The sequence below is a fragment of the Diadema antillarum genome, unplaced genomic scaffold, assembly GCF_040938485.1.
Source record: "Diadema antillarum isolate AM-2024a unplaced genomic scaffold, OU_Dant_1.0 seq00001060_RagTag, whole genome shotgun sequence".
Classification (NCBI taxonomy): Eukaryota; Metazoa; Echinodermata; class Echinoidea; order Diadematoida; family Diadematidae; genus Diadema; species Diadema antillarum.
In genome coordinates, this window is record NW_027271887.1 from 84,819 (window position 1) to 156,907 (window position 72,089).

At 39.2% G+C, this 72,089-nt stretch overlaps 3 protein-coding genes across 3 annotated transcripts; 1 reads left to right on the forward strand and 2 right to left on the reverse strand.

Moving 5' to 3' along the window:
- Window positions 1-24,839: 24,839 nt before the first annotated feature.
- LOC139743226 (piggyBac transposable element-derived protein 4-like) lies at window positions 24,840-26,502 on the forward strand. Its single transcript, XM_071653720.1, has 4 exons — window positions 24,840-25,690; window positions 25,823-25,920; window positions 26,001-26,171; window positions 26,213-26,502. Exons 1-4 carry the CDS (start codon window positions 24,840-24,842, stop codon window positions 26,500-26,502), a joined length of 1,410 nt encoding a protein of 469 aa, XP_071509821.1.
- A 21,125-nt stretch (window positions 26,503-47,627) lies between these two features.
- LOC139743227 (uncharacterized) lies at window positions 47,628-48,812 on the reverse strand. Its single transcript, XM_071653721.1, has one exon. It carries the CDS (start codon window positions 48,687-48,689, stop codon window positions 47,628-47,630), a length of 1,062 nt encoding a protein of 353 aa, XP_071509822.1. The 5' UTR covers window positions 48,690-48,812.
- Window positions 48,813-64,497: 15,685 nt separating this feature from the next.
- On the reverse strand, window positions 64,498-67,878 carry LOC139743235 (uncharacterized). The gene is made up of 2 exons (XM_071653728.1): window positions 67,495-67,878; window positions 64,498-65,737 (listed from the first exon to the last, which is right to left on the reverse strand). The coding sequence occupies exons 1-2, from the start codon at window positions 67,841-67,843 to the stop codon at window positions 64,656-64,658; spliced, it is 1,431 nt and encodes a 476-aa protein (XP_071509829.1). The 5' UTR covers window positions 67,844-67,878; the 3' UTR covers window positions 64,498-64,655.
- Between the last annotated feature and the right edge of the window lie 4,211 nt (window positions 67,879-72,089).

The following is a 72,089-nucleotide window of genomic DNA, read 5'->3' on the forward strand; positions in this document are numbered from 1 at the left end:
ATAAGTTGAACAATTATTTATTCATTTTCATTAAAAGGGATGAGCCAGATACGTTACCATAGGTCAAACAACTGTTTTAGCATATCGAGTTCATAAAGACTGTACCTACTTCCTTCTAAGTGCCTGCAAAAATATATTTTTTAAACCTTGTTTGCGTTATCCATCAAAACTTAATGAATATTTATAGTCAGATGGATAAATACATTCAGGCGTAAGATGAGAATATTCTGTGAGTGAAGAACTCAGCTTTCACATTTGGGGCTCTTTTCCACTACATTTCATAGTTTAAATATTACGTACAATGTTTAAAATGGTTAATTTGGGCTTACATCATTCATTTTTACATCAATTCATGAGGTAGATAATTAAACAGGTGATATTTATCAATTCATGCACAGCTAAAATTATTACTTATATTTTACCAGATACGTTACCAAAGGTGATTCGATGTTTTTCAATAGGTATTTCCCCAGGAAAGCAATTCAGATATGTTTCCTGTGGAAATTCCAGATCGGATCGTTCCCTTTGCATGATTTGTGGGATTTGAAACTTTATTTGTAAGCGAAATTTGCTAAAAACACAAAGTGAATCTTAAGGTTATATTTCATTTCAGCAAAAAACGTATTTTAACCTACCACGCAGAAATAATTTCTACCAATTAGCAAGGGATGACAACATCTTTACCTCTTGAAAACTCCCAATATCTTTAGGGGGGACAGATGTCTTTTCCTGAACAGAAATTGGATCAAAACAATAAATTTAATTCAAAGTTAGGAGTCCATTGCAACATGTAAATTTGCGGTAACGTATCTGATTGGTGATCAAAAATCATATATGATGCTCTATTTCAATTCATTTTTACTCAATGAATGGCCATCATTTAGAATGTTCCACTTTTTGTTTCATATTTGACCGGTTTTGAAGTTACCGAAAACACATCTTTGAATGTATAACTTTGTGGTTGATTTTTCGGTTTTACTCACAGGGAATTGAACACTTAATCTGAGAATGGCCCACATGTCTCATCCTCTTTGGAAACAGCACAGAGATAGAATCTCAAACATGGGACACCAGTACATTCATACATGACCGCTATTGTTCGTACTTCACATACTGATCTTTCTTCGAAGTTCTCCAGCTGAAAATTATAATTTTCTGGTCATCCGAATCTGCTACCTTCTGCAAAGAAGTATTCTTTGGCTTTGGCTATTATGGCATCTTTGCGAGCATTTTTGTCCATCTGGGCTACTCTTTTTCCGCCACCTGTGGCTTCCTTTCTGATGTGCTTTCCATTAACCTTCAATCCCAGATGGATTTTGCAGGTATTTCGTACAGCACTTTTATTTCCTGGACGTGTGAATGTTGATGGCTTTTTCTTGCATGGTACCTCCTTTTTTTAGCTTGAACTTTTTCTTGAGTTTTTGGAGGAGGGTATTCCTCTCGCACTCATCCTGGCTACTTTCACTGGACATTTCCCTGAAGAAATAAGATGGTTAAAATTCAAAACTTTATGATGATGATGATGATGAAACAGCATTTGTATGGCGCCATTTATCTGTAGAAACATTCAAAGGCGCCCAGCTCCCACAAAGTGCCACACATCATTCACAAAGTTGCTGGAAAAGATAAGTCTTCAGTGCAGACTTGAATGTATTGAGGCTACTGCAATTCCGAAGCTGGACTGGTAGAGAGTTCCACAGACGTGGTGCAACAGAAGAGAAGGCTCTATCCCCATACATCTTTAGGCGGGTATTGGGAACATGGAGAGTCAGTCCAGTACAACGTAGTCCTGGTCGTCGCTGACGTACACTGATAAGCTCAGACACGTAGCCAGGAGACAAGTTATGGAGAGCCTTATAAGTAAGCAGTAAGATCTTATGCTGCACTCTGCATTGCACAGGCAGCCAGTGAACAAAAACCTGTTTTACTTTATCATGGCTTATTGGTCAGTGTTTCAAAAACTCAAAAACATTCTAAAACATAACAAAGTCTATAGCTTGGGAGAATTTTCCACCATCTCGATGGACCTAAAAGAATAAGAAAACAAAACACAAGGCAAGTGCCATAATGTGTCTCGCCCATAAGCGTACGGTACAAATTGCGCCATAAAAACTTAACATTTGGCCCTAAAAGTTCAGTGACCCCTGCCTGTGACCTTTAACCCCGTGGTGATCATCAACTCCCCAAGGGACATGTTCTACCGAAGTTTGGTCCTGAATGGACATATGGATGGACATTTACCATCTATGTTTGGTCACAAACAGACCTATGGATCAAAAGTTATGAGCCATAATATACAAACTCGCCTTAAAGACTTAAAACTGGGCCCTAAAAGTTTGTTGACCCCTGCCTGTGACCTTTTACCTTGTAGTGAATATCAACTCCCCAAGGGACATCAGTCAGTCGTCACGGCGTGCGAATCTCGCACAGAGCGCGGAGGACGTATGCACACTCGCAGCGCTCATGCTCATAAATACATAATTAGCTGTGCAGTGTTCTTTTTAAACTATCGTTGTGCAGCCCCACAATAATAAGGGAGTTATTACGCCGTAAATTAGGGCGTTATTACACCGTAATAGGGCACTATAATGTTGTAAATTAGGGCGTTATTACGCCATATTAGGGCATTATAACGCCGTAATTTAAAAAAGTGTTTTTCTTTTGGCGGAAATCAGCCACCGTACAGGGGGCGTTTTTGTTTAAGACGGCACAGATTGGGGCATGGCGCGTGTTAAACCTATGGGAAAAACGTTGGGTTAGGGTTTTTGGTTAGGGTTAGGGTTAGGGTTAGGGTTAGGGTTGGGGTTAGGGTTAGGGTTAGGGTTAGGGTTTGATGGTTAGGGTTAGGATTAGGATTAGGTTTAGGGATAGGGTCCCCAATAGATTTTTAGGGTCCCCAATCTGCGCCGTCTAAAAAAAACACGCGTACAGGGGCCATTAGTCTCACACCCATGACAGAAACACGACAGGTTTTTGGTTCTTATATTTCCCCCGGTGTATTTCCACTTCTCACCATGTGAATGTATAATGTACCTTCAACAGACTTAGCCACAGCTTGATCAGGTCTATCTCTGTTTATAAATGTCTTCTGTGTCGATGTAGATTATTGTTCTTTTTGAATGCAAGCATTGCTCTTTGGACTCTTTGGTGAACTTGTCTGTCAAATAGTTGGCCATCTCCTTGGCATTCCTTATTATCGCTCGGTCACTGCGCTCTGCCCGGTCACAAACAGACTTCGACGCTCCACCCTTCCCATCGCATGGCCCCTTCCCATGGCGGGCCCCTGAGAAATTTCTCTCCACCTTCCTTTCACACATGCAACTTATGTCTGCAAAGGCGCCTTTGCTCCTATATTGGGCCACGCATCCATCTGAAAACTGTATCTCTCTTTTGAAGTCCCTGCCTTTTGACCTGAGATGGTCCCTTGCTTTACTCAAGAATGCCTCAACAGCATGGGTGTCGCGCCTATGATCATTAGATATAATATTGATGTATTCTCTCACAGGTTCTTTGTGAGCCTTACACAGGTATGTAGTGACGATGGGATGAACGGTTATGGTATTCTTGCCCCTGAACAGCTTGTATTGCATTTTGATGTTCGCACGTATAGTTCTGTGCAAAGTCCATGTGATACATCACTGTGTCATCATCCAATACCTCAACTGACTGCTGATACTGTTGGTATTTCCACCTTGCGTTGAACATATGCTTGGAAAATGGTTGGCACTCTCCACCAATACTGTACCATCCCTTTAAATTGGTATAGATTGAGCCTTCAATTATGAGAATCTACTATGAAAATCTGAACTTTAAAAAGTGTTCACTTTTGTTGATGGACTTTCAGCATAAATTTTCAGAGATATGCAATCATTCTCATGTCTGTATCAAGTCTGCAGCATTGTGAATATAGCTATCTTGCAAAAACATTTATAAAAGGAGACAATGCAATTATACTAAGGGGGTAAGCAGATTTGTTCAACCAGACAGATGTTGCTGAGAATTGCATTTGTCCTGATAAGCTTTACAGGTTTACTGGGAGAAATTTCATATGAAAGATGACACTGTTTTTTGTGAAATAATCACCCAGTTCTAGGTCAACTTGAAGGTAAAATATACATAAACATACCTTCCTCTTTATCCAGCTGGTTGGTATCAAGTCCTTTCCCCCTCAGCTCACTAAGATCCCCACTGTCCAATTGGAGCAACACCATTGAGACCTTAGTCAGTTGTAAAGTCTCTTCGGGTAGATGGTAGTACTGTCTGTGAACATGAATGTCATGCCCCAAGAACCTTGCCAGGATATCTTCCTCATTTCTTTCCAGATTCATCAGTTGAGAGACTGTTCCTATGTGCTTACGAAGTCTTGTTGATCTCAGATACTCTGGTCTAGCAGCTCCGCAAAGATGAGCATGCTTATGTAGCGTGTCTTATTCTCTGCTGTGTCCACAGCCTTGCAACAATGCAAAGACAAATTTGTTGTCATCTGAAATCTCAGCCTTCTCTCTGTTGTCATTGAGTAGATCCAAGCTTTCTTTCATTCTCTCAGTGAACAACATAGGAACAGTGCATTAAACAAAGCGTAATCGAATACATGTAGTGTTGTCTATGGGACTACATTTGGATACATGTTATTGAAAAGAATCACATTTCATGAATGTGCATACACTGTAATTTTACTTGGTGTGAAAATCTAGGCATTGCACAATTATTTATGCACATTTCACCATGTATAAGATACATTATGGCTAAGATACTGGGTACCCTAACAGGTCACAGCCCCCCCCCCCCCCAAAGAAAAAAAGAGAATATAATAATAATAATAATAATAATAATAATAATAATAATAATAAATGAATAAAAAATAATGATTAAAAAAAAATGCTGTACTAAAATATTGTTTTCCAAAATCAAAACTTACTGGTCTGTCAACAAAAATCACTGCAAGGACCTGCAGAAACCATCTGTAGGATTTTGTTTTTCATAATTTTCGCTGAATTGCGGAGGATTATGGGGTAATCTATGCTGTATTTTACAAGCAAAAAGTTACATGTGAAATTTGAAAATATTTGTCTCCATGTCCCTTTCTAAAGGGAGAGAATATGGCAAAGAGTAGTGATGAATTGGTACTTAGAGATAATGGAAGTTTCTCATAACAACGCTTTCTGAACAATTAGGAGTGTCAAGGCATGGGTGGGGCCTGTAGAAAGAGTGATTATGCTCGTAACTCTTGGTGTCCAAAGGTGAGGAAAAAAGATAGTGGACACTAAACAGTTCATAGAACTATTATTCCTAACGTTTGATAACATGTTGGAAACAACTTGAATTAAAAAACAAAAGAGAAGCAAATCAGGGAATCACAATCATTAAAATGCATGTCTTTTCTCTTTCATACTTTTTGGTGTCCATGTGTTATGAGCAAATCACCTACATTAAGCTGGACTTCAGTTTTCAAAAAAACATCGAACATAGTAAACAATTCAGCCTTAATCCAATGAGTAATCAACATAAATGAAAAATAATTCAACCTCTTTATATGGCTTCATTAATTTTTGGAATGAGTCAACATTTTGTCATTGGTGTCCAGTGTGGGCATGAAATGTTATGAGCAAAGTAAATGTGGAGAATGACATTCTCTCCTTCCAATAATAGGGAATATTCAATAATTTGTACATATGTTGCACTATTTTTGGTTAGTAACAGAGTTTTTAAAGGTTTTAATGATTCAGTTATTTGTCTAAATGAATTCACCAACATAATGATGTGGCTGAACAGGACACTTAGTCATGAGCGCAACCACTGCTTTCCATTGCAACGCATAGTAACTGGGGTGTTCTTAATGGCTGATTACTTGAAAATGCAAAGTGCTATAGGTCTGAAAATTCATAGGTACACATTGTGAAATGTGTTGTTCAAGGTAACCCAGTATTTTTAAATTTTAAACAAAGTTCATATTTTGCCCCAAGTGTAACACAAGGGGTACCCAGTATCTGAATCATGCACATTATCATTATTGCTCCATTCATTCTACTTTTATGAAACTGTATTAAGTTGTGGCATTGTTATTCAATAACCTTGGCAAGTTAAGCACCATAGAAAGAGAAAGAAAGAAAAAAAAAGAGCAATGCTTCAAAGTACATGTGAACGATACCCCATTTCACTCTAAGTTTCCAGGCTCTGCAGTGTCCTTTGCAGCGTTTGCAGTGTCCTTCGCAGCGTTAATGGACTCAGTGCTGAGCTTGTTTGTGATCACATTGCGGATGGCGGAATCCTGAGTACTGGGAAAGTGCTTCTGGACGTAGGCTGAAACAAAATTGTAAAAGATAAAGGAAGAAAAAGCAAAGCAATGAAAATAACCGATAAGAAGGTGGACTAGCATTATACATTGTATAATAACATATAATCTTGCTGAAGAATGATACACTGCATTCAGATTTCTCACTTTTGGAATAAAGATCAAATACAATTCTATGGGTAATCCATTTAGACTGAATAGACAGCTGTGACTTGGTGAACTTAACTTTTATAACATATATGGGGGGGGGGTTGGGTTGTCAATTTAACCTTTTTCTGAACAGACAGTCAGATGTCAACTACAAGATTACACGGTCATGCAATAAAAAAATAAGTAAATTGTGCATATTTATGCATGAAATCACACTTTCACATATAACTCCATCAAAATGACTGAAGGACTGCCAATGTTTTGTGTCAGAATTCCGCAAGAAAAAAAACAAACAAAGCAATCGTAATTGAAGGCAGGACCCATCATTTATTAGGATTGTCTCACTTTGTTTCTTTTCTTTGATATCTCAGCCACTTCAAACCATTTTATCAAATAAACTTAGAATTTCTCTTGAAACTGTATGGTCTTTAAAATCTAATGAAGTTTTCTTTCTTTTCTTTTTCAGTATCTTTCTCAAAGTTAAAAGCTGAATCATTACCTCAATTAAAACTACACCATCCTTTTAAATCAAGTATATAATAATCAAGATTTCTAAAAAATAAAAATCAATATTGAGTGGAATAAACGATGTGGACCCATCACTTACCAATCAAAGCATCAACTTTGTCCTTATCCAGGGCAAGTTTTTTCTCCCCGTGACTGTTAGCTGCACTGGTTAGTGAGTACTTATACAGCTCCTCTCATCCAAAGAGAACTACCAGCAGATCATTGGTCAATTTCCCCAAATCTCGCTGATTGCAAGAAAGCAAGCATCTCCTTGACACTTTCACCTTGGGTGAGAGGTCCACCTACAATGTGAACAAAGGAAAAAATAAAATAAAATTTTGATACAGGAAGTGTAAGTATGAGTAGATATATATTTGATTTATCCAAACAATTAATATTATACCAGTGGCCTGTCACAGGAATTGGTTAGAACATACAGTACAATCTTTTTCACATAATGTACAAGTGTATAATCTTTTCAAATAGTACATTTCATGCATCAGGTTTGTTTGTTTGTTTGTTTTAATTTCAGTGGGTGATCTGATTGATTGACAAATTGACCTACATTGATACTGACTGTCTAGTTTACTGTCAAGTGGATAAGACACCAGTCTGGTGATCAGGATAAAAGGTTTGAATCCTGCCGGAGTCTATATACATGTGCATGTAAGACATTGCATACAGATATCAATCATGACGCTCATTTGGAACTCACCATTCTTTCTGTTTGTCCTTCTGCAACGTTGCTCGAGTCTTGGAGGATGTCATCAACAGACACAGTTCCAGGGGGTGACAGTCCAGGTGTTTCCTTTCGGCTCTGGTTGCCCGAAGAGTCCTGCTGCAACAGAGTGAAGAGAAATCATGCACATACCTAAATGAACACCTGCTTTGGAAAGACAACTTCACAATAACATGTTGGGGGTCATCGAAAAGTCTGTCACGACTGTCGTGTACAAACTGAAAAGAAAGGAAAGCATACTGTAATTGGTGGTTGTCCTATCCTTTCATAAATAGCCATAAGTTCACCTCACCTTAAGATGGGTCACCATCCGCTCCTCTATCTTCTCCATCGTCGCAATGAAATGAGGCAGTTTATCTGTTATAAAGAGAGCCAAAATATTCTATAATGTAAGTCTGTAAAAGTGGAATACAGAAAGTCTTTATACTAAACTCTTTTACTGTAAAACAAGGAATGTTCCCGTGCATTTTAATTTCACAAATTTTGCAAGCCCCAAGATTCGCGAAATTAACATGCCCAAGAAAGTTCTCGTCTACAAACGGTACACTACCTGCATTGAATGAAAGTGGCAGTTTGCAAAAATTTCATGCTGCAAAAAAGCAATCGGCACCAATTCGCGAAAAATTAATGCCGCGAATATATCATGTTTTACAGTATTTCTGGAATCACACTGTCCAGCATAGGAAATTAAAATATACAATTGTTTTAATACTTCAAAGAAGTAATTCTCATACTGTACACTTAACCTTCAACTGGTCGCGCAGCTTACTGGGAACCTTGTTACAGTCAGACACTGTCACTTGCCCGCTCTTTTTTGTCTACGGAAAGATGAAGACAAAGTAGTCAGGGTTCACTTAACTACAGGAATCCTTTGCAACTATGGACTGGTATCATCTTTGATGAGTAACAGGAGAATTATCATTCAGGTGTACAAAGCACAGCAATTAATACGCAGCAATATACATGTGGTGTTAATTAATATTAAGATGACAAACATGAGAATATTTTCAGCAAAGGGAAGAAGCTGCTAAAGGGAATGTTTCTTCAAGACAGGACTAGAGATGACACACACTACTTCTTTGTTTCCATAAAGTTACATTTTGTGGTCAAGTATAAAACACACATACAAAGTACTAAATTAGAATGGGACAGTTCCTTTTTTGGGGGGGAGGGGCATTGTGAATGAATTTTTAGATTTTGTTGTTGTCGTAAATTTGGCAATGCTTTCAGAAATTGTGTTTACTTGCTCCCTACAAATGAAAAAAAAAAAATTGGGGAATTCATACACATTACCATTTTCATCATTAAAGAAACAAGCAAACAATACAAAACAATAAGCATTTCACACTTGTAACTGTTCACCTCCTAGAGGAGTATTGCCAAGAAACAACAAAATGTCAAACCTTCTTGGCAGGTCTTGGCTGTATGTCAATCTCTGCCTCGCTCTCTGACTCCATTTCTTCATCTGAGTCATCGGCCTGTCTAGTAGGTTTTTTTGTGCGCTTCCCTTGGCCAAATTCAACATCGGTGTCAATGGTCCGCCCATCACACAGGTTGTTCCGTTTCTCGCACAATTTGAGCTTCGAATCTGTATAAAGCCAAATAGCAAATTCACAGTAGAATTCAGATGAACAATCTTTTACATATCTATTTAGCCTTAGGCCTAAAGGACTACTACTGTAGTGTAGACATTGGACAGAATTACAGTAGACCTCTATATCCTACTGTACAAATGTACAAAGAGAGTATGGTAAGGGTATCTTGACATCGGCACCCTGCGTATCATGGTTTTGTTTGCGTATGCGTGGAATTAAATGCCATTAGCTATGAAAACAATAAAAACGAAAAATTCACATGTATTACCTATGGAAGGAGAGGGCGCCCATTGTGAGGTACCCTTTTTAAGCCGCGTGAAGAAAATGGATCGCATGCACTAAAATTGCGTAATTTTCCAAGGGACATTCAGAATCAACAGAACGGTGATGATATTCAAAACTGCAGTATTTATGGCATATTTGAGGTAAAAATTTGGTAAATTTGTTTTATACTTTTGAAATAAACAAGCTACAGATCCTTAGGGTAACGATAGGTAATAGCCTACCCTCATTCATACCAGTTCTGGCATTTTTCATCTGTCCTTTATATAAGAATTTTTTTTTCTTCTACTGCTTTCATTCGTACTTTCTATCAAAGCCTCTCGGGGCTCTTCTGTAGGCAACACTTGTTCCAAATCGTTGACAGAATGAAGCTGGGTCTTCCCCAAGCCCATATTCATCTCTCAACTCAATTAGGTGCGGCGATTCTTGCATATCAGAATATGTTTTGGGGACAGGTTGGTTTTTTTTTCTGAAAGTTTTAGTAGGGTATCGAAAGTACAATGTGCGTACTTCATTTCTGTGTTTATTTCTGGGAGCTTTAACTACAAATTTTCCTTCAGACGGGTATTCACGCAGCTCAACAGGTACAACTGGGAATGGGGATGATACGTAGGCATACCCGTACATCTTATGGGAAAGGATGAGGTGGCTGTTTAGTTGCGTGGAAATGAGGAGGTCGTAGCTAGGGTTGACTTAGGTTCTGGAAAAGGAGAGACCATGTCCTCTCTTCTCTCTCCCTGTCCTCCCTCTCCCTTCTTTCTCGTCTCGCTGCCTCCTCCATCTGGTACTCCATCTGTCTTCTGCTTAGTTCCACCATTTGCTTCAATGTATCCAGCTGAGAATTAAAGATGAAAATACTGACAAAGAAAAATAATGCTAATAACAAGGTTTGTCACAAGGGCCTGAAAATCTACCGTATGCGACTATTTTCACATTTTTGTGGTCACGCACATCAGTTTGTGGATCCCCATAGTTGGGGCCTGGGAGTGTAGTCTTTACTTTCCTTCCCTATATGCATATGGGTACTCTTCTCACTGCAAGACCACTGGAGCGAGAATATCTTGGTGAGGACGTTGTGTTTTTGATGTTCTGCTCTGCACACATTTCTTGGAATGGTCCACTGCCAGTAGTGTGATGGGGGAGAGAGGACTGCCTTCCCACCAGTCTCAAGGCTAAGCTTGCCTTTAGCAACTGTGATTATTTGCGTACTTACTTTGTAAATTCCACGATGGTTGTGAGAAAAGTCGGAGTGAGGAAGAGTTTTACAAAGTCCACAGGTACAGTCTGGTCATCACCCTTCCCCAAAATCCTTGGTTGAGCTCGAAAGCGATGTCAGGGAGTTTCGTCATTGTCGAAGCTGTTGATCCAAGTCCAAGGACCCCCAGCACCACCTCCACACCATCTCCATCGCTACTGCTACTGTTATTTACAAGTGCACCATTCTACAAAGGGTGTGTACAGTTGTGGTTTAGGTGAGGATTTAGCTTTTAACGTTTTGCAAGATATTCAGAAACCACTCAATGAGATGTCGAAGAGCATGCAATTCTAAGGGGTATCAAAAGTTAACTTGATGAAAATCAGTTTTGAAATGGCTGAGATATTCAAAAACAAGGTGAAATAAAGAGATCTAATAAAAGGCGTGACCTGTCGCCTGTTATTATTACCATTATTTTGGATATCTCGGCCATTTGAAAGCCAATTTTCATTGAATAGACATTGAATCCTTCGTAAAATTACATGCTCTTTCGTATTTTATAAGAGGATTGTCAGTATGTCACAGAGGAGAACCTGAATCCCCACCACAACCAGTACTGAACAGTCCCTTTATAAGGTATCGATTTCCCAAAGTGTTGTGGATGTTTTGGCAGGCAGTGATGCCTGCGAAATGCTAGTGCTTCATCATGATCATGTTGAGCATTGTTCTTTCCCTCCCCCCATGGACCATTGAAGAATACAGCAAGTGCCACATCAGTGTTGTCACAGCAGCATTGCATGTGCTCAATAAGCAGATTCTGCAGATTTGCTCATCTGCTAGCCTTGGTGTGTACTGGATACCATTGACTTTGATGACTTTGCCTGACATTCATTTCTTGTATGAATGCATCAGTGTGGTTAGGTTGGAAAGGCTTAATTACACATTTTGGGTTAAGCTCCAAAAGCTGGATTAGGGCAGCAATTCTTTCTTCTTTTTTTTTGGATTCATCAAGGATACAATTGGAATTGACCCATCCTTGCCTCATGTAGTACAATGGGAAAAATGGCACTTCAATTGAGTGTGCGATTGAAAGTCGGTGAATGAAAGTCCTGTTATAATGTGGCTGGGGCACATCAGGAACATTGTATCTTCCAAAAAAATTGAATTAATCGTAAGTAAAATCATGGTCCAAGGTATTCCTTCTGAAAGCGTTTCGTAATAGGGTCTGATTATTTGGAGTTAGAGACGAAAGAAGAGAACAGTGTGTTAGTTGTGCAGGTGGAGTTCTTCCTGTTGAAATGAAAAGTAATGTCACTTGCGATAATCAAGTTTGATATATGCACATTTATGTGTCTTGTTAACAACTTTCTGACAAGAAGTATCATTTGCTCATTTGGAAATGCACATCACGTATATCTATTGAATCCCACTGAGAATAATGAACATCATTCATAATTCTGCAGATAAAAGATATACAAAACTTCAAGTGTGACATGTACATACCAAATTGCATCATTCAAAGAATTTCAAGGAATAGATATTTTTGTCAATTCAATGATAAAATCCAGCTTTGTTTTTTTTTCTAGGCTCTGCCTGTGTTCACATTTCAGAAATTCACAAGCCAATAATTTTTTTGTTTCTTCAAAGTAGAATTGATCACATTTCAAGCATTAACGTCAAACATCAATTTTGACATACATACACAGTCATCTGTACAATTTTATTACACAAGTAATTTAAGTTTCTAAACTAAATATTATAACTAAAAAATGGCCTAATCCAATGCAAATTGATTGAAGATTTTTTTTAGATATAGGTGATCTTATTGCAGTAGATTTCTGATGCATTTATAAAAGAATTGAATTGAGTCCTTGAGGAAACTAGGGCTTCAAACATCAACGGATCTGGTAGTGTCCTGATGATGTTGGAAGCTAGTTCCTGGGACATGTCACCCTTTGTTGGTCATTTATAAACACCAGGGGTTTTCTCAATAGCTATAGAAACCTGGCAAGATTGAAATAACAAAAATTAAAAAAAAAGATGGCAGTGTAGCGGATGTCATTACCAGTAACAGCTACGTGCACTTAACAGTTGGACTTGATGTCTTGAACAGTTTCTTAATTTCCTTCTGTTCCCATGAATCTACAACACCTTCATTGATGCAGACTCCTACCTGAGAACAACATCCATGACAGAAGCAAGAAAATTGTCTCGTCTTCACTTTGTAGGGCTCTACTCAGCAACTGCATGGATTTTCTTTGTGCCCCTTACTGTTTGAACATTTGTCTTCTCCTGTCTCTCCTGACAAATTTCTCCTTCATCGACTTTGATGAAGGTTCTTTGAGAATGACTGCATTTGCCACTGTCCTTCGTCCCCTTGCTCAGTTTCTCTTTACAGACCTGGAAGAAGGCATCACTGTCTGTCATAACCGAATTGTTTGCTTTGACAGTTCTTGACACTGCATGTTTGATTAGACCTCCTTCTCCGTCACATGGGTTCTTGCCATGTCTGCTCCCAAAATAGTGACGTTCTACAGTCGAGAAGGGTAAGTTTGAAGGACCAAAAGAAATGTCTGTGAAAGAGATCTTGCACTTCTACTGTGCAGCACAACCGTCCTTGCGATACTGATGGTGGGTGGTAGCCAGTTAAAATGAAACCTCTTGGTTGACAAAGCAGCTTTTTCTTTCTTCAACTTTCGCAGATATTTCAAACTTTCTTCCCCCAAGAGTTGGTTAATGAAGGCAACAGAAAGAATTGTTCATGCTTGCAGCCTTATCCTTTTGAATGTCTGCATCCATCCCATCCCCTCTCAACTTTACGAAGTACCTCCCTCCTGTACTGTTGTAGAATCTCATTGAATTTCTTCTGTGGAGCATGCCTATCACTGATGGTGTGGAATGACAGTCCACAAGCAGCAAGATCACGGAGTGTACTCCTAAACTCTTTACAGAGGGATAGAAGTGATTGAATTCTGTTGACATTTTCTGCCTCTTCACCCAGAACATTGCTCAAATCCTCCAACACAGTCTTCACTAGCTCAATTGTTTCTTCTGCTAACCCCCCTATACTTTCTCATACCCCTAATACATAGCAATCTCCTTCCTCTCCGAATATCGAAAGCTCTGTTATGATGACTTGCCTTTGTTGTCCCCTTGCTCTGATTTTCATCCAGTAGCATATTGAGTATCTGGTCAAGATTCAGAACGCTTATTATTTGCATTTCTATTAGTATGAATGCATCAGTGTGGTTAGGTTAGAAAGACTCAATTACACATTTGGGGCTGAGCTCCAAATGAAGGATTGGGGCAGCAAATATTTCTGTGTTCACCTCATTGAGGGTACGATTGGAATCGACCCATCCTTGTCTCATGTAGAACGATGGAAAACTGGCACTTCAATTGGGTGTGCGATTGAAAGTCGGTGAATTAAAGTCCTGTTATTATGTGGCTGGGGCAAATCACAAACATTGTATATTCCAAAAAATTGAATTAATCGTAGAGTAATCGTAGAGTTCCTTCTGAAAGCGTTTTGTAATAGGGTCTGATTATTTGGAGTTAGAGACAAAAGGGGAGAACATTATGTTAGTTGTGCAGATGGAGTTCTTCCTGTTGAAATGAAAAGTTATGATGCTTGTGATGATGGTGGGTGGTAGCTGGTTAAAACAAAACCATGTCTAAGCACACAATCTTTTATTCTATGGTGCATTTATATGTGGCTGATTGGTTGATAAACCTGAATTTAAATAGGGGGAAAAAAAAGAGTCCGACTATGAATGATTTTTGACCTTATAAAAATGAACATGTTTCTACTCAGCCCATCAGAATCGTCAAGAGATGTCATCTCTTTCATAGAATTTCTTTGGTTTCTGCTCTTAAGCTTGGAGCTCCTCAAATTCCATCAGACATTGTAGATTTGCCTGAAGTTCATCCTGCTTGGTTGACAAAGCAGCTTTTTCTTTCGTCAACATTTCCAGATATTTCAAACTGTCTTGCTCTGATGCAAGCCTCACCAAAGATCATCTTCCCCCAAGCATTCCCAGTTAGCAAAAATATATGGGGCCCATATGGGTTAAATACGGGTTCATCTGAGCAAGAACATGGGCCCCACATGGGCTTCCCATATGGTTACCAGATGGGTCCATATGGGCCCCATGTTGCCCATCTGGGACCCATATACCTTTTGCACCGTACAGAACGTATGGGGCCCATATGGGCCATATGGGTTTTGCATGGGCTCAATATGGCCTTTGCCAGGTCAACCCCATGTTTTTCCCATATCAACCATATGGGACCCATATGGTCTTACATGGGCCCACTTGGCCCACATGGGACCCATATATGTTTCACACTGTTGGAATACCACCCACCTGGGGCCCATATGGGACCCATGTATGTTTTTCCCTGTAGGTCTATGCCCCGTCTGGGGCACATATGGGCCAAATGGGCTTTGTGTGGGCCTAATATCTGCTCTGCCAATTCCACATGGGGCCCATATTGGTACTGTCTGGGCTTGCATGTAATCTAGAAGATATTGTACAGTGTAAGTGTAGCTGGGTTGAAAGGGAAATTTGTTTTCCACGGTGGAAACACAGATTTCTCTCATGTGAATGTTTGCAAATTAATTAAAAAAAAAAAAAAAAAAACATACAGTACATGTATCAAGATGATTTACAACAGACCGCTTCTGCTATGTAGTCAGATTTTATGCATGCTTTCTTCTCAAAATTGAACCTTAACAACCACAAAGCTTGACTGAAGGCTTGCCCAAACTTTAACTTTTTGCAAAATACCAAGAAAACACTGATGAAATAGTACAGAACAATTCATTTTAAGAGGAATTCAAAGTTTATTTGATGGGAATCGGATTTGGAATAGCTGAAACATCCAAAAACAAAGTACAACTAAAAGATCGTAATAAAATGTGGGTTCCACACTCTAATAGGATTCATTCATATATTTTTCATTTCCAACAAAAAAATAAATAAATGTATTACAAAAATTGAATACAGTACTTAAATTTCATTATACAAAGTAAAGGATAAGTTTACAGAAAACTTGTAAGTATACGAAAATGTTGGAAATGGGGAGGAATGCTAAAAAGCTGAGCTTGTAGGGTGCATTCCCCCCACATGTAATATTTACAAGAAATTATATGATCGATTGACTGATATACATTGAAAATATACATTGAAACAGAGAAACTAAGACAAACCTAACTTATCCGAAACAAAAACCCTGAACAAATCCCTACACCAAGACGCTGTCATGCCGGAAGAGAGAGGAGAGAACAGAGACAGAGAGGGAGAGAGAAATAGAGTGTGTGTGTATGAGAGAGGGGGGGGGGGGGGGGGGAGAAAGAAAGCGACTTATTGCGTGGAGTGAAGATAAAAGACAAAAAAAAAATAGAAGGACACGAGAGGTAGTGGATGGATGGAGCCGCTTAGCTGTGATTTCAACAGAATATAAGGTTAGATTTCTATGTTTTGGACATCCCAGCCATTTCAAAATCGATTTTCATCCAAAAAAAAACTTTGAAATCCCCATGGAACTACATGCTCTTTCATATTTCATGAGAGGTTTCTCCTATCCCACCAAAAAAAAAAAAAAAAAATGACAAAAACCTTGTTAAGTCTCAACCAAAACTATACGATCCCTTTATCCTATAGCTCACCAAATGAAAAAAAAAAAAAAAAACCTTTTGAATGTGGAAATTGAAAAAAAAAATGGCTAGGAAAGTAATTCTGTTTTTGAAGAGGGCTTGGCTTGACTTACTGGAAATAGTACTTGAGACGACAGCATGGCAACCTTGTAACTCTGCAAATGAAGATATCCCCTCCATGCCCAACCTGTTGTTGCCACACAGGTCTTTCTGATCTCATGGCCCACAATCTTCTCCAGCGAGTTGCCACACACCACCTGTCATTAGGATCCACTGATTCTGAGGATGCATGTCTGAAAAAGAGTTGAAAAGATTAAATCCTTAAATGAAATAAGAGGATTTACCAAATGTAAACAATCAGCTGACAAGGCAAATGATTAATTCCTTGTTTTTCTATACATGTAAAAAAAAGACCTTCAAATCTTATTTCTCATCCATCGACATACTTCCATCCCCGAGGCCGCGAAGAAAGTGGCAAGTTGCTATAGTCTCACGCGTCGCTAGGTCAGCCGTTGGGTAACTGAAAGTTGTCAACCGACGGATATCAGCAGCGCAGTCAGCAATTGTTTCCTTCAGAGAGAGACGCCGGGACTCCATTTGAGACACAAATGTCGATGGTGACGGCTGATGGGCAAATCTGCCCCCGAGAGCAGTAACCAACTGTTCAAAATCTTGCCTGACTTCATGGCTAAGTTGCTGAAACACAAAGTCTGCTGCATCTCCCCTCAAGCAGGCCAGGAGCCGAAATCGCTTTTTGTTGTCATCCCATCGACAGACACACGCGAGAGTGGAGAAAAATGAGATGAAACTTTCCCATGGTCTGCCATTGCCATTGAATTGTTCTTGGGGTGGGAGTTGCACCGACATGTGATACCCAGGCAGCTGCTATACGTCGCCTTCGTCGAGGTCCTCCGTTGTGTGTTTTGTCGCTTCCTTAAGCAGTCGACGAGTCTCCTCGAGATGCAGATGGAGCTCCTTAACTTCAGCCTCTAGCTGGCTCTTTCTCTTCTTTGGTGACATTTCGGAGTTAATGTTGTGTTTATGTCAAAGTCAAATCAATTCGTGTGTAAGTTTGTATCCCACCGCTGCCACCAGTGTAACGAAAGTGGGTAAATTTCCCTTGCTTCTGATGATGAGAATACAGGGAACCTTCGTTATCAATTAACGAGAAATGTATTGTAAAACATTGCACCACACACTCGGCACGCAGTTCAGTCGGACAACTAGTAGAAAGTAAAGGGGACACAATGTCTTCCGGACCTGACAGCAAGTTTGTTGTCTATTTCCAACCGCAGTGTTACACAATTCAGAACAGAATCTCTTGGCTGACTCTCCAGCCCGACTTGCAGTGTTAAGGTGATAAGTGTCTAGTCCGAACCCGCAATCTCAATCCGACTCTCCACTTCTAATTTCTGCAAGGAGCCGGTATTTATACCATTCATACGTCCGTGGGCCTGGCCTGGGCGGCACGTGACCAAGCCTCAAGAGAGTACAGCTAATTGGCCACAAGGCTGGACCTAAGAACTTAGTCCTTGACCTAATTCGCTGAGGGCAAGTTGAGGACATGGTCAGGTCAGGTCAGTGGAGCGAGGACATTGTGGTCCTGAAGGAGAAGATAACAGTCAGGGAAAATCAAAGGGACTTGGAAGGGAGGAGGACTTGTCGCAGACAGAGTAAATAGAATAGCAGATGGGGAAAGAGAAAGCGAGACCAAGACCGTTACATTCCAAAGCGTTACATACTGGTAACCATATAATAGCAGGCTATAGTCTAACTCAAAAGACGTAGTTATTTGTAATATTATCATCAAAAATCAGTAACAGTATAAGTAACAGTACCTCCCTCCTGTACTGTTGTAGAATCTCATTGGATTTCTTCTGTGGAACGTGCCTATCACTGATGGTGCGGAATGGCACTCCACAAGCAGCAAGATCACGGAGTGTACTCCTGAACTCTTTACAAGGGGATACAAGTGATTGAATTCTGTTGACATTTTTTGCCTCTTTACCCAGAACATTGCTCAAATCCTCCAACACAGTCTTCACTAGCTCAATTGTTTCTTCTGCAACCCCCCCCCCCTACACTGACTTTCTCATACCCCTAATACATAGCAATCTCCTTCCTCTCTGAATATCGAAAGCTCTGTTATGATAACTTGCCTTTGTTGTCCCTTCTCCCTTCAAAGTGAACACGGACAGGAAACCGCGCACGAAACCTAGGAAATTTCCCACATTTTCTAGCACTAACATAATTCGACATACTCGAACGCACACGTCATGCCGCGCACTCAGCAAAAACTACAGTTAACTACGAACTCCTAGAGATCACCATCACGGCATGAGCCGCACCTAAAAATCACAGCATTTGCTCGCGAACCAAAGATCAAGCTCCCAATAAACATAAACATAATTTCTCAGCAGGATTGAACCCCCGCCTTGGAGCTTTTACACTCTAGAACAAAAAAAAAAAAAAAAAAGATACAAAAACAAAAACCCACAACAAAAACAAACACACACACACAAAAAACATGCTTAAACCTTCTCACAAAAAATTGTTAACACTTCCGAAAAACCTTCATCAACTTACCTCTACCTTCGTTGATGGGCAAGACGTCACGACACTTTCACTTAGCACTTCAGCTGCTACAACCTTCACAGGGTCACGCCCCCCACAAATTCACAGTCACAACCTTTCCTGTTGCTTCCTCCAATTTCAACGTCTTCTTTGCTCATAAAGTAAAATCGTGGTCAAAGGTATTCCTTCTGAAAGCGTTTCGTAATGGGGCCTGATTATTTGGAGTTAGAGACAAAAGGAGAGAACAGTGTCTTCGTTGTGCAGATGGAGTTCTTCCTGTTGAAATGAAAAGTTATGACACTTGCGATAATGATGGTGGGTGGTAGCCGGTTAAAACGAAACCATGTCTAAGCACACAATCTTTTATTTTATGGTGCATTTATATGTGGCTGATTTGTTGATAAGCCGGAATTTAAATGGGGAAAAATAAAGAGTCGACTATGAATGATTTTTGACCATAACAAAATGAACATGTTTCTACTCAGCCCATCAGGATCGTCAAGAGATTTCATTTCTTTCATAGAATTTGTGAGTGACTTCTTTGGTTTCTGCACTCAAGCTTGTGGTCCTCATGTAGTAAGGTGAACGGGGATGTGCGGCGCAAATGGGTCACTTAACTTAAATGGGGTCCCTAAACATGCCCCCACATTTTACTTAAAACCTTAAAAATGCCCCCCACTTTTAAATGGGTCACATTTCACCAAAAATCCTTAATATTGGGTATAGTTTCTGGCTAAAAGACCCTTAAACGTGGGTTTCTAAATTGTGATCTAGTGAGAGAAGTATGCAGTAATAACTCACTATATATTCTGCAAGTGAGTGCTTAAGATAAGGTGAGATCTCCCCAAATGAGACCAGCAGCAATGGCATACTTGGACATCTCATAATCTTCAGCGTTGACTTCACAAGTCTCTTCTTCTGCCCAATATGCTACCCGGTAAATTCAACTTCTTTTTTAACGTCTTCTGAACTTTTCAATAGTACATAGTCAGTTGTTGCGTCTCGCAGTCTTACCAGATGTGGCATGTTTTATGGCCTACCAACCCACTAGTCAAAATATCACTCATAGATTTCAGGGGTTCCTCTCCATATTCTCGAAAATTTCTTTTCCAGTTATTTTCCGGTTTTTCTCTTCTTTCTCTGTGTGCGTTGTGTCCTAGCTCATGTCATTGCGAGTTTGATTACCCTTTTCTTTTTTACTTGTGTGTATGATGTGCATATTCCACCGGAATACCATGTACATGATCTTGTTCCTCATCGGCCTCACCAGCTTCATGCATGCCAGGGCCCAGGCAGGGCAGGAGCTCCACTCATTGATGAAATCAGTTTGACTGGCTCAGTGAGAGCCCTGTGCCCCCAAATGAGGGAACATACGTCTTTATTCACCATTGTTTTGCCTTTCCCACTCATTTTTATAGTGACACTTAATCTTTATCACTTTCTCTTGATGTACTCAAGTTTGTTATGTACCGGTATTTGCATCTTCATCTTTTCAACCCCATGTTCCGAGAGTTTTCATAATAGGGTATTGTATGCGTCAGCATCAGCCGATGTCCCACTGAGCTCTTCTTTCACTGCAGCCTCACTGCATGGTTGCAGAAGCATTCTCTCCTCCTCTTTAGTCCACGTTCCAGCCATTATCGAGTGGTAGGTAGTTGCAAAATTCCCTCACAGGTCTTAACTCCAAAATAGTTCATTCAACTGCAACATTCAACAGGACAAACAACTCGGCAACTCAAGGAAGGGTCGTATCATCAGCGTACATATCTATAACACCTTCTACAGTACACTCGGGTAGACTGTTGACATAAATTGAAAATACAAGGGGACCGAGAATTGATCCTTGAGGTATATCTTATTTGATAGTTGAAGGATGTGATCGACTTGGCTCCTTTGAATTGGGTCACTTGCTGTCTGTCAAGTAAACATGATTTGAACCAATCAGCAGCTTAGCTTAGCTTCAGCCTGGGTTTTTGAGAGTTCGCTGGATTCTGTGGCCATCATTTGTTTAATGTGCTTTTTCAAAGCAACGTTCTCACATGATAACTGTTGCCTATCCCCCTGCAATGATCTGCAGCGCTCATTGAGTTCTTCACGTGACAGCAAAGATAACTTCGAATGAGAACTTATTTGTTTTTTGGGGGGTTTTTTTGGCAGTGTCACCTGGTTTCATTGAGGCTATGTCTCCTCAGTAGAATTTACATGATCCACACACTTCTTTGCTGCAGGCGATGAGCAGCTTGCGCAAGTTATGCCTCAAAGTTTGGTTGTACTTCTTCCATATGTAAGTGAAATGTCTAACAGTTTCAGCATATCATGGAGAATGGAGGAGTTTTCCTGTCAGCTCTTCCATCATGTCTGGAATACCTGTGCCTGGTACACATTTTATTGCATAACTGAACAGCACTTTTGCATTTTCAAGCGCTAGTGTCTCACCGATTCCTATGTCAACACTATTTACACTATGTCCAAATACGGAAAGTTCCCATTTCAAATCTGGAAAGATTGTTATGCACTTTCCATCTTTTACTTCAGATGTCCTGGTACGGTTTACTGTTGAGAAGAGAATCCTATGAGGGCATATGGTATGGAAGGAATCCAACAATATTTCGCCACACCTGGGCATTATAATAATCTCCAGGACCACCTACTTCTGGCACTTCTTGCCCTGAAATTTGATATGCTCGTACTCATACAACTACTAAATCCAATCATTTTTCTTACTCACACTGGTAAGGAATAGTTTCAAAGATGGGTACAGGATGAAAATCATTTATAACCAAACATAATGCCATTGTCCTTCTCTTTGTATGCTTGCAATTCATGAAACTTGTTTGAATATTTCTTCTTGAAGAACAGTTCAGATTTGAGCTCATGCCACTGTTGTAGCAACATGGTATAACTTACCACAGTTACTGTGAGTTGCCATCTGTCTTGTACTTGAGAGTTCAGTCATTCAATGTATCTCCACCCCCCCCCCCCCCCCCGGTTAAAAAAAAAACAAACTAGAGGCATAATAAAAAACAACCGTGGCCAAAAAAAATCTCTAAGAACTACTCCCACATCCCGCACAACCAGGGATCTCGTAGGGCCCCACCCATTTTAATGTACAATTTGACCACTCCTTGGGGGTCTGCTGGGGACAGTTCAGCAGGCCACTGCCTAGGTCACTCATGAACTGAGTGGGGGGGGGGGGGGGTGCGAAGGACTGTTGATGTTAGAAGAGAGAAGAAACCAGCCCCCCGCGGAGAAATTCATGAAATTCTTGAATGTTTCATCTTGAAGAACAATTTATTTGAGTTCATTTCCTTGAACTGAGAGGTTGATGTAGAGGCTATAGAATATACTTTTTAATGCATGAAAAAATACTTCCCATGTCTTATCCATAGTATCTTGCAGTTGCTTTTTCATAATCACATATGATTATATAAAAGATAATATTTCTTTTGCTAGCCTTGAAAGATGATGATGATGCTTTGTGTGACAACATCACAAAGCACCCTCTTCCCCAGAAAATTGAGATGGAGGCCATCGTAGGAAAAGAAGGTCATTATAATTACAAAAAGGAGAAGAAAAGTCTAGGAAGCTGCAGTTGAGGAAAGACGAACATAGAGAATGAAGTCTAAGATTGTAGAAGAGTCTTGCCTCATACAAATCCTGGGCATCCCAACGAGGAAGAATAGCACTTAAAAACCATGTCAGCACAGGGATGCTTCTCTCTATGACAGTTATATTCAACTGAGTATGAGACTCACAATCCCAATCCAAGATACTTGTACATGGTATGGATTGTTTGTCCCAACATGGAGCAGTACAATGTCAAAATCATTTGTGTCAACACACTGGGTCTGAGAGAGCTACCAGATGACTTATAAAAAAGAAAAAATATGACGGACGTGCTCATTGGCACATAGACCTGCCCAATGGCTCAAGGTCAGTCTGGTTGTCAACGCCACCTGGTCGGCATCACAGTCAGTCTAGTTGTCGGCATCATGGTCAGTCTGGTCAGCAGGCAAGACAAACAATAAGATGGTGCCATGCATCACAAGGTGCTACATAATATTTTGATTGTTGAAAAACATTTGCCCCAAAATAGATTTTACTTTTCCCCAAAATATCCTGTACAGTTCATTTAAAGCTTAAAATCACATAAAAGTCCCAAAACATAAGGACCATTTAAAAAAAAAACATAAATACAATTGTTTGCACCTTAAAGATATTCTAAACTTAAAAATAAAAAATAAAAAATTCCTTTGAAAATTTTTGCTTGCCCGATCTGGGCAAGCATTTTATGCCTTTGCTCCATAATACTTGCCTGACTTCAACTTTCACTTGCTCCGGGAAACTGGGCAAGTGCTTATGTACTTCAAATCTGCATCCCGATTGTTTATGTGCAAATGCCTCAACAAAAGACGTTCCCTCCCATCCCATGCTCCACTGACAAACTGACTGGACAGAGCTTCGTCGCTAAGCTGCCTCAAAGCTGTCAGTAGCTTCCCTCTCATCATCTGCAGCATCTACCAATTTTGCATAAAGACGCATGAGAGCCCTACTGAAATCTGCCAAGTCTTCACTATCATGTTGAACACGATTATGGAACAAACCTCACAAATAATGAGAATTCTCTCGACTAAAACACAGATGGAGAGCTTTTACAACCTCTGTAAAACTCCTCCGCTTCTCATTTGACAGACAATTGAGGATCTCCTTTCTTGCTGTCCCTGTGAGGTTGTTCACTAAAACTCTAGCCTTTTCCTCATCACTTAAACTGAAAGGCTCAACTGTGAGATTGAACATTTCCATCCAGTTAGAAAAAGGTGTTTCAGTGCCATCTTCACAACACCCACTAAACTTTTCTATCAGTGCATGGCCTGAAGCGAGATTTATACAAAACCCTATTGCTGGTCCAAATGATGTTGAAGAGCAATTATCAATTTGCACGCCCTGCATAATTGTTACTTATAAACAAACTGTTCACACATGACTATAAATTATGCGCTTAACCCATCCCCGTCACAACCCACATATATCGTGGGTTTTATTATTTATGACCAAAAGAGGGCGTCCTATGACCTGAGACTTGGCCAGGAGCTGTAGAATGATTTTAGCCAATCACAGAGATCGTTACTGGGACTCTGAAAAATAATCTATGCATAGAAATCTATTTTAGAATGTCTCTTATTGGCCAAAACACCTACCAGGGGTTCGAGCCTGCTGAGAAACTAATCAATATTCATGTTTACAGCGCGCATGCATCTTTGTTGCTCCAGCAAGGGCAGTGATTTCTTACGCGCGGTATCGTGTTATCGATTGCAGTTGAGACTTGTTGCCTGATACCTGTTTACTCACTGTGGTTACGAAGGTATTGCTGTGTCGCATTACGTTAGTGTGACATAAGTTCTGTAGGGTTTCGTCCATTTCTCTCATTCTCTCTTTTGCTTTCATTTCACTCTATCCCTTTATTTTCAGAGTACAGCCGTACATCTGATCGTGTTGTGTTCCATTTTTTGTTGCGTGATTATTTCGTTTGCAGCAATTTGGAGGTGAGTTTTTGTTCGAGTGTCGGTTGATTGATTGAACGTCGTTGTGTGTGTGTGACCATCGTACTTTTCATGTAGCCTACTGTACTCGTTTCTACCTACCGTAAGTGTCTCCGCAGCAGCTCCGTCCTTCGTCATCAAGCTTCGTGTTTTCATCGTAGTATTTCTCATTGTAGTTTTTCTTCTCCTTTTTAGATTTCGGTGCAAGATATTCTGTATATTTTTTTCTACGGTAATTTGCCTTTGTTGTCGATCGTATTCGTGTTTTATTATTTTTCCACCTCCATTTCATTTTTGTACTGCAATATGTCTGTGAGGTATGAATCGTATGCTGATGTGTTTGGTTTGAGTGACGAAGATGAGAGTGATTTTGAGGGTTTTGCGGTGGATGAGATCGGTGGGAATGACTCTAATGACGACAGTGATGTTGGTGAAAGTTCAAGTGATGATGGTGATGGTGATGATGATGAGAGTGACACTGACAGTGACACACAAGCTGATGCTCAGGAGTGGTCTAGAGACCTGCATTCTTTTTTGGCAAGGTCCTTTTCAGGACCTCCACCTGGACCGACAACAAAACTGAATGAAATGTCTACAGTGCTGGATTTTTTCTTCTTGTTGTTTCCTTTGACTTTGATCCAGCACTTGGTCCAGGAGACAAATCGGTATGCTGCACAAAAGCGGCAAGCCAACCCAAATCTCCCTAGGTGGCAGCCTGTGTCAGTGGAAGAAATGAAGTGTTACCTTGGTATTCGGCTGTACCTCAGCATAATGCCTCTCCCAGAAATGTGCTGGATGTGGAGCTCCGATGATGTTTTTGGCCATCTCCGTATCGCTAAGTTCATGTCTCGGAAACGTTTTGAAGGAATTAGCGTGCATTTTCATGCTAATGATCGAACTCAACACCTACCAAAAGAGCACCCAAATCATGACAAGCTGCACTTGGTTAGACCGGTGTTGAATGAAGTTTTGGCAAACTGTGTGCAGCAATACAATCCTCACCAAAATTGTTCAGTTGATGAGGCCATGATTGCTTTCTGTGGCCGTCTCGGATTCCGCCAGTACATTCCAAGCAAGCCGACGAAGTATGGGATAAAGGTGTGGATGAGAGCTGACCCTATGAATGGATACTGCAATGAGTTTCAGGTGTATGTTGGGTAAGAGAAGAGAAGAGGGCGTGAGAGAGGGTTGGCAGCACGTGTAGTGACTGAGATGACTGAACGGCTTCGGGGGAAGCATCATGTGGTCAACATGGACAACTTCTTCACCACTGTTGATCTGTTCGAGAGCCTCCAGCAGAAGGGCACCCTTGCTCGAGGGACGGTTCGTCGCAACCGTCGAGGTTTGCCACATGCTGAACTTGCCGAGCCTAGGCTGAAAGTACAGGGTGAGTTCAATGTGCTCCAGCGTGGCCAGCTTTCAGCCTATGCTTGCAGGACAAGCATCTTGTGAACCTGCTCTCTTCAGCCGATGATCCTACAGCAGAGGACAAACTGTCGATCGCAAAGCAGCGAGATGGGACAAAGAGGGTGGTCCCATGCCCTGTCGCTCTCCGTGAGTACAACAAATTCATGAGAGGAGTCGACCGAGCTGACCAGCTGAGGACGGAGTATCCAACCTTCGCGCGAGTCGGCGGTGGTGGGTGTATGTCTTCTGGTTTCTCTTTGATGTGGCCGTAGCTAATGCATTCATTCTCATGAATGAATCTGAGGCCCATCAGAGGGAAACCAGAAGTGGACGCCCAAAACCGCTGACTCAGCTTGAGTTCCGGAAGCGTTTGGCCAAACTTCTCCTCAGCTCCCATGGTGATGACGGTCATGATGACCAGAATCATGGTGGTCATGCTCTTGGGAAGGGACCAACTCGGCAAGCGTGCCAGGCGTGCAAGAGAGAGAGGCGGCGTTGTGAGACCCGAACGTGTGAAGTGGTGATGTGCAGCAAATCCTTTGCTGCATATCATGGATGGTAGATGGTGCAGGAGAGAGCAGCGAGAGCATGAGGTGTAAGTGGTGATGTGGTTTGCAGCATATGGGTGGTAGATAGTGTTTTAGTGTTCTGTTTTGTTTGAGAGTGGCATCTCACTGTGATCGATTTTCAGTTGTCAGTGCTGTCAGGATTCCAAATAACGCTTCATTTCTGTTTGTAAATTTTTTATGGTAATTCATTGTAAAAGCAATGTAACATTTCAAACTGGACTTCTTGAGGAAAAATTTATCAAACTGGTAACATGAAAACAAAAACTTCACATTACTCTGTTTTGTAATGTCCTTTCTAATTCACATATTTTTGTTTGTTTGGTTTATTTCTGCATTTTCTTTCTCCGAATACAATTGCAAATGAAAATAAAATGATACAGATACATACAAAATCAATACAAAGAAAAATCATTTGCGTAACAACATTCAGTCTGAAGTGACATAATTATGAATCAAAATAACATATTAAGGCATATTGTATCTATTAACAAAGGAGAAATCAATACAGGGGACCGTCATAAGCAGAGCTTGAAGTGGATGAGGCCCTATGAGCAATCACTGCAGGAATTTAACTCCTATTTTTTTTTTACCTTGTTCAGTTATTCAGGTTCACTTCAAAAATTAATTCAACTAAAAGCTAGACAATAAATTTGTATTAGGTCCAGTTTGAAATGTTGCTTGTTTACTTGTTTATTGTATTCACAATTGTACATGTATAGTTATGTTGTATGGAATGCTACAATAAAGAGAGCCTGCAGAGCAGGTGTTTTCCATTCTGTCCCTTTCATTTCCTTCTCTCTTTTTTCTTTGCCCTTGGATGAAAAAAAAAATCCTACTTTGCCATGTAAAGACAGAACACATAGCAACATCAATATCATGACATTTGTAAATATTAGAACCTAATAAGCAAATGATATTGATGATGATAATATAATATAGTAATAATAATGATAATAATAGGTATAATAATAATAATAATAATAGTATTAATAATTATGATAATAATGATTACAAAATAATTCTAATGATATTTGGAAATGAAAGAAAAAAATAAATCAACTATTGTAATTCATGTTCGGACCATAAATGATTTCTTATGATATAAGACATTTCTTGTATTATATGAAATTATTTATAGTGCAAACATGAATTCTAATAGTTGACTTATATTTGCCCATATTATATTAGCTCATTCAAATGTACAAGTAGTACAACATAGTTTGATAATGATCAAGAGAAACCTGAAACTATCCTGGCAAAAGTGATATGACAGGGTACTTCTGACAAAGACTGCTTCATCTGATAATGCCTGAATTTCTGTAAAAGAAAAACAGAGAAGGTAAGATTGTAAAATCAGTAATGCCACTGATAAAATCACATGGGCATACATTTACATCTCACAGGAACTGCAGTAGTTGTACGACTACATAACAGCTGATTACTTATGCATCGTTGCCATGACGTAACTGCAAAAAGGAGCGTTGAATTAGACTCGAATCAAGAACTCTTCATATATTATTACATTTGTTATTCGAAATGGAGAAAAATTTGGAATGAAAACCCTGAAAAATATTTGCATTATGTTTCAAAAGTGTACAATAAATATATAACGTATTTATATTTACGATTCTATAAAGAATTGGAATTACCATCCAAATATGAAATAAAGGGAGGGCTTCTATCAAGGCAAATTTCGCCCCAAGAATCTGTAGCACACCGTATCTGGTGCATTCCTTGCGTTCTTGCCACATGACAAGAAGCACCTTCACTCATTCAGTACGTGTTCTACAGTACACACGCTGTTGTATTGTAGCTGTATGAAGTTCACCGATCTCATTCTTGATCTCGTCGTGCGAGGAAAACTCAGAAATACTATTCTCAAACTCAGCCAAACGTGAACTGGGAATCTACATTAGAGTGCTAAGACCGTGTGCCGATCGTTTTAGTGGATTTTGATTTCGCTATTCGTTTTAGCTTTCGAAAGTGTGGCTTTTTTACATCGGATTCCTTTGTACCATGCCACGTTTTCGTTTTCCGAAGCAGCATAATCCACGTGTTTACTACTGCGTCACACGTACGGTCTTTGTTTTCCCACGCTATCGCGATCGAAGATTGAGAGAGAGCGATACTCGTGTGGTGGGAGACATGCAGATTTCTGCACAGGGTGAATGAATAGTCAAACGTATCGTGATTGTATTACAAATCTTTTTTGTGTCTCTAAAAATTTGAAAATATGTTATCTAAGGCATAATATATCGTGATTCATTCATAAAATAGATTAGCAATCGCAAAAAATCTCTGTATTAGAGTTACTTCATGATGTTGCAAAACAAAAACCCCGTGACTGAATGGAATGTCCCACAGTTGTCTCCGAGGGAGTCGAGGACATTGTGGACGCTTCGATTTGCGTGTGGGTAATGTGTGATAACAACGGGGTTGAAATGAAGAGGAAATACGAAAAAAAATATACACAAACGTAATATTTCTTTCAGAATTCAAAAATTTTATATTTTCTTTCACATAATTCACACAAACTAGCGCTGTATTTAGTCAACTAAGTGCACATCGCTCGAGTGTACACGCATCAACCCTCCTGCCTAGTGGGAATGACACAGTGCATTTTTCAATGACGTATGAATGCCCTTCGCGTGTAGATCGCGCCGTAGGGAAGATTGCACCCAAGTTCACTGCCAACTTACTAGGCAGGCACAAAAGTACAGATACACAGAGGCCCGTACGTGGATGGGTTAAACTGACTAAGACACTTTCAAACACGAAACACAAAATCACACAAAAACACAAAATCTGCATGAAGTCCAATCGGTCCTTCCGTTTAGATGAAACTTCAGCAGTTATCAAATACTTGTTCAGTGCGTGAGATGCCATCGCAGCTCCAACCGTCACAACCTGATCGATGTCCAGCTGCCCCTGACGTACTCAAGCACTCCGACGTCTACAGCAACTCTTGATGCACCCATCAGCTCCAGTCTCCAGTCTGCTTCGAGCCTGATGATCATCTTGAAGTTGCCGGGGGGGGGGGGGGGGGGGGGGGACGGAGCTCGCGATACGGTCGCTGGGGCGAGATTCCGGGGGCCCGTCAGAAACCGAGGACCTGTATTATCCCCCGCCGTGTGGGAAGGGTTCCCTGGTTATGTGAAATAAGTACCGATTGTAGGGCCTGCATGAAGAAATTGCGGGCCGCTGTTGTATCAAATGAGCTGCTGTTATCCCCAGAGAGGCCCAAACCCCCCAAATTAAGAAATTAAAAAAAAAAGAAAAAAATCTTCTTCTCTAGAACCAGAAGTGATAGAGCTAAGTTAGTACTATGAGTTATGACATTGATGACTGTAGTTTCAAGTTTGTTCATGGCAGAATCTTGTGTACCCCCCTTGGGACCCAGGGGACGGGGATGGGGAGGGTCCTAATGGGGCCCAAATTGTACATTTTCATCTTTTTCTTGAAAATGCCATTATGAATTTTCACCAAACTTGGCAGGTAGCATCCCTAGGGGGATAGAATCTCATTCCTGTCAAATGGGCACCATGCCCCTACTTTGGGGGCCCAGGGGGCCTAAATTGGGGCTTAAATTGTAATTTTTCATTTTTTTCTTGAAAACCCCTTTATGAATTTTCACCAAACTTGGCAGGTATCATCCCTAGGGGATAGAATCTCAATTCCATCAAATGGGCACCATGCCTCACCTTTGGGCCGTGGGGGGCCCAACCCATCCCCCAGTAAGGAATCTGTAAAGATTTTCTCTAGAACCAGAAGTGATTGAGCTAATTTGATACAATGAGTCAGTATATTGATGACTGTTGTGTCAAGTTTGCTCATGGCAGAATCACGGGTGCCCCTTCCCCTTCAAGAGGGCGCCATGCTCCCCTTTGGGGACCCGAGGGGACCCAAGGGAGCCTAACCCCCCCCCCCCCCACATTAAGGAATATTTACAATTCTTCTCTAGAAACCAGACTTGATAAAGCAAAGTTACTTTGTGTTTGTACATTGATGACTGTAGTTCTCTCATCTCTTCGCTGGGCCATTTCGAAGTTCATCCTCAGCATATCCACCATGCTCCTCATGAAGTTAGCATCTTCTTCTCGTCTACGATCTTCTTGCTGTCTCTGACATTCCTCAGCAGCCAAGAAGCGTCTATCTGATGCCGCTATGACCTCCTTCATCTTTTTCCCGAAGGCTCCTGCAGTTTGCTCACTACGGGATGAGCCCAGTCTTTTTTTTACCTAAAAAAATGTAAAGATTTGTGGATATTGAAGATTTTTATCAAAATCACATCATAGATACTTAAATGTTACTTATCCAGATTATGGGAGCACGCACACATTTGGCATGCAAATTTTAGTGAAAGCTCAGTAAGATCATATGACACTCATAGTAAAGTACAAAGAACACTGCCCTTAAATCTCAATAGCGGATGGGGGACTAATATGAAATACCCCCTCAAGAAATTGAGATATATAATTTTTGTTTTTCCTACAACTTATCACCTTGATCATGTTTGTTTGTTTTTTGCCATATCTCTCACACATTTTACAACCCAATTTGCAAAAATCAGGGGGAACAAAAGCAGAGAAATAGCGTAGAATTATTTATTTTTTCTTAGCTGTTTCCAGTGATTACAATTGTTGTCTTAAGATCTTTTTTTTTTTCCTTTTTTTTAGCTCACCTGAGCCAAAGGCTCAAGTGAGCCATTGCGATCGCCCTTCGTCCGGCGTCCGGCGTCCGGCGTCCGTCGCGCGTAAACTTTTTACATTTTCATCGTCTTCTTGAAAACCCCAAGACCGATTTTCATCAAACTTGGCAGGTAGCATCCCTAGGGGGTTAGGAACTCAATTTGTTAAAATGGGCACCATGCCCCACTCAGGGGGCCCCCAGGGGGGGCCCAATACCCCCAAAATTAAGGAATCTCTAAAAATCTTCTTCTCTAAAACCAGAAGTGATAGAGCTAAGTTAATACTATGAGTTAGTACATTAATGACTGTAGTTTCAAGTTTGTACATGGCAGAATCAGGGGTGCCCCCCTTGGGACCCAGGGGAGGGGGTGGGGAGGGGTCCTAATGGGGCCTAAATTGTACATTTTCAACTTCTTCTTGAGAACCCCATGACCCATTTTTACTAAACTTGGCAGGTAGCATCCCTAAGAGGTTAGGATCTCAATTTGTTAAAATGGGCACCATGCCCCACCCAGGGGGCCCCAGGGGGGCCTAAACCCCCCAAAATGAAGGAATGTTTAAAATCTTCTCTAGAATCAGAAGTTATAGAGCTAATATAATACTATGAGTGAGTACATTAATGACTGTAGTTTCAAGTTTGTTCATAGCATGGTTTCTGCTCTTAAGCTTGGAGCTCCTCAAATTCCATCAGACCTTGTAGATTTGCCTGAAGTTCGTCCTGCTTGGTTGACAAAGCAGCTTTTTCTTTCGTCAACTTGTGCAGATATTTCAAACTTTCTTGCTCCATTGCAAGCCTTACCAAAGATCATCTTCCCCCGAATGTTGGTTGTGTGAGGTGCTTGGTCAACAAGCCCAACCACTTAATGAAGGCCACAAAAAAGTTGTTCATGCTTGCAGCCTTATCCTTTTGAATGCCTACATCCATCCTATCCCCTCTCAACTTAAAGTGCCAGTTTTCCCTTGGTATGATTTCGTTTTAGGGCTTAAGATGGTTCCAGGGTGTGTGTTAAGGATTAAAATCATCAATATGAAAGTCTTAATCAGTATGAGTAACGTTAAGTGATTTAAAACACGCAAAATGTAGCCATACCATGTACTGAGTTCAGGAGTTTTTTTAAACCGATCTAACGGTCAATCCACACATTTTGAAATATATTGAAGAGCGCCACCGTATGGCAGCTGCTGCTACACTCACTCTGCCATCCGCACAATCCACTGTGGAAGAACGTAACCTAACGGCGCACACAGTGACCGAACCAGCATTTCACCCTCCCGTGTTCCTCCCCATTTCAAGCTGGCTAGTACGTGTACAGTGTATGGCCACACAAAGCACAGAAACACACACGTGCGCAAGCCTACTGTATTATGTACACGAAAAATATGGAAAAGTTATGGCTTTTATAGGCAGGTACCATACCAACTAACAGTAACACTGGTAACAACGTTAGATTCTATTCTACGGAGTATTGTAGTACTGGATACTAAACTGTTCGATTTTCTAGAATCAATAGTTGTTAATAATAATATGTAAATTTTACTGCACACTGAGAACAAAAATGACTGCAAATATCTGCCTGCCTGTAACCTTTGTGTTGTAATCACTGACCGCGCAACCCTACCCCAGGTGCGGGTCAGCTATGACATATGCACTAGCGTTATTACCCTAGGGTTGTGGCTGAGCGGAGGGCAACCTTTCCACTCAGAAACTTACCAAAATACGCTACCTTACCTACCACCTACGATAATAAAACTCACTACACTACTGCTACAACTACTGCTGGGCTCACCTGCGTTACCTTGAGGGTCTTGCCTAGCTTAAGCGGTAGATGGCTGATGATTGGAGATGTGTATCGGTAAAGCACGTCAGACTCTGTAACCATTGTTCCAATCAGCGCCTTGGCCGTCCAATCAGAAGACAGGACTGCAGCCCCCCAATTTGCATAAAACCCTCCCCGATTAACCCATTCTACTAACTAGGGGTGTTCAAGCCTACTTCCAAAAGACGAACCCAATTTGCCACTACATTTATAACTTGTGTATACATCTAATCTATGGAGCTGTATTTGCACAGATGGATTGGATCTACTTTCACACTTCTAACAAGTTGGTTGTTGTTAGTTAACATGGTTCATACTAGGTGCCTAGAGAAACATGACAGAAATCAGCGATGCATGGCATCGATGTCTTGCACTTGCGTATAGTGTGCAATAAATAATGACTTGACTACTGTAACAATGTTCGAGTTTTTAGTGTACGTGACAGTGTCCATCCATGATCCAGCTAGTCTAGAGCCTACGTAAAAATTACTACTGGTACTAGTCACTAGACGGGGTAGATCACAGGTACACTAATTAGGGCCTATTATGTTACTCACCTCAAAATCAGAAGGGATATGACCCCGTGCAGGCTCAGTATTTCATTCTCTTCTCCGATTGCCCTTAGTGTTTTGGCAGTTTCAGAGGAGACTGATACCACATTGCTATGTGATCTATATCTTCTTTGTCTTTCCTTCGATTTTCTTCTTTTTTCTGAAGAGGAGACACGAGGTCTCTTCTTTGTCTCTTCTCCGTCCATGGTTGAATGAATGTACAGCTGTAGCTATAAACATCGAAGGGAAAAACCGCGCGATCAAAACATCCGGTGAAACCATCGACGCAGCTCAGTCAGTCGAAACGGACAGCTGCTAGCTCAGTGAAACACCACAGCAGTCCGTACGTACTATGCATAGTACGTACACTGTACATACATACAGTGTACGTACTGGTCAGGAATGACCGTGCGGGGAGCGATGACTCTCACTCATCACGAGATCAACGGGAACGTTCGTGGGGAACCGTGGGTTAGGAACTCACGGCGGCTGATCTCCCTCGCATCTCGCAGAGCGTAGCCCACTGCGCAACAGAGCAACAGAGCAACGGCCGATGGAGATATTCATGCGTCGGGCACGAAAAGCATGTACCGTTACGCTTCAGCCTGATCGACCAGAAACATCGTGATTATTTGAAATTTTGAGAGTTTTACGGCGCAGTTTTTGGCATGATAGTGTGTTTTGTGACATAATAATACAATACATGCACATCAAATGTCGTAATTCAAATAGTGATTGAATCATCTTCCCCAAACGTAAACTGGCACTTAAAAGGAAATACCTCCCTCCTGTACTGTTGTAGAATCTCATTGAATTTCTTCTGTGGAACATGCCTATCACTGTTGGTGTGGAATGACAGTCCACAAGCAGCCAGATCATGGAGTGTACTCCTAAACTCTTTACAAAGGGATAGAAGTGATTGAATTCTGTTGACATTTTCTGCCTCTTCACCCTGAACATTGCTCAAATCCTCCAACACAGTCTTCTGCAACCCCCCCCTACACTTTCTAATACCCCTTTATACATAGTAATCTCCTTCCTCTCTGAATATCGAAAGCCCTGTTATGATGACATCCCTTTGTTGTCCCCTCTCCCTCCCAAAGTGACATTGCTCTGATTTTCATCCAGTAGCATATTGAGTATCTGGTGAACCCAAAACGTTTATTTGCATTTCTGGTAGTATGAATGCATCAGTGTGGTTACGTTAGAAAGACTCAATTACACAATTGGGGCTAAGCTCCAAATGCTGGATTGGGGCAACAATTGTTTCTGTGTTCACTTTATCAAGGATACGATTGGAATCGACCCATTCTTGCCTCATATAGGACAATGGGAAAAAATGGCACTTCAATTGAGTGTGCGATTGAAAGTCGGTGAAATAAAGTCCTGTTATTATATGGCTGGGGCAAATCAGGAACATTGTATCTTTAAAAAAGAATGAATTAATCGTAAGTAAAATTGTGGTCAAATGTATTCCTTCTGAGAGCGTTTTGTAATACGGCCTGATCATTTGGAGTTAGAGACAAAAGGAGAGAACATTGTGTTAGTAGTGCAGATGGAGTTCTTCCTGTTGAAATGAAAAGTTATGACACTTGCGATAATGATGGTGCATTGGCTGGTAGCCGGTCTCAACGAAACCATGTCTGAGCACACAATCTTGTATGCTATGATGCATTTTGTTTATGGCTGATTGGTTGGTAAGCCGGAATTTGAATTGGGGGGGGGGGGGGAAGACTGCAAAGGATTTCTGACTAAAATGTAGTGAACAAGTCTCTACTCAGCCCATCAAAATTGACACAGTTATCGCTTTGAAATGAAATGTCGATACTTTCGTAGAGAGTATTGGGATCACTGTAAGTCTGTGGTAACTCTGTTACATTACAATCCTGTTACTGGGTATGGCGAAACGTGTTGTGAAGCTGACAAATATCGCCAAAAGTGTATGAAGCTCTTGCTTAAGGCCTGCAGCAAAATGCACAGAGTTCAATGTTGTATCATTCTTCATCGAGATCTAAAGTTGGTGTGTTTGTTGTGGCCAACAATCCCTCGTGGGTGTTGGTATGCAAGAGGTCCGTTTGTTGTTTCGACCCCACTGCAGTGAGAACTTTTTTTTTGTCACATTGCTGGCGAATTCTGCTGCCTTGAGATGTACTTCATATGGCAGCTTTAAACCTCCTAAGTTCATTTATTGAAATTGCATTTCTCAACTGATTTTGATTGGAAATGTGATACTAAAGTTTTCTCTTTTTCACATACAGTGTCCTTCAGTATAAGATAGCTTAAAACATCTCTTGTTACTTTCTATGAAGTTTCCATAATCCTGGAAACGTGGTACTGAAGTTTTTTCTTTTTCACACATAAATGTCCTTCATAAAACAACTTCAAACCTCCTAGTTGCTTTCTAAAATTTCCATTTGTTCATCTCAGTCTGATTAGAAATGTGATACTGAAGTTTTCTCTTCTTTACTTGTGGATGTCCATTATGTGACAGCTTTGAACTTCCCTGGTTACTTTCTGAAATTTCCATTTCTTATAAGATTTTGATTGGGAACTTGATATCCCACAAAGGAGGTTTCTTCGAAAGTACCATTCTTCCCAAATTATGTTGCTTGGCATGTCTATGCGGGAAAGGTAAAGGTAATGTTTTCCACTAAACCTATGCCCTTTCAGCTCTAAGACATGCTGCAATGCTGTCTAAAAGGTTAGCATCCCTGTATACTTGTTCATGTGCAAGATAATGTTTCTCATTTCAGAGATGCGTGATGTAGTTTAGTGAAGGGTTCCAATTGCTTACATTTTTACAATGTCAATGAGCTGACTGGTATTTGCTTTTAGTGCAAATGGCATAAGACTCAGGATCTTTCAGGATTCCAGTGAAATTAGAGCTGTGATGTTTGTAAACACATACACGTGTAAAATAGGATTTGTGCTCAATTCCTTCATTTTGACAATTTGATTCACAGAATGCCAAATTCGTATTCAGTATAAAATGCACAAGGCACCCTCAAACCAGATTTGAGCTCTTTTTCTTTCTTTTTTTTTTTCTTTTTTTTTTTGCTGGGATAAAGTGGCATGCTCTTGCTCCCATAGAAGTGTGAATTTTGTGATAAAGTCTTTTTCTCTGATGCATATATGTCCTTGCATTGCAAGGTGTACTCAGTACTTTTTTTTTGGGGGGGTGGCATTTTTTTTTGACTGACATCATAGGACTGCCTAGTGGTAAACTGTGAAATGTTCACTTGATGAGTTACCATGAATGTATAACTCTTGAATGTTGGTCTTAAAATAATTCTAATATTTCTGTCAAAGATGGTGTTGATACAGAAAAGGCAAAATAGTACTAAGAAACAGTGGTATTTGTCCTGTTCCTATTTTGAATATCTATTCGAGGTAACAACTCTTGGAATGCAGTCAGAAAATCCTTATTTTTGTAAGTTTTATGCAAATGATTGGTTGTTGATTGAATAATCTTGTCTACCATCATTTTCTTTCATTTTCTATTGTTGGTTAATTGGTGTATAGCTCAGAAAAATTTGTGTAAACTGAGACATAAAATGAACTGTTGCACATAATCCAGTTTAGATGTGTACCGTATGTCAAAAAAAAAAAAAAATACAACGGGACCTTCTGCAATGATTACTTTAAAAATAGCAAATCAATCCAAAAATAATTTCAGGGTATGAAACTGTAACTCATTCCCACATCTTACAGAAAACTGCTTTGGTTTTTATTCTGTGGTTAAAAAGAAATGAGGAATTTTGTAGAGCATGTCAGGAATCTCTTCCCTCCACGTTCTGTCCATTGTGTTCACAGTAGGAGAGCATCCAAGTGCTAAACTTGGAAGAATAAGACCCCGTTTACAGTGCGAGGCTTGGCCGCGGCCCAGTCCACCTTCATTTCAGTGTAAACGCGCAAAAGGCCAAATGCGAGGCCAAAACTGGCCTCGCATTTTGCCTCGCTCTGGAGGTGGTCTCGGCCGCGGCCGAGCCCGGCCTTTTCTCAGTGTAAATGCAAACTGGGCCAAATGCGCGGATTATTTTAATCTGGCTTCCAAACCCTCTGCCTGTACCTTTCGCTCTTCAGGATATTAACCCCCTCAACGTCGAAAACTAGTATAGTTTAAGGTGGTTTTGTCCTGCAAAGGATTTTTTTCCTTTGGCAAAGGCCTTTGCCCGAACGGCGACTTTGTCGCCACGGAATTCAGTTGGCAAAGGGTCTGAAAACCAGACAATACCAACTTGTGTTTGTTTACAAGCAGAGCCCCACTCCGACAAAATATTGAAAGATTCGAATCAAAAGCGCGGCCGAACCTTGCAGTGTAAACGGACAAAATTGCGGGGCTCGGCCTCGCAATTGAGGCTGGGCTCGGCCGCGGCTCGGCCATGGCTCGGCCCAGCCCCGCACTGTAAACGGGGTCCTAGACTCATGACGTGCTTTACAATAAGCCACATTTCTCTGTGACCGCATAACCAAATTGAATGGGGTTTTCTGCAGAATAGAGCTAAGATGTGTTGTTTTAAGACTCTGAAGTAGCATTTACACAATTTAATCATATTGGGAATTTTCAATGTGAAAATCTGATTGTATTTTTTTTTGGGGGGGGGGGACATACTGTATAGTGTTTTATACTGTTTACGCCGTATATTTAGCAATCTAACATTTTGGTGATTAGGACTTCCCCCACAATTTTACGAGTGGTTAAATTTGCGATCTACAGATAAAGCCATGTGAGAATAGAGAAATGTATGCATGCATGTTACATTAATGTTTGCATCAGAGTTAATATTTGTGATTGCTGTTCAATTTGCAAGTAGCACCCAACTTGGGAAATTCCTGAAAATAAAAACTTTTCCAAATACATGGCATATACATTGTGTAAAATGTGTCGATGAATTTTATAAAGGAAATTATTGAAGTATTGTCGTTCTGTGAATTTGTGGGCTGTTTGACATGTGATGGATTGGGTATCGTTTATGTTTAGACAGGCCTGATGAGTTTCTTTTGTGTATGCTTTAATACTGTTGCCCAAGGAAAACTTTCTTAAGTATTGAAACTTGAAAGTAACCATACAATTGGTCAAGTATCATACAAGGTTGGAACTGAAACTAAGCAATATTACCTTGCATCGTTAACTATTGTGTCTGGGTTGTCACAATATACTTACAATGTAATCACACTCTGTATATGATATAACCCTGGTCTGTCCTCACAGTAGGGGAAAAAAGTTCTTCTTTTTTCTTTTTTTCTATTTTTATGTTAATTCTGGATGACAGAGTGCAGTGATTGATGTCTATACCGGTATGACACTTTGTAGCATCAGAATTTTTAAGATTTTATTTTGTGGAACAAGTGGGTCAGAATAGTGAGAATCCTCTTCCTGTTCCTATTAAGACTGATCGATCAATTGATTGATTGTTTGATTGATTGATTGATTGATTGATTGACTGACTGACTGACTGACTGACTGACTGACGGATGGATGGAAGGATGGAAATGCAATGATACTATTTTTCATGATACTGTGAATTTACAGAATTTACTTTGTAATCTATGAAAATTGTTTGTGTGCACCTTCCATCAAATCAAAGTAGAGGGGTTAAAATCCACTCACACTGAATTTGTACTGGCATACTATTAATGACTGACCAGGGTTGTAGATTCTTGATTCAAATCTGTGTGCACCATATGCAAGGGCAGTTGCTGTAACCATGTTGCTTTATTTACCATTTAGATGCTTACTGAAAATCTTTTCTTCATTCACTATATGGCTGCATATGATTATTGTGAGTGTATTTTTCTCAGAGTAATAACAAGATAGAATATGAATTGAAGTCATGTTTCTAATATGAAATTCATGAAAAGGAGATGGAAATGATACATTTATGTATAATTTGTGAACATGGGTTAATTCTTGCTCATGCTTACCATTATGAGGTTTATTGAAGGGAAAGTCCAGTCTATGTTTTGAGGATTGACTTTGAAAAGGGGTGTAAAGAACAATAACAATGGGAGTTTCATTAAACTGAATATGGAATGTATAGGAAAACTGTGGAACACTACAGCTTTGCATAATTATTTTCATGACATAGTATCAGTAGTAACCACCTAGTATGCAATAGACCTGAGCTAAAGGTATATGTAGCTGCCTCTCTCCTGACATACTACTGTAAAACACAATATTTTCGCAGCATGAAATTTTCGCAAATGGGAGCTGATGACCTTATTCGCAGCATGAAATTTTCACGAGTTGCCTCTAACATTCAGTGCACATAGTGTATACAAGATCTTTAGCATGCATTTTGATTTTTTTTTTATGCGAAATTAAAATGCACGCGAACATTCCTCATTTTACAGTATTCAAATGTCACCACACTGCCGATGCATGAGGCATTATATGTCACACTTCTTAAATTATCAGTCGTGTCAAAGAACAGTTTTGTGTGTATTTGTAGACCAGGAAATGGGGTTGTTTCCTGTTAACGTAATGTATATAGGTTTATCAAATCTATCACATTTGTTTTATTTATATGATGGAGTCAAAAATAGCCTGAGCTTTCGATTGTAGCAAATTCTTCATCAGAGCCAAAAGGTCATTTTGCCTCTGACAAAGATTCTGCTTGCATTGAAAGCTCAGGCCCGTTTGGACTCCATTTTACTCTGTTCTCTCTCCACTATTAGATGAACAGTTTTTCAGCAGCTTTTTTGCTACATTGCTTATTTTTATGATGTTAAAAACCAGGGAATGAAGTTGTTTCCTGTTACCATAATGTATTTAGGTTTATGAAATCTATTCTTTTTTCATGTGTATGATGTTAAAAACCCAAATCATTGTTGTGATGTTTTTTGTTATGTGGAGATCATTAAATGATATCTATTTTTCTTTCAAATACTTGCCTTTTCTGGAAGTAATTATAGTGTCATAATGAATGTAAGGCTGAGTGTGGACATATTTTCATTTCTGTGTGTGTGTGTGTGTGTGTTTGTGCTTGTAGTGATGCAATGTCCAATATAGATGATAAGATCTCTACAGCCTACACAGAAACATTCTCTCCCATAAAAAATACAGACTATGGCTAAGTACATGTTTAACCACATTTGGTAACCAAGAGTTTTTGTTTCTGTATTTCTTTCCTTTGTGAAGTATCCTCTTCAAGTTTTCATTTTTTATATAGAATGACCTTTCTAAATTAAAACAACAAATAGAGTTCTATTTTTACTCCCTTATGAAAGTTTTTGTCACTGTAATTTCTGAGTACTGTTTTGGGAGGTTATCATGAGATACAGAATATTTCATTTGTGTGTGTGTGTGTGTGTGTGTGTGTGTGTGTGTGTGTGTGTGTGGTAGCTGGCATTTGACTGTTCATGTTCCTCTGCATACAAGTGGATGTTTATATGTGCGTGTGTCACCAGGTTTTAGATAAGCAATTCCTTCAAAGTGAAAGCCACACTGCAAAGACTTAGTACAAACTGTAGAAGGAAGAAGATCCTAGTGTGCTAGCCATGTTTTGAAATACATTGTCCTTTGTAGCATACATGATTTGCTGAGATTGAGGCAGTTTAGAAAGTAGAGGCAAAAGATGAAAATAAGAATGTATGTACATAGGAAAAGAGGCAATTGCAAGATGAAAAAGATGCTGTGTCTGTCATTTGTGTCTGTGTGTGTGTGTGTGTTTGTGTGTATTGTAATGATAAATTGGATTTTTGGACAGATTATGTTTATTCCACAACACTGTACAGTAATTTTTTATTTGGTGTGCAGAAGTCTAAATACTTTCATGTGCACAGTTAGGTACATGACCATGCACGCACATGCACACACACAGACACACACACATAAGACACACTCGTAAGAGGCTTCATCCAGGGATATGATAGTTTGCCCAAAGGTAACCGGGCATATTCCATCATTTGTTTCTGAATTATTATTTTTTTTGTACGATAATTTAACTAATTGAACTTGAAAACAATAAAAAACAAGACTTATAATTCAGGTTAGTAAGTAAAAAATCTGGCTTCATGTAGTGTATAGGTGCATATACAGCAGTCAAGGATATGTGTAAAATTTTGAATTTCCCCATTTGCATAGAGGGAAAACTTTGCGTATGGGTATGCATACAGGCCCTGTATGCGAAACGGTAAAAAGGCGCAAAGGGGCAGGTGCATTTTACTCCTAGGGCACGTGTTACTAGTAATTTAAACAAACAGGCATTGAATGGGCGTATGCCCAGTGTGATTGAAACACTACAATATCGCCGATTGAAGCCGGTTACGAGAACACATGCACATGCATACACGCACACCACTCACACACACACACACACATATATATATATATATATATTTATTTATTTATATATTATGTGTGTGTGTGTGTGTGTTAGTTTTTGTGTTATGTTTCTATTTACATTTATTTTGGCTTTCTTTTATTTTGCCTTGTTTTTGTCTTGTGTTTGCAAATTGGTTGCTTTTTATTATTTTTACATCCCAAGCCCTGACAAAGACCCGTAAAAGAGCCGAAAGCTTGGTAGCAATAAAACGCAATAAGTGAACTACAGCAACGTCCGCTAGTAGCCCTTTTTCTTCATCACAACTATATATGCACACATACATACACACACAGACACACACACACACACACACACACATATATATATATATATATATATATATATATATATATATATATATATATATATATGTATGTATATATATATATATATATATATGTATATATATATATATATATATATATACATATGCAAAAGTGTACAGCTGTATACAACACTTTTACTCTCAATGGCCCGAATTCACGAAGGTGGTACAAATGAAACCATGGTTTAAACCATGGACAAAAACCATGGAGCGCCAAGTGTCGCACGGAATATTTCGTTACGAAATCAGTCATTTCGTCGACAAAATAACCATTTCGTTAACAAAATTATCATTTCGTGGACGAAATGTTCATTTAGTTATAAAATGTCACTTCGTTACAAAATAATCATTTCATCGGCGATATGACTGATTTCGTAACGGAATATTTCATGCGACACTTGGCGCTCCATGGTTTTTGTCCATTGTTTAAACCATGGTTTCATTTGTACCACCTTCGTGAATTCGGGCCAATATGTTTATGCTAGCTATGCTGAACTTGAAGGAGAAAACTGCGCTAATTGAAATTGCAATAATACATTAGTTCAATCACTATGTAGACCGTACATATCTCACACAATATGAGACAAGACAATCTTATTCATCATGCAAGGTGTGTTTAATCGCGAGATTTTTTTTCTTTTTAAAGTACAGTCAGGATAGTAGAGTGAATGTATTTCTCAAGAACATGAAAGAGTAACTGGCTCGCAATGCAAATTGTAACCATAATGAATTCCCTGTAGTTTCTTATATGATTATCATGAATATCAATGAAATAAAGTGTAATGACAGGGACATTAAAAGATAGCAACTGATCCATGATATTTTCAGGTTATCAAACTGTCCTCAGTCAATATTCTTTTCTGTAAGAAACATAAGGCAAAAGACACCAGGCATGCTAGTAATATTTTTGTGAAGCATAGGTTGATGGAAGTACCTCTTGTGAAATAATTTGCGACACAATTTTCCAAGCAGATTTGATGGAAACCGTAACTGACTCTCTGCTGTGTTAGTCGTTACCCAAAATGTTCATTCTTTTTTTCTTTTAACTTTAAAGGACAAGTTCACCTTCATGTACATATGGATTGAGTGAATGCAACAATACATGGTATTAGTAGAACACATCAGTGAAAGTTTGAGGAAAATCCGACAATCCATTCAAAAGTTATGAATTTTTTTAAAGTATCTGCGCAATTACTACTGGATGAGAAGACTACTACAGTGTGTGATGTCACATGCATACAACGATATAATGAAAATAAAAAGAGAATTTCACAAAATTTTACTTTTTGAATAAAGTGCACATTTCTTGCTGTTACTGATGTATGTTAAGGATATTATTCTTCCCCTTGCCTTCTGACAGAGAGAAGTCGAGTGTTCTGTTGTTATGCGAGAAAAGTGAAAATAAGGTGAATTTTCTTTATACCGTTGTACTCATGTGACATCACAAGCTATAGTAGTCTTCTCATCCAGCCATGACTGAGCAGAAACTTTAAAAATTCATAACTTTCGAACGGATTGTCCAATTTTCCTCAAACTTTCACTGATGTGTTCTACTAATATTGCTGCATTCTCTCAATCCTTGTGTATATGAAGGTGAACTTATCCTTTCAGAGGAGCCTCGTACTCGGGTGTCTGTATCTCTCTTTTGGCGCAACACTAATGACTTCCCCCGACTTCGACGATTTGTCAATAAGATGATAAGGTAACCGGTAACTGTGCCATTCATATTACTTTGAATGTAAAATTTGTCATAATTATTTAAGTGCATAGTTTATGCTCCTTGACACTACAAGGATTGTTGTTGAGTTGTTGTTTTTCTTCTTTAAATATGACAACATGTGAACGAAAATGTATGCACTACTCCCTGATCTTCAGGTATAAAGAAGAAGAGTGAGGGTTTAGCGTACGTTGTATATTGCACTTTGAATCTTGCTCATGCTCCTTTAGTGCACTTTGTCTTTGTCGGTGAACTTTCGTACAATACTACACCAAATTTAAAGTCACAAAAACATGAACATGCTTAAATACATATTGTGAAAATGGGAAATACAAAATACTATCCTGCAATATAGAGTATGACGGTATAAGTAAGATTTTTAGCACATATCTTATGTCTATAAAGGATAAGAAAAGAAAAGACGAAATAAGTTAGTTTAGAAATATGGCAATCATCAAAATAATGTGGCTTCGTCTCAGTGCCAGTGGTGAACTCTAAGACATGTCATAGATATACGCTTCTATGAATGAACAAAGTTTACTGTCTTTTACTCCTTTTGTGTCACTGAGTCAAATGATTTTGCACACAAACTTATGAAGAGGTAATCAATGCATCATGCAAAGGGTTAAGAGAAGTTTTAAAAGAAAAAAACACTGTAAGAGTATACTTATTACCAACGCTTGCTATACCATGGTGCGTCTACGGAAGATATGAAGATACTGTGTGACAGGTCTTCACTATATTATGTACTGTATATACTGGTGAGTGTACATTTGATATAATCATGTGTGCGTGTGTGTGTGGGGGGGTTGTGTTGGCTTATGTGAGGGTGTGTGTTGTGTGGGTGGGTGGGTGAGAAGGAGCCACAACGAACTAATGGACGATGTAAAGAAAAACAATTTGGATATTATTGCAACTGATTGACAAATTGCCCTCTATCGACGTAAAAACACCTCGACGGAAGAATTTCATGAATTTGAATAACTTGGATATACACCATCAAGAATTTGAATTACAAATTATACTGGGATATATACCATCAAGAATTTGAATTACAAATCATACTGGGATATATACCATCAAGAATTTGAATTACAAATCATACTGGGATATATACCATCAAGAATTTGAATAACTTGAATATATACCATCAAGGATTTGAATAACTTGGATATATACCATCAAGAATTTGAATAACTTGGATATATACCATCAAAATGTGACATATCGCATGACACAATGGTAATAGCAGTTCCAGATGGCACTTTAGTACACAGTGGACTACACGCAATAATTGATTAATGTAAAGCTGTCTGAATATACAATGATACAATAATAAAGGAGGTGATTTTGTTGTGTTGTGCATCATTGAAAATGTATTGTTTGCTATAATGGTACAATGTATGACTGTAGGATTTGGCAAAAGCTGCCACGACAACGTCCGCGCAATATTTTGCGGGGACTGTGTTAAAGGCCGTGTCACACCGTTCCGGGCAAGCTACGCGGGCTTGTGGCGAGGAGTTAGTTTCCAGCACGTAGATTTTCAGCGGGCGAACAAGAATGTTTGCAATTTTCATTCATTCCTTATCATACCGTATCTGGGGAAGTTTTGCGGCTTGACTTGCGGGGAAACAAATTTACTCCCTGGAGCTCTCCGCAGTTGGTCTGCACCTGACAGTATCTAGCGCGTATCTCGCCAGTAGTTGCCCGGAGGTGCTCACGCAAGTCCGATTTAACCGCAGCCAAGTTTTGAGCATGACCAAAACTTTTTCCGGGTGAGTCGCGGGAATGCCCGGAGAGGTCCACGCAGAAAGCCAGTAGGAGGCCCTTAGCGGCAGCACATCCCAGGCAACTCCCACGCAGGTACTTCGCAGTCCCGTATGCAGCCAAGATAATGAAATTCTGTGGGATTTCAGCCATTCCATCAGAGGAATTCCTTCACTGAGTTGTAAGCCCCCACGCGACTGGTACAAAGGTCACACAGTATACTCGCAAGTATAATTTAAGTAGAACGCGTCCAGCCAGTAAGACACATGCGCTGACTCGCTCAAATCCTTTTCCGCCCTCAGGAATGTCCGGTATGCTAGAAAATCCGTACACGTAACAAGACGGGTAGCTTGCCCGGAAAGGTGAGACAGGGCCTAAACACGGTTGCGGGTAAAAAAATATGCGTGCGCACCTCCGGGCAACTACAGTTGAGATACGTGCTAGGTACTGTCATGTGCAGATCATCTACGAGGACCTCCGGGTAGTCAAAATTGTTCTTTGCAAGTCACACGCAAGGCTTGCCCGGAGAGGTGTGACATGGCCTTAACAAGCAGTAGAAAAGTAGATAAATGAAAAAAATGCCCGGATTACCGCTGTTTTTAGTTTAAAGGGTTCTGGTAAAACGGGGCTTCATACAATGTGCACATCAATGTGAGGTTGATTCGCTCAACTTTCAACATCAAGCAGACGAAATTTTGTTTGTCATGATGATATTTGGGAAATGATAAATTATACACGCACGGATGATTACATACAATGCCACGTCATGTGAAAGTTGATTTGCATTATGCAAACCAGGAATTCCATTTTCTTTGCCCAATTTTTCACTAATAAATTAAATTCATTTCTGGTCACTTTCCCCTTGTTTGCGTTCATTGCATACAAAAACCGTCCACATTTTCCTTTGACCTGCATACAAACCTTAATCTTCCTCTCTTTTTTTAAAAGTGAATTCATATTAAAGCAAAAAAAAAAGTGAAATGATTAACACATCCATGTGTTTTGAAAAACGGACGATGGTGTACTCTTCTGGTTGAGGGTGTTGCAGTTATTTTTGTATTATAGCACTTTTGATATGTACAATGTACTTGCAGGGTATAAATGAGAGCGAAATTACAACCCTTCTTTTTCGTTGCTTAAACAAAAAAGGAGCACCAAAAGGTCTGAGCAAGCTTCCATACACCTAGTTTCGGGGTATTAATATCACGCAACTTCCAATATACATGATTATTTTCGTTTGTAAATACTTCGTACACATAGCGAGTGAAGTGATTTGTTGCGTATCGGGTAAGAGTAATTTCCGCAAAGAGATTAAGGTATACACAGCACTTTCATTTTCACACAACCCACAATCGGAGTACATAATGTTTTTCATTCATGTAGGATACATTCATGTAGGATACATATATGCTGTTAAAGTGATCTATTTCAATATATTAAAGGGATGGTACAGTATTTGTAAAGATGAAAATTGGGCTTTAACTTTTTTTTGCGAGATACCAAGAAAACGCTTATGAAGTAGTAAAGAGCATACCATTTTAAGAGGAATTCAATGGTTATTTGATAAAAATCAGGTTTGGAATAGCTTAAACATCCAAATACAAAGTAAAACAAAACAATCGTGACAAAGTGTGGGTCATACACTTTATTAGGCTCGCTCTGTTTTGGCTACCTCGGCCATTTCAAAACTAATTTTCATCAAATAAATGATGAATCCCTCTTGCAATTACATGCTCTTTCATATTTCATAGGAGGTCTCTCACTATCTTACCAAAAAAAAAAAAAATGATAAAAACCTAAAATTAAGTCTCAACCAGAACTATATGATCCCTTTCAGATTTGCTGAGCATTACTGGTACGTAGAAAAGAGAGCATAATCCTAAATAGATATCTTTACTTTTTGTAATTTATTCCTTCAATCCTAGTTTACGGAACATTTCTTCCCCAAATCGTCACGTTACAGTCTCTAGGAGCGTCCCAAAAGTTCACGTGTTGTGTGTCGCTCAGGTGCAGACCAAGATACAGTCCAATGGCGGTGAAGATAAGGGCGGGTTGCATTCCTTGTCGAGATCCGTAGTGCATGTCGATTATGTGCTGGTAGATAAACACCCAGAAATCCATATTCTGCCGATCCCGATGCTTGGCAATATTGATCCTGAGGGCGCTCCATACGTGTTCCAGATTGAGTCCCCCAAGTGCCATATAGGGCAGCACACAGAACATGATCTTCTGAGCGCTTACAAGTACATCAAGAAAGTAAATGTTGGAGAGTGCTTCATTGCTGTATTTTTCCCTGTGCAGGTAGATATCTGTGAATATTAAGTAGTTCCAGGTAAGATGAGCAGTAAGACCCCAAGTAGCAACTACCATCGTTAGGGCCATCCATGTGCTTATCTGTCGGCGCAGTGTCTGGAAGTGCTCGTGGAATTGACGGAGCATATTGCACATGCCGTCGATATCGTGGGTTCGCGCGTTCTCGCGTGCCAAGCGCGAAAGTTCTTCGACTTCGCTTTCAAACGAAACGCGTTCAATGTACACGATGTAGCAAAAGCTTCCGTACATCAGGTACCCAACGACCGCAGCCCAGTGGCTAATTTCCTCATGGACACTCAAGCTTGGACAAGACCGATAGACATAATCATAGACCAGTCTTATTATGGCGTTAGCTAAGGGGAAGCCCATGAATAGAACGAGACGGAAGGAAGATAAGTACCTCCTGCCAGTAGGAGATCCAGTAAGCCAAGCAACTCGTCGCGAGATGAAGGGTTGGTACAGCGAGTAAGTTTGGCGGGTGTAGTCGTCGGTGGTGAAGTACTGGACTCGCGCGTAGAGACACCAAAAGGGAATGCACATGACCTGAACAAGGAAAGCTAGATATGAGACGAAGTGGAGAATTTCGGATTTGATACCCCAGTATTCTACGAAGTATGCCACCATGTCATAAGTCAACATCCCGCCTGTTATGAACAGATACGCAAAAGCCGCCATGTTCCAGAAGAAGTGACCTGTCAATTAAAAAAGAAACAAAGTCACGAATATGTTTGATTATTCTTTTTTCATACGTTCAAGATAGCTTTAGGCCTAATGTATGTTGTATGTTGCAGTTGACAATATAATTTGGTAAGCACGGTAGAGATAAAAAAGACAATGTGTTCGATCTTCAAGAAATGATGGTGATGTAACGTCAAGGACCAAGGTTAAAGGCCACTGCTATTTCGAAATAAAAAGCATTTGAAGCCATTAAGCCCCCGTTCCACTATTCCGTTCTGGACCCCAATCTAGCAGATCGGGAGAGAATGCCAAAAGCGTACTGGGAACGGAAGCATCGTAGCGGCAGCGTTTGAAGACGGGGTTGGAGCGGGCATTTTTTCAGATCGGGAAGAAATTTTGAACTTGTTCAAAATTTCTTCCCGATCTTCCCGATCAAAATTGACCTATTTTGAATCGTCACAAGGTCTTTCTGAGCGTAGTGACATCGGCACAAGAACGGAAAGTAAACTAGACGCCGACGTGGTCCTGCTGCTGCGCCGCTATTCCCTGTGATCAAAGCACGACCTTCCCGCTTTAATGCCGCTCTCACTACGTTCTTTACTGTCGTATAGAATCAAGGCCTGTTCCTACGACGCTCTCAATACGCTTCATTTCCGCTTTAGCTACGCTGTTCCCACTTTAGCTACGCTGTTCCTACGCTTTCCCAGACTCCATTGATACGCACGTCTTCCGCTCTCGCCGCTTTAAAAGGAACGCAGCCGATACGCTGACCAAAATGCCGGCCAGAAGAAGATCAAATACTGTCAAAGAGATCGAGAAACAAAACTGTTGAGGAGGAGGGGGAGGAGGAGGGCGTTGTTGCTGCACCTGTCGAGGCATAATATGAAGAAGAAGGAGCGCAAATTTTCGAAGAATAAGAAGAAATGAAGACAACGAAGGGAAGAAAGCGAAGCAGCTACCCACAAGGCTAAGAAATAGAGACTGCACGTGATGCTAACAGAGGAGGAAGAAGAGGACATGGAAGAATTTTTAAGAATGTGAAATCATCTACAACAGGCATTGACAGGAAGAAGACGGACAATAAAAGCAAGGATATCAAGGAAAAAAGACGTGGAAAGATCAGCATGTCTTTAATTAATGATGAATTACTGCAGAAGAACCATGAGTTGAAGAGCCTCTTTGAAGTCCACAGTGTATCTCTTTGGTTCTGCATGCTAATAAGTTGGCTGACTGAGGATCGGCAGTCGAATCGGAGCTCATCGGGGCACATCGGGCACTTTTTAGCTCTCTGGACGGGGGAAAAGCGTGATAAGATCGTGAAGATCGTATAGATCGTTCAGAGCGTAAATACAGCATGCATAGATCGGATAACATTGCCAACATCATAAGCCAGGCTGACACTTGCACGATTCTGCGGTACGCATTGGCACGACTCGAATCGTGCCAGTGCGCAAACTAGTCGTAAATTGGCGGGAAGTGTGCGTAGATCCGTCGTGACCTGCGTGCCATGTCGGGACGAGAATTTTGAAATGTTCAAAATTTTGGTCACGACTTGCCACGGCAAAATCGTGGCCAAAAGTCGTGCAAGTGTCAGCCTGGCTATAGCTCCATGGTTACATCGTTCAAAGCGTAACTACAACGGCAAAGATTGTAATGTCTCATTCCCGATCATCGTAGTAAGAGCGCAGCAAGCACGTGTTAGTCGTAAACATAGCCTTCTAACATCGTACTGTAACTGTGTCCAGATCGGTGCATGTTTTACCCGATCCTTCCCGATCTGAGGAAATTGTCAAAATCGTGGCGAGAACGGCATAGTGGAACAGGGGCTTTACTTTAGGTAGGAGCGTCCAATGATGTTGCTGAGCAGTTATTTGGGCAGGGTTGAAATAAATTGGCAATAATTTCAATTGCATGAACATGACATGAGTGAACGGTCAAAGGTCACAAAAAGTTCACCCTTAAGTGTTATTTTCTGACACTAGCTTTTTGTCCAATTCTAATGTCATTTGATTTAATGGATAAACATAAATTGGAAAACATTTCCTTTCTGCGGAGAGCGTTCATGCTATTTCCAGGTCATTGGTCGAGATTGATAAATTTCATCGAATTTTAAACGAAGGTTGATGCTTCTATATTGCAGATAATACTGATCGTATGATTAGCGGAGGCATCTCAGTCGACTGTGCGTTATACTTAACAGTTGATTTGCTCTGGTTTGTTCTGGGTTTTGTTTTGCTCGATTTACATTTTGCGGGAAAGTCTGCGATGAAAAAAAAATGTTAAGGTTGATATGTGTTTGGCATCGGAGCGTTCGTGAGATGAAGCGCCAAGTTCACTAGGGAAATCCCAAGTTATATATCAAATCTATTTTCTGAATTATTCTATGTTTCTATATTTATTCCGGATCTCATTACTTGGTGTTCGAACAAAACTCTTTCAGCAACTTTGGCTACGGTACACATTGATCTTGTGGATGCCAAGAAAATATACGTCTTAAAGGAGACCTCCGGATGATTTTCAGACTTTTACATTTGAACAACTATAAGTTAGTTATACTGAGTACAGAGTTTCAGAATTCATAGTGATTGGGATAAGGAATAAGAATGAAATTAAAATTTATAACAAATTGCAATAAACACAGATGATGACATTGTCATGGCAGCCTCCACAGGATAAGAATGCATGAGTTGGGGCTCAAGGAAGCAGAACAAAAGAAGAAGGCATGCATAGATTCTACACAGGGGAACTGGTTAAGCAAGCGGTATTGTAATGGAATTACACTGCTACATTTCTGAAATATGTGAGCCTCCTAAGTTATCAACATTGTTCAGTGTATTGGTTTCTTTGCTCAAGGACTGTAATAAATTCCACATACGTGTATCTATACATGGAGCTGTCGATTTGTATACTACAGAGCGTATTAAAAAAAGGTAATCCAACTTTGGAGGGCTGCCATTTCTTAATTGTCAGTTATGAAAAGCACGATGTTGGTTGTAAGGAAAGGGGAACTCTTCCTCTTTCCATTGATACCTAATTATGTTGACAATTGTCATGCATGACTGAGCACATGGACTTTAAAGACAACAATGACAAATTGCACTTTTTCCAAGTTTGCGTGAAGGAACAATGCATGTCTCACTGCATGGATGAGATCTGTCAATAAAAGTTGCCAAAATAGGCCAGCTTGTACGAATGCAGGTTTGTGTTTAGGTTTTGTGTTTAGGTTTTCTCCTAACATTTTGTGGTTCATAACCTTTAACATGGCATTTTGTCCGAAAACTTGGTGGCTCCCACAGAGGCCAACCCACACAATCCATTTTTCTCTGTTCATTTTCAACACATAGCTCCCAGTGGCAAACCATGTCATGAATACCAGGTATGAAGAGAGTAAAATGGATAATGGGTTCGCCGCAATGGGAAGGACCAAATATCGACAACGCCGATGGCCATGTTGAAGGAATGAACCATAAAACGTTAGAAGAAACCCTAAAACACAAATCTGCAGTCGTGCAGGCTGGCCTGATGATTTGACCACTTTCATTGACAGATCTCATCCATGCAGTGAGACATGCATTGTTTCTTCACAATGACACGCAAACTTGGAAAAAGCGCAATTTGTCTTTGTTGTCTTTAAAGTCCATGTGCTCAGTCATGCATGACAATAATTGTCAACATAATTAGGTATCAGTGGAAAGAGGAAGAGTTCCCCTTTTCTTACAACTAACATTGTGCTCTTCATAACTGACAATTCAGAAATGGCAGCCCTCAAAAGTTGGATTACCTTTTTTTTATACGCTCTGTACATGATATGAAATTTTGAAAGTCGTCTAGAATGCCCCTTTCAAGTTTGCTTCCACGTGACATCAATATTATGCACAACTGAGTTTTTTTAAGACTTTACGAGATAACTTTTCAAAATTTTGTGAGGTTTAAGCGCTGTCACCTCGTTCATTTAGCGTGACACGTTTTTTTAAGTGTATTTTAATATATGAGGTTCAAACCGACTCTGATATATAAACGAATTCAGAGCAAAGAATAGAAGTTTTACAGACCTGAAATAGGAAAAACTGATAACGCTTCACATGTTTTCACAAAATAATGATGTCAGTATAGCGAATATACATCTATACATTAATGTTTTAGTATTACACGTATGGCCTCACAGTCTCACAGGGATCTACACGTAAAGCAAATTGTTTGTTTTGTTGGTTTTTTTGGGGGGGGGATGAAATAAAAAAATAGCAGTTTAATTTGCATGCATGGACATTATTTTTGTCTTGAAATAATCCACAATAACAGGAGGAAATTGTTAGCATCGATAGTTTATCAACCAAAATTATTATTTTCTTTTTGAATGTTTTTGCACAAACTCTTGTGAGAGTATAAGTTTATGACTTCACTCAAAAACTGTGTAAGGTACCCTATTATTATGTGGTTGCGACCAATACCAGTATACTATTTTTGTGTGTGTATGCAAACATACAATAAACCCTGGATGGCACTTTTCCTATCAATCTGTTCGTCTGAACTTACATGAAAGTACTCCGCTTCTTCCTCAATTAATTAAAGTATAGTCCACTTCTTCCTCAATTCATTTCCCGGATTTTTTTATCTTTGTTCTTTTTTTAGAATCAACGCAACTTGTACTCTTGGGGTCGTCTGATTTTACTCATTTTATATACATAACTTACGGAAGCTCTATACATGATGTAGTACGGCATTTGAACTGAGCCACGCAGCTCGTTGTGATGATGTAAACCATAATGCAGGTGGACCAAATACAAAGATAGTGTTTTTACCATAACACAAAGTATGTGAGGGATAATCGATTGACTGTGAAGTAAATTTGCTTATTGTTAGAAAAGAGATACTAAAATGTGCATAGCAATATTTTCATTTTAATTATTCACATTACTTGAGCTGGGCGTGTTGTCCTTTTTATATGCATGCGGGCGTCTCTCTTTTTCTCTTTATTTTGCACTTTTCAATGTAAACTACAGGACTATGCGTTGTTCTTTGTAATATAGAACGTACGATTGTTTTAGTAAGAAGTACGATATGCATCGTGAAATCAGAATAAGAGTTTTGATATTCGAAACGTTGCCAATCACAGTGTCAAAGGCATTGACGGCGCTCAATTTCTGACCCGCACTTTATTATTCTTCTCATAGATCCATAAAAATCTCAAGTGGGAACCCAGCCGTTGAAAAGGCCAGTTACCTCTGCTGGCTCCTCTATTTAATTGTGTTCTACTTTTTTTCATGTATATTGCAATCCAATGTAATGCTATTTCTTTCACCTTGTTCTTACCATCTTAATGAGAAGTTGGAAATACAATGAAATGAAGTGAAATGAAATGAAATGACTTGTCTTTCTCACCAGGATGTTTCGTCTTTTCTTTCTTGCTATGGTCGTCATTTTCCCCTTCACCGTTAGTTGAGAACCTCGGTTGTTTGCCGCTCTCCTGTCCAGATCCACAGGTAGATGAACCTCCTGGAAGCCATAACCCAAGGATAGTCAAAGGGATAAAGAGCACCAAGGGAGTGGCCTGGCCACCAGCTTGCACCTGTTCCCTTGGTTTCTCAACGGGAGTACTTTGGGAGGGCGGGGCAAAACACCCTTTGTACTCTGGGAGCGATCCTTTTTCCAGCAGAGAGGTCCGCTGTTCATCATCAGAGCTCCTGAACGTATCCAACGAATTCAGTATTCTTGAGAAATCCATGGGTTAGTCGTGACAGAAGGAATTTTGACCCAAGCTCTTATTTCCACCATCGAACTCGAAAACGTGTCCGAAGAAAGTGTTTTGGTACAGCCGTGTCTCACTGGAAAGTGGAGATGCTTCAACGATTTATGTGAACAATATAAACATCGTAAAAATTTTGGTTTCAAAAATGAAGGGGTGTTCACTTTTAGTTTCGATGCTTTACGGGCATTCAGCCAACATTTAGCAACTACTTGATAAGTATGTATACTGGTTACTTCCTCCATTATCAATATCATTAACAGACAAGGTTGACTCCTTAAAGAAATAATCAGATAAAGCTCATTAATGAATCATGAACTCCACGTTGACATTGTGTTTCCCTCTCAGCGGTGACAAAAATATATATTGATTTTCATTTCCTTCAACGTCATATTTTTCCCATTTTTTGCACTACAATTTTTTCAGTGCCGTAATTGATTTTCAAGAAGAGTTGATGTTATCATTATAATTTGATGTTGTTATTAAACACACACACACACACACACACACACACACACACAAACAAACAAATGAAACCCTATCGGACATAATTTGCCCTGGCCAATGCTACTTTGAAGAAAACGTCGAACAATAAATCATTAATCAGGCTTGTACAACAAAAGCTTCTAGATAGAATGGCTCCCTGAGTGAGCTCATGAAACTCATTTTCGCCATATCCCAGGGAAGCTCATCAAAGCGTCCTTGCAAGGGAGCTCATAACAAAGAACACTTATTACGAAATGGCCTCCTCATTTTCATATGAGAGGTCCTTAACTGAATGTCTCCATCGCGGAGCTCATGAATGGGTATCCACATTATAGAGCTGATGAAGATGAACCTATTCAACATCGTCCTCATACATGTAAACATATCACACCCACGCGTGCCTACAAGAAGCACAATATACACCATATTATATACGCACTGTAGCTGAAAAGAAACGAAAACGGCAGAGAGGCCAATCAATTCGAATATTAAAGGTACATTAAGCAATTGCATTATGCGTTTTGTAGAACCATTACTTTAGCTATAGACACATATTGGTCTTAGAATTACTATCAATGTACAAAACTTTTCTTTATGAAATGAAAAAAAAAATCAAGGAATTGCTTACTTTTCTCCCGATTGTGGTTCCGTCTTCAAAGAGTAAGGCTATAAAATTTGTTGATGTCTGATGACTAGTTGATAGCGAGTGTGCGTTAGACATGAGGAATTGGCAGCCACTTACATCATGCAAACAATTGTGAATTTGGAAGGTCTGCATATGACAAACATGAGGAATCATGTGTCGGATCAGAGTGTACATGTGTAGATTTTAATCGCAAAACTGGAGTTCTAAAAAAATTTAAAATCAAATTCCATCATCAGATAGAGCAAACTAAAATTTGTCCAATAATACCTCAGTTGTTGCATATCAAGGAATGTTCTTGAAGACATTCGATTACCAGTATCCCATATTTTCTTATATATGCACTGTCATCCCTGATGAAGAGGAAGGATCCTCGAAAATTCGGATTATTCATTAAAATCAAGATTGGCATTTAATACATTTCTCTGTTGTGACATTATTATTGCTATGTATATATACACATATATAGCATATGCACATATATATATATATATATGTACATATATAGCATATACATATATGTGTATATATACATATATAGCATATACATATATGTGTATATATATATATATATATATATATATATATATATAAAGTGTAAAAACAGTCGTATAAACACCGCAGGAGCCAAAAAATAAAGTGTTTTAAATTTGATATCTATCTACTATGGGACCAACGCAGAACTTTCATATTCTGATGATATATTATGCATACGTATATATGTATGAATGTATATATATATACATATATATATATATATATATATATATATATATATATTCTATAGGTTTAATCATAAATATCTCAGATTGACGAGAATGGAGTTAAGTCGTTTTGCAATCAAACCCTTTATGTGTATTCAGATTTGTAAGTTTTCGATATCAAGTCATACGAGAGCCTTTAAGACTCAGAGTACATCACAACATCCCGAAATTGTGGAAAAGCACGTCGACTCGCAGTATTTGTGTGTTCTTTGTTTATCAACTGCTTTTCAATATTTATCACCCAGGTTGATTAATTTCTTGTTCAAAATGTTCACATACAATGTCAAAGTAGTGCATGCTTTCGAAACCCAGACACCGCATGGCCTCTCGTTATTTTTTCTCCTCAATCATTGACCTAGCCCTTTGTCAAGACCCTCTCGCTGTATGGTGAAGAGAGCCCAGCTGAGCGCGCCAGCGCTGTCGCACTCGGCTGGGCTCGCTTCGCTCGCCCGTTACAGAGAGAGGGCCTTGACAAAAGGCTACCATTGACCATGCTTGAAAGGGATGGTCTGGAGAACTGCGTGTTCTATACTTTCTAAACATGCTTCTTTCTTCCCTCTGATTTTCTCCCCTTTACATCATTATACCCCCAACCACACATAGTTTTCTTTGCTTTTGCAATCCCTTCTTTCTTTTTTGACTTCACTCCGTTACATGTTTAGGATCCAGCTCGATTCTATTTTTTTTAAGTGTATGGTGTAAACATTGTATGTGTAAGTTAGTCGGTGATATACTTTGCTGATTTTTTTAATAGCTTTGAATTTGAATTCAAAATTTTACGACAAAACTCAGGAGGCTACATGGAAGCTGTGATGGCGATTGTGTTGATATTCTTTATATATATATATATATAGAGAGAGAGAGAGAGAGAGAGAGAGAGAGAAGGAGAGAGAGAGAGAACTTTGAGCAAAGAAAAGTCGGTAGAGCACCGGTCTAGTAATCCGGAGGTCTCGGGTTCGAATCCCGATGAAAACTCATTTTCTTCGCTCAAAATTCTCACTATTTATTATTTGTTTCTGGTCAGTTTTCCCTTTCGTATTTCAATATATATATATATATATATATATATATATATATATATTGAAACAAGGAAGGAAAAACTGACCAGAAACAATCGTAATAATAAATAGCGAAAACTTTGCTCAAAGTTTTTGCTATATATATATATATATATATATATATATATATATATGATATAGATATATATATATATATATATAGTGCGCATATAAAAGAGCTTGCAACTTTGGAGGACCACTATTTCATATTGTCAGTTATGGAGAGCACTTGTTGAAACACAGCAACGTCCCTTGGCGTTATGTCTATCGGTTATCAATACAGTGTATGTATGTGTATTCATGGAGCACAAGCGTTTTCATTTCATTTATTTCCATTTTCAACAAAGAGTTTTAGTGTATATTATATACAAAACATAGCAGGAAAGAGAAATATACATATTCTGCATACATCGAAATATAATATAAACACAATAAATTGAGATGGCTATAGATACATTAAGATGACATTCACACGACACACAAAACCGTATTTCCACCAAGATCGACAAACCTAACCGAAGGCACGAATATAAGTTTTATGTACATGATTGTAAAGAGCAGCGTAATAGATAATCTTTGTATATGACATATATTTTATATGATACAATACCCCCCATTATGCATAATATATGTATATATGATTATGAATATATGTGTGTGTGTGTGTGTGCGTGTGAACGCGTATTTGATTGTACCTGACGAATCTGAAAAGTATCTGAAAATCTCAAATTACAAACAGGTGTGAGCTGATATTATTTACAAATTTCTGCACCTTTCATCTGTTTTTGATTGCCATTATGTGCATTTTAGGTATTGATTAACCGATTTTACTTATCCAACAGAACAAAACAAAAGAACATAGATCATTGCAGAATATAAATTTTGTACATTTACTTCATAGATAAGTATAACATAACTTCATCTTTCAACATTAGTACATGAATGCAGTTCTGGTTGAGGTGAGGATTTAGCTTTTAACGTTTTGCGAGATATTCAGAAACCACTCTATATGTGAGATGTCAAAGAGCGTGCAATTCTAAGGGGGGGGGGGATCGTTTTTTAAAGGGGAAGGCTAGTAACTGATCAGTGGGAATCAGTGGAAATGCTGGGAGATGATTGTTCCAATCCTTATGGGATTCATTCAAGAGTTCACTGTATATCTATTGTTGTGTGAAAATGATTTGCTTCAGAACAGTCTCATATTCGAGTAATGTGCAGATTAATGCTCCGTCACTGACCAGGGACGCTAACCTGAAAGCATTAAACTGCACATTACTTGAATATGAGACCATTCTGAAGCAAATCATTTTCACACAACAATAGATATACAATGAACTCTTGAATGAATCCCATAAGGATTGGAACAATCATCTCCCAGCATTTCCACTGATTCCCACTGATCAGTTACTAGCCTTCCCCTTTAAATGGCTGAGATATCCCAAAACAAGGTGAAATGAAACAAAGAGATCCCAATAAAAGGCATGGCCTGTCGCCTTGTATTATTATCACTTTTTTGGATATCTCGGCCATTTGAAAACCAATTTTCATCAAATAAACGTTAAATTCTTCTTAAAATTACATGCTCTTTCATATTTCATTAGAGGTTTCTCATTATCTCACTTAGGAATGTTCAAAACATGAATCCCCACCTCAACCAGTACTGTACAGTCCCTTCAAAGAACAGGAATAAGGATAGACCAAGAAGCTGTGATGCTGGAGCGTGATAATTTGTCATCCATGTACATAATTGAAGAGTTTGCTTTCCAAAATTTGAATCTTGAATCTCATAGGCGCTAAATCCATTGAAAAATGACGGATTTAGCGCCTTTTGGAAGCAATCTCTTCAATTATATTCATTTCAACTTTATTTTCATTTCCATTAAATAAACAGGGAAAATTATATACAATGCATTAACAGAACATATTTGTAATAATTTCAAAAACATACATTAACAAAATACATGTGATAATGAGTAACAACATAATTACATTTTTAAGGTAGATACATATACATGTACAAGAATGGGAATGGAAATGGAGGGTCCCACTAAAAAGTCAAGCTGGTACGATATGGGACCCTCAGAAATACATAAGAGAACGAATAATGACTTCATGAAAATACAAACAAACAAATATATGAAACAAAATCAAAGAAACCAATGTCAACTGACATTAAATGAAATAACAGGAAGGAACGAACAAAAAAGGGGGGAAGGGGAAAAAAATAAAAAGGAAAAAAATGAAACTGCAACACACGCCATCGTGGACACAAGCAAACTGAATTCCAGGATGTAGGAGTAATAAGACGCACCCTGGAATGATATTGCAAAGAATTGGGTACATAAACCGGAAAGAATGCAGAAGAGCAGACATATAAAAAGGAGAGAATAGACACAATGATACACGGTTCAAAACAGTAACATCTGAGGAGGACTTACATTTGACAGATTATTTTACTCTAATAATAAAAAGAAAATGAATGTGTCACTGATTAATGCATATATAATATATATATATATATATAAAGATGATGACTTAATTGAGATAATAAAACAAACCTAATTCGGTTGTATGTTATAAGATTTCAATAAAAATAATTTCAATTTATTCTTAGAAGAATTCAAAGTTCTTGCTGTTACTATCGTTAGGGAGGGAGTTCCAATACTTTGGCCCATCATAGATGAAGGTGTTCTGAGCCAGCAGAGTTCTTAAAAAGGGCAAATGAAATTCATTCGATTGTTGGATAATAATTGTGAACGGATTGATTTGTTGGAAACATTGCTTCAAATATATTTGGAAGATTATTTTTATCATAATTATACATAAATTGTCCTAGATTATACAAATACAAATCCTTAATTTTCAATATTTTGTTATCAAAAAATAACGGGTCAGTATGAGACAAAAATGCAGTATGCAGTATCCCGAAGAGATAATAAGAATGAAACTGTATGCAATTGATGACAAGATATTACTTTTGTAGTGATAAATAACGTATCGACATTATTCTATTCACATCCTAAATTACAACAGTCCCTTAACAAAACCAGACTGAATCATGTACACTAAAAGTGATAAACTGAAGAAATTCACTTATGAAACTCAAACACATATACACAGCAAAAATTTAACTTCTACATTTCCTTTTAAATGTACCCATGCAATAATGAACACTGTCATAATGATATATCGCTAGACTGTGAGTGCCAAATATCGGGACATCTGTGTCATAGTAAATTTGAATATGAAATTATTCTTGGTTAACCATTATGACAATTTTTAGAGTTTCTCGTGTTTTACGAGTGGATTTGTCAATTCTATGTTAACATTTAACTATTTTGTGCTTTTAATTCAAACATGAATATGGCAGTTTGAAGAGTACAGGAATTTTGACACCTTTAACAATCATAAGCGCTTGAAAATAGGATCAGGATGAGCTAAACTATAGAAATCAGTACATTATCTTAAAACTCTTTGTTGCAACTTAGCAATGAATGAGTTTCTTTTGAATGTCCCCCAGAACCGACACAATATGATATATAAGACAACATTTGTAGAAGATTGTAAGTGCAGTAAAATGAAGGATATCTTTCAGTAAAATACATGATTCCGATTATACGGCATGCTTGTGATCGTGTCTTTTTAGCTTGCGGGGTCCAAGTTAGATTTCCAATAAGTCTTTTGAGTATATTAGCACTTGGGCATGTAGGGAAAGCATCCATTTCATTATTTTACACTAAACATATTAACAATCTTTTTCTATTAACTCTCTGCATGCCACACTGATTTCCTGTCCATAGGTTTGTGTGTGAAATTTGATCCATTGAAACAGAAAGGGTTAATATTGCTAAACACCACTTTTGCTGTCAGGTGGATGTTCTGGTAAGCAGCGTTTAGATAAGGATTACATGAATATAATCATTGCACCACAGAATCTGATGCGCTCATCTCCGTGAATTTGAAAACTAACATGGCTGTTGGTGCAAATGGCCTTTTTCTGCTCATGCACAAAGTGGAATGACTGGCTTATTGTTGCCGATTTGTTAGGTAATTACTAAACTATATGCAAGTGGAGTTCCCCGCTGTACATCGTTCAGTTCAAGATTGTACTATCAAGGGTGTCAAATGTTTTTGACAAATCCTTATGAGAGCAAGACTCCTGTAACTACCTTCTGTTTATAGCGATGACAGAAGTAATTCTATCCTGTAATATAAAACGGCTAAATCAGTGGAGTAGTTTTACGGAAGTCATATTGAGAGGGTGCTTGACTAACAAAATATGATTATACTGTAGACGTCTCTTTTAATAATAATTATAATAATAATTGCATTTATATGGCGCTTCATACTGACGTTTCTAAGCGCACTTTGCTACTCATACAAATAGATTAGAAAACACAATAACATTAACAAAATCAGCGTTAACAGTAACAAAAGAAGAAGAAAGAAAAGAAAAGAAAAGAAAAATACATGTGATACAATGGTACAATAATTGATAACTGTGTGCGCCTCCAGGAAAAAAAAATACAACTGATTAAACAGGTGAGTTTTAAGAAGAATTTTAAATGATTCGACAGATGAGGCATTCTGAATATACAGAGGGAGTTTATTCCAAAGAGTGGGAGCAATGGAAGAGAAGGCTCGGTCACCATAACGGGTTTTTGTACGTGGGCCATGAAGTAATTGGAGAGAGGAAGATGAACGGAGGGGTCTGGCAGAAGAGGAGGAGCGGAGAGAGACTAGGTTTTGAAGATATATGGGTGCAAGATTGCGTGTGATTTTGTACGTCAGAAGTAGGATCTTGAAAGTAATACGGGAATGGACTGGAAGCCAATGTAGTGAGCGGAGAACAGGAGATATATGGTCATGTCTCCTACTAAGGGAGACTAATCTAGCGGCTGAATTTTGGATACGTTGGAGAGGGGATATGTGAGAAAGAGGGAGGCCGGCAAGGAGGGAGTTGCAGTAGTCCAGATGGGAGGAGACGAAGGCATGGACGAGCCGCTCAGCTGATGATTGATCAAGCAGACGCCTGATCTTCCCTATTTTGAAAATACCCCATGATGCAGACTTACAAATGTTTGTGATATGGTGTTTAAGAGTTAAGTGTTTGTCCAAAGTAAAGCCAAGGTCTCTAACACAGTCAGAGACCTTAATAATCCCATCCCGAGTAGTTAGATCTGGTAGAGGAACTGTGCTCCTAAACTGTGATGAGAAATGGATGAGTTCAGACTTGTCTTCGTTCAGACGGAGTCTGTTGGCAGTGGACCAGGCTTTGATGTCGTTGAGACATTCTCTCAGTGAATTAACAGCAGCAATCCTATCGCCAGGTGACATAGTTATGTAAATTTGAGTGTCGTCAGCATACATAGCGTAGTTGACTCCATGATGACAATTGATGATTCTGGTGAGTGGACCTGTATAGAGGAGAAAAAGAAGGGGGCCGGCAACGGATCCTTGCGGAACTCCGCAGCTGATAGGACTAGGACGTGAACATGTCCCATTGATTATCACCCTCTGTGTGCGATCTTGAAGATATGACTTGATCCAATGGATGGCAGTGCCTGTGATGGAGTAGTCATTACTAAGTCGTTGTAGTAGCAACGTGTGGTCGAGCTTGTCAAACGCAGCCGAATAGTCAAGAAGAAGAGCAGCCTCATTGCCCTTGTCGACAGCAAGAAGGAGATCGTTGAGCACTTTCAACAAGGCAGTTTCTGTTGAGTGGAGGTTGCGGTATGCTGACTGGTTTGTAGGAAGCAGATGATTACTGTCAACATAAGACATTAACTGTGTAGACACAATCCTTTCAAGAAGCTTACTCACAAATGGCAGATTGGCAATTGGTCGGTAATTGCTCAGGACATCGGGATCTAGGTTCGGTTTCTTCAACAGAGGGGAAACAAGAGATGTCTTGAAAGGTATTGGAACTATACCCGATGACAATGATGTGTTAATGATGTTTTTAAGAACCGGAAGCAGCTCATCAAGGCACTCTTTGAGCAGCCTGTCTGAAATCCTTAAAATCTTTTAAGGATTTCAGACAGAGTAAATTTGAAATAATCTGAGATTATTACTATGATTGCGATATCCATAAGTTTGTGGCTTTCGCAAGTGTAAAAGAGTGTGCGGTTTTCTGTTGTACTAAAAACATATTGAAAATACGATAATTATCTTTTCCTATAGATAAAGGTATTCAATCCATCATGACTACATGATTTACTATTCTTCATGATTTGTAAAATACCTAATATTTCACTTGCATCAAGATGAGAGAACAGAGATTTTGCGCAGCAGGAAAATAAAGTCTGAAAAAAAGAAGAATTACACGAACAATTATTACAAAATTACAAGAAGAATTGGCGTAAATACTCAATTCTGAGTGATACACGCCATTAAAACCAAAACGACAATATCAGACCGTTATATTTGATCAACACCAATGCTCACAAAATGCATATTGAGATTATAAACGATCTCTTAGTGGTCTTCATTCTCAAATCACCTTTCGATGGGATGTCTCTCGTCGTAATACACTGGAATTAGTATAATTTTGTGAATGTATGCAAACAATACACAATCAACAATGATTAATCAAATTAAAAACAATCGATGGGCACGCGATCCGCGAATCATAACCTATCTCTATACATCTTAAATCTATACACAAACGTAAGCGTATACACAAAGCAATACCCTCCTTATGCATACCCCATAACCACCCCGCCCCGTAGTTCTAGGGTTCCCGCTCACATCCTTATTCTACATTTTGATAAATACTTTTTGTTTTCAGTGATCTTTTTATCAATTCCATTTCCTTTGAAAATATAACATTTTCCCAAAAAAATACATACCTTATACATAAAATTTGTCATAAACGACAATGTTCATACATGTATGAGACATATTCCATAAATCAAGAATAACCATTCAATTCATTGTAAGGCAGAAATCAAACAAGAAAAAGAAGAATTAGATAGGATGAACCAAACATAAATACACAGTACACACACACACACACACACACACACACACACACACACACACAATTTAATCAGTCCTCTTTATAGTAAGAAACGTCATCATAATAATTGCTTGTCAATTTCCTGTTAATTTTGTGTTTACATGTATGGCCTAATTTGCTTATTCTACTGTTGTATTATCCATTGAGTATTTTGAACCTGAAATTGTTAACCTCATTCAAAATATTTACAAAGATCCTTTATATCAGATGTCGCAATTTATTTGCTGATGACGGTCCTCGAAGGGTCCTTACAAAGGGATTGTGGTTATGTTCACTGTGCAGTTCGTGCGCCCACTCCAGAAATCTGTGTTCTGGTTGGCACTCCCTAGATTTAAGCCAAGATAGAACCCAATAGCGCTGAATATGAGAGTTGGCATTATCTCTCGATGCCACCCGCCGTTGATGTCGACGACGTAGCGGTGGATGATCATCCAGAAACTCTCAAATCGTGAATCGCGATATTTGACGATGGTGACTTTCAGATTACGCCATACGTGTTCCAGGTTGAGCCCTCCCAGCGCAACGCCGGGTAGCACAAAGAACATGATCTTCTGACAGCCGACGAGAATGTTGAGAAAACGAATGTTTTGTATGAGCTCTTTACTCAGTGATTCAGCTTCGCCGTTCTCTGCAATTGAAGTGAAAATCAAGTAGTTCCATGTGATGTGAGCGGTCAAGCCCCAAGTGGCAATTACCATCGTAAATGCCATCCAGGCATTGATCTGTTCGCGGAGCACGGCGTAGTGCTCGTAAAATAGCCGAATTTTTGCGCGCACGCTCCTAACATTTTGCTCAGGCGCTTGAGTTTGAGCAAAGCGCGCAATGTATAAGATTTCCGCTTCAAATGAGACACGTTCCACGTAGATGAGATAACAAAATGAGCCATAAAATAAGTAACCCGGTACTGCAACCCAATGACTGATCTCTTCATGAGGACGGTGAGTCGAACATGCCGGGTACAGATAGTCGTAGATTAATCGAATAGTGGCGTTGATTAGCGGCCCAGCAATGAACAACGCCAAACAAAGGCATGAGAGGGCGTTTTTGCCCGATCGACATTTGCTGAGCATTACTACACGTCGTGCAACATAAGCCTGGTTCATCGGGTAGCACGATGTGGTTCCATGGTTAACCTTGCGGTATCGGATGCGAGCATAGAGGCACCAAACTGGAATGGCCGTAACCTGGAGCAGAAATGTTAGGTAGGACACAAGATGCAGCAGGTCACTCTGTTTACCCCAGAATATTACGAGATACCACGTCATGTCATATCCCAGCAAACCACACGTCAGAACCAGATAAGCGAATGCCAGAATATCAGAGCACAGACCTAGAAGGTAGAGAAGATATAAAGAAAAAAAATATCCAGAGAAGTATCACTGCAAGCAGAGTTTGTATGAAGCTGCATTTCACCCTGTGGCTGTGGACAAATCTACTGACTTCATTGTTAGTGCCGATGCAGTTTTGCGTGACCTATAAATACAAAACAGAAACGAATTTCAAATTTGTAAAATTTCAAATTTGCTTGTGCCAACAGAATTGTACAAAAAGGGCATTCATTTAAACGGGTATTCTTGTAATGACAGTTTTCTGCCTCTATGCTTTATGTAGAACCAGCAATTTACAAAAAAAAGGGTAAAATAGTCGGAGTGTGTGCTGTATCCTGTCATTGATATACCAGGTAAACGTGAAATTTGGAACCATGCAGAGCCACCTGTATAAGGGCTCCTGGAGATAATGACACGTACATCTTACTGTGTCTTGTCTAGATATCAAAGGCTTTACCAGTGACAAAATCAATTGTGGTATTGTAATCTGTACCATACCTTCCTCCTTCCACCATTATCTCTGACATTTTTGCACGAACCCGTAAAGGTCCCACACCGTGTCAGAGGGATATCCGCTATAATTTTCTATGTCCTTGATATTTGACAGCGAACAATAAAATTGTATGAGTTTGACTAAAATCGGACATAGGCCTATATGATAGAAAATCACAATTTAATAGTTTCGAACATTTTCAGAACACGATGATGGTCGCAATCACTATATGTATTTCAACATACAACGCAGACAGGTCGGTCATATCATTGTGGGGGCGCTATGGCATAGTGGTTAAGACTCCCGACTCCCGAACGGAGGACCGCGAGTTCAAATCCCGCCCAATGCTTACGTCCTTGGACAAGATGTTTTTACCCACGATGTCCCTCTCGACCCAGGTGTATAAATGGGTACCTGGCAGCGCTAGGGTAATAATAATAGTAGGACCCTCTCGTAGAGCAGTGGCAACACTGAAAAGGCTACCCTGGGTAAATAAGACATTGTTAATACATTGTACTGTCATTATCATCGCAATACTACTGTTCGCTTTGGACGGTGATATGGCTCAGTCGGTACCGCGTCTACCGCCAGGTCCGAGGGTACCGGGTTCGATTCCTGAGTCTCACTGAGCAATGTCGTGTGTAAGCGTTTCGTCTCATCTGCACTCTGTCCCTCGGATACGACATTAGATTGAGGTCCCTTGTGTGAGTTACCAACGACTCGCGCAAGAACAAGATCCCACTTCATTCATTCATCGCAAGGAGCAGGGTGCTAACCCGATGAAGTGGTCTCTCCCTTATACCCACTTATTACACAAGAAAACGGGCAATAATGATGCCGACCCGAAGTGCTAAGTGCATGTGATCCCGTATTCCTGATTTTTCGACTTACGTGTAAGTCAACATTCGCGTATGAAAATCGACAAATTATCGTTGTGTGGTGACGACATGTTCATGAGGTTTACTCTACTTGTTAGGTTCTTCAATAAGAAACACTTTGATGTAGGACAATCATGAAAATAAATGTCTAAGGTAGGACTATGTCTTAATTTCTGATAGGTATGATCGAGAATTCTTTCATAGATTTAAAATGTTTCTTCGTCTTGAACGAAGTTAACATTGTCAGGCAGCTTGATTGAAAGCAGTTTATCATTGCTTTATTACTAAGAATTCAAACTTGTAAGACGTATTTTACAACTTGTTCTGTATGATGATGCAGATCACTTATTTGATGTTCCCTTTATTCAAAGAATTCATAAGAACTTACCGATTTTGCTTCGGTGTGGCACAGCATTGTTTGTACTTGATCCATTGTGGTCACAAGAGCTCGTGAACGAAGTCCTTTTCATCCCGTCATTCGACCAAAGTCCGAGCGCACAAAGTACGACGCGGATGGTTAGAGGCCACTTTCGAGGAACATCGTCGTCGTCGTCGTCGTCGTCGTTGAGGGAATGGTCATTGGCAGGCGGCTTTGTCTGACAGGACTTCGCAGCGTGGCTTGCACATGTTGTCCCGTAGAGTGGAGGTGATCCCTCGTCGAGCAAAGAACAATCCTCGGTAGGCATTTTGCCATCTTCTAATGCACGAATGTTTTCCATAATTTCTGGAAAAGTCATGATTAGCTTGGTTTTGGTTGATCCACAGCAGAGAACGTGCGCTAAAGAGAAAAAAAACCGTCTTATAACAGTACAGATTTGTTATCGATGTGTGGTTTTCTCTCCTAAGTTTAATTAAAGCAGCAGTGTGGCGCGCTGGAGAAAACGAGCGAATCTCTACAATAAAAAGTTGGCACGCAACTGGTTCTTTGGTGCAGAAAAAAAAAGTCCCATGCCCTTGGCAGACGAAACCTGGAGACTGGCAGTGCTTTAAATAGTGTGCACTATATACCGGCCGATCCTCATATAAATAATGATGAGGAAGTTGTAAGGTGATACCCAACGATATTATTACACCGGGGGGTTTTGGTTTTGTTTGTTTTCTCACATTTTTTTATTTTCGTGGAGGGACTCACTTCCATTAGGCTTTGATTGTCATTGTCTGTTTGTGGTTGGCATTTTTTTTTTAGCTGGACCAGGATGTATCCAGCCGGAGTGGAGGAGTCCTTGTTTCTTTTTTCTCTGATCTTCCCATCCAACCTTTTTATGATAGTTATTGTTTAATGCCTATTTCAATATTCTTCCTCTTATTCAGTTTTAATATTGACCCTTAATATTAGGCAGAATGAGATTATACTTCAACCGTCTTAATATCCCATCCATGCATTTCATGTAATGATTCCGTTCTATGGCAATTACCCTGGACCCTTCCCCTGGCCCTAATCCTAATCCTAATCCTGAACCTAATCCTAACCCTAACCCAAACTCTACCCTAAATCTAACCCTAACCCTAACCCTTATCTGTAACCTTATCACTAATGTTAGATCTTGGAAGAGGTTCATCTGATCGGTAAATCTCTAATAAACATGAATTTCATTAGTTCACAATCAAAATCATCTGTTTTCTGCGGGCTTCTTCAGACTGGCGCTGCATGACTCGCCGTAGATGGGGTGTCGGCAGTCTTACAGTCCGAGATGGGAATGTACGCTGAAGATAATTTTCAACCTTATCACTTACCAGTATCTAGCCGGGGGTAAATGTCCTTGGGGGATTTGCCCTAAGATACAAATGACTGCTACTGTGACCATGCACGCATGTGTCTCTTGGTTTCCTCGCGCGCAACTGAATATTTCTCACTGCAACCAACCCGACCCTGTGTGGGTGTGTGATTTCTGTTAGTTTGCGAGTCTTAGTCTTCTGACCATTCAGAGGACCTTCAGCGAAATTGAACGTGTATAATTACAACAAAACATTTTCCATGACGTATTAATGGGTTTGGGTATAGCCGTCATAACGACCTGGCATATTATACTGAAGATATATACCAGGGGGGTGTTTCATAAAGCTGTTCGTAAAGTTACGAACGACTTACGAGCGACTGGTGATCAGTTCTTGTGCTGAATTATAGAAATTCTGATAAGTATAGCTCATCAGAACTGATCACCAGTCGCTCGTAAGTTGTTCGTAACTTTACGAACAGCTTTATGAAACGGGGCCCTGATCTGTTGGACATCCACAAGTTTGCGTAAAGTAATGTTTAGCACTTTTTTAGGTCACAAACATAGTTCTGCCCCTCTGCCTCAGAAATGTACAAATTAACATGTTCATGGGTATCTGAAACTATGACCCATTTGCTGGCACCTTTCAGTTCTGAACTATTCACGTATTTGTATTAGATTCCGCTTTTTTTTTTTCTTCTTCATATACAATTGCAGTGTCTTGAAAATGAATTGTAGCATTGCCATTAGAGCAAGAGCACTTTCCCGCAGAGAGAAGATGTTAACGCCAACGTCTTCAGTTAAAATGAGCAATTGAATCTCTAAGCTCGATAGTTTCTTTGCAATTCGTCACTTCAGACGGAATTTAGTGTAAACTGATTTTGTTAGTCCGCAGGAACAATTTTCAGAAAATAGACTAGGGTTCATCAATCATGGAATCATAAAATTTTCACTGATCCAAAAATACCAAAAAAAAAAAAAAAAAGAGTCGTATATAGTCGAATGAGTTTAATCTTTGCCTGTACGACTTATAAACAGAATAATGTTGTTTTCAAAGAATACATTTTGGCATCAAAATTACAAATGAAAACAAATTTTCCTCCAACAGATCTGAAGTAGTGATCAAATTGCAATCACCACCCCGTCTTATTTGCGACATATGGAATTAGAGGCACTGGTATGTGACGTGGTAGATAAGACTTGAGTCGTCAAGTACTTGGTCAATACTTCGGTAAAGAACAATGGCAGGGCCCTCCTGTTGAGCAATAGCAATTTTCAGTTTCACATTCAGTTTGTTTAATTTCTTCACATATACAAATAAAATGATCATGACAAAATCAACAATTTTCACGTCAAAATATAAACAAGAGTACTAAAAAAAGAATAGTATACGTATATATGTATATAGTTTCATCGTATCTTAAGATATACAGGTGGCGGAGACCATTATCGGTAAGCAATTTGCTTGACTTGGATGACGACCTCTTGGCAATATGGTTTATTACAGTTCTCCCTTATCTTAACTGAAGAAACAAGACACATACACACAGATGATTAACGTCAACTTCCGAGTATTTTCAATATCATTTGGTAGAGCAGAACAACACAAGGAGAATATAAAAAGATAGAAACGAATTGAAGGGGCAAGGAAGGGGATAACAGCAGGAAAAAAAGTTTAGAGAAAGGAAGCAATAGAATGCAGCATTTTGGATTTTGGAGATATATACAAGAAAAAAACTAACTTAAAGGAATCTTTTGAAATAATGAGAAATTTAAAGTTAAAAATTAAGATTTAGGGTATGAAATGGATCGGTGAGCAAAATTTCTAATTTGAGCAATACATTGTGAGATTTTTTTCTTCTTTTTTTTAAGGACTCATTATTGTTATTAGTAACAAGTAGTAGTAGTAGTAGTAGTAGTAGTAGTAGTAGTAGTAGTAGTAGTATCATCATCATCACTACTATTAGCATTATTTAGTAGGCCATACATACACCATTGTAATATAAAACAATTTGCAATTTAAAACATTGAGCATGTTTAGAGAAGACCTGCGTCGAAGGTCGTTAGACAATGAGTTCCATTCATCGCAGGTCCATGGGGTCTTACAGATTTTTTAGCTGCGATAACTTTAGGATTTTCTAACTGATAATCTGTTGCATGACGGGGAGGATATGAATGCCAAACTTTAAAATAAACTGTAAACATCAGGGAGCTGATTATTAGTATATTTATTTATGAATATTGCTGTTTGGCATGTATGTATATCAGAGATTCTAAGAGTCTTTAAATCATAAAACAAATATTCAGTGTGTGCTACATAGACCAGGGAGGTGAGCAGAAAACTCACCTCCCTGCATAGACAGAGGTTCCTACAGTCCGAGGGTCGTACAGACAAACGATTCGATTGACTCGAGTTATTTCATAAATGAAAGTGAAAGACTAAACCACTTGTGCGACAAACACACACACACACACACATATATATATATATATATATATATATATATATATATATATATGTGGTTAATATTTCATGCACTTAAATGTCTAAACATAAAAATAAACCTTAATTTATCATTTGAACATCTGTCTATACAGAGAATAAATTATCTGTTCAAGTATTTCTCTTTAGCGCACGATCTCTGAATACAACAAAGACCAAGTCCCTTAGATAAAGTTCCAGGGGAAAAGCAGCAAATAAGATAACTATTTTGGATTCTTAAGTAATATGGATGTTATGTATAAGAATTGAATTGTGAAGCAGTCAATGAAATGATAAACTATATATATATATGCATTTCTTTGAGAGGGGTCTCCAAAGATGATAGCCAGATATTGACTTGGGCCGTCCCTATATTCAAGTGTTAATGTATCGTTACTAAATAAGAGATGACGCCAGATAATTTTTGCATACGTTAGTGAAGTCGTTATACGCTTGATATCTTTGGCTTAATTTTCCTTTAATAATCGACATGCATTTTGTAACCTTGCCTTTTACTTGGGTCTCTCTCTTTTCCTTTGTGTCTCGAGTGAAAGACCGGTGCAGCTAGTTTCAGTAATTCAATTCAAAACACAAAGATTTTAACAAAAAGTTTGATGCTGGTTATGCACCTCCTCGTTTTTCTCTTCCGTTTTCTAATGTATGTGCATTTTGTATCACATTGATCAGTTGTAAGTCTTGTATCTGAAAGAATTTATTACATTATTACTCAAACACATACATTTTATACTCAAACACACACATTCACACTCAAACACTCGCATTCAT

What these genes read in the sequence shown, in the direction of transcription:
- LOC139743235 (XM_071653728.1), bottom strand. Translation starts at nt 67,843, where the DNA reads ATGACTTTTCCAGAAATTATGGAAAACATTCGTGCATTAGAAGATGGC. An exon ending in GCCACACCGAAGCAAAATCG is followed by an intron (nt 65,738 to 67,494) that starts GTAAGTTCTTAT and finishes TCTACCTTCTAG; the next exon opens with GTCTGTGCTCTGATATTCTG.
- LOC139743227 (XM_071653721.1), bottom strand. Translation starts at nt 48,689, where the DNA reads ATGGCGGCTTTTGCGTATCTGTTCATAACAGGCGGGATGTTGACTTAT.
- LOC139743226 (XM_071653720.1), top strand. Translation starts at nt 24,840, where the DNA reads ATGTCTGTGAGGTATGAATCGTATGCTGATGTGTTTGGTTTGAGTGAC. An exon ending in GAGTTTCAGGTGTATGTTGG is followed by an intron (nt 25,691 to 25,822) that starts GTAAGAGAAGAG and finishes TCTGTTCGAGAG; the next exon opens with CCTCCAGCAGAAGGGCACCC. An exon ending in GCCTAGGCTGAAAGTACAGG is followed by an intron (nt 25,921 to 26,000) that starts GTGAGTTCAATG and finishes TGCTCTCTTCAG; the next exon opens with CCGATGATCCTACAGCAGAG.